The sequence below is a fragment of the Chiloscyllium punctatum genome, unplaced genomic scaffold (genome assembly GCF_047496795.1).
Source record: "Chiloscyllium punctatum isolate Juve2018m unplaced genomic scaffold, sChiPun1.3 scaffold_220, whole genome shotgun sequence".
NCBI lineage: Eukaryota > Metazoa > Chordata > Chondrichthyes > Orectolobiformes > Hemiscylliidae > Chiloscyllium > Chiloscyllium punctatum.
In genome coordinates this window covers 120412-192500 of record NW_027309954.1, presented here as the reverse complement: position 1 = coordinate 192500, position 72089 = coordinate 120412, and the positions used below count along the sequence as shown (strand labels likewise).

The 72089-nt window shown below is 43.7% G+C and overlaps 1 long non-coding RNA gene across 1 annotated transcript; it reads right to left on the bottom strand.

Annotated features, from left to right (window-relative positions):
* Positions 1–41893: 41893 nt before the first annotated feature.
* Positions 41894–63010, bottom strand: LOC140472026 (uncharacterized). Its single transcript, XR_011957343.1, has 3 exons — positions 62629–63010; positions 53961–54059; positions 41894–41925 (listed from the first exon to the last, which is right to left on the bottom strand). It is a non-coding gene; the product is annotated as an uncharacterized lncRNA (long non-coding RNA).
* Between the last annotated feature and the right edge of the window lie 9079 nt (positions 63011–72089).

Sequence of the window (72089 nt, the reverse complement as noted above, 5' to 3'; positions counted from 1 at the left end):
GGGAGGTAAGGGTGTCGACTCGTGTCCCTGCTAATTACATCTGCGGGAAGTGCACCCAACTCCAGCTCCTCGAAAACGGCGTTAGGGAACTGGAGCTAGAGCTGGATGAACTTCGGATCATTCGGGAGGCAGAGGGGGTTATTCAAAGGAGTTACAGGGAGGTAGTAACTCCTCAGGTACAAGAAAAAAGCAGGTGGGTTACAGTCAGGGGACGGAAAAGGAATCGGCAGGCAGTGCAGGGATCCCCTGTGGCCATTCTCCTCAACAATAAGTATACCGTTTGGATACTGTTGGGGGTCGACTTATCAGGGGAAAGCAGTGGGGGACGGTGTGCTGGCACAGCCTCTGTCCATGCTGCTTAGAAGGGAAGGGAGAAGAGGAGCAGAGCAGTATTCATTACGGACACCATAGTTAGGGGGATAGATAGGAGGTTTTGTGGGGACGAGAGACACTCACGGTTGGTGTGTGGCTTCCCAGGTGCCAGAGTTCATGACGTTTCTGAGCGTGTTTTTGGGATCCTTAAGGGGGAGAGGGAGCAGCCCCAAGTCGTGATCCACATAGGCACCAACGACATAGCTAGGAAGAGAGAGGGGGATTGAAGGTATTAAATTGGGGAGCTAGGATGGAAGCTTTGAGCTCGGACGAACAGAGTTGTTGTCTAGTTTGTTGTCCGTACCATGTGCTAGTGAGGCGAGGAATAGGGAGAGAGGGGAGTTGAACACGTAGCTGCAGGGATGGTGCAGGAGGGAGGGCTTTGATTTCTTGGATAATTGGAGCTGTTTCTGGGGTAGGTGTGACCTCTACAAGCAAGACGGTCTTCATTTGAAACAGATGGGTACCAATATCGTGGGGGGAAAATTCACTGAGGTTTTTGGGATGGGTTTAAACTAATCCAGCAGGGCAATGGAAACCAAAATTTTGTTTTGAGTACAGAAAATGTTGAGCATAGGGAGGTCCAAGATCACGTTTCAGGGACACAAGATGGCACTGGCAAGCAAGAAGTTGGTTTTAAGGCCAGGAGTATCCGGAATAAGTTAGATGAACTTGCAGCACGTGTTGGTCAACCTGGGACTTCAATGTTGTGGCCATTTCGGAGACAGGGTTAGAGCAGGGACAGGAATGGTTGTAGCAGTGTCCAGGATTGAGATGCTTCTGTAAGAGCAGTGAAGATGGTAAAAGAGGTGGAGGTGTGGCATTGTTGGTCAAGGACAGTATTACAGTTGCAGAACGGGTGTTTGAGGACTCGTCAACTGAGATCGAATGAGCTGAGTTTAGAATCAGGAGAGGAGAGGTCAACCTGTTGGGAGTTTTCTACAGATCTCTGAATAGTTCCAGAGGTGTAGAGGAAAGGATAGCGAAGATGATTCTCAATAGGAGTGAGAGAGACAGGGTAGTTGTCATGGGGGACTTCAACTTTCCAAATATTGACTGGGAACACAATAGTACGAGTACTATAGATGGGTCAGTTTTCATCCAGTGTGAGCAGGAGGGCTTCCTGACACAGTATGTAGACAGGCCAACAAGGGGCGATGCGACATTAGATTTGGTACGGGTAATGAGACTTGGTGTTAGACTTGGAAGTAAGTGAGCACTTTGTTGATAGCGATCACAATTCTGTTATGTTTACTTTAGTGATAGAAAGGGATGGGTGTATACCACTGGGTAAGCGTTACTGCTATGGGAAAGGCAATTACGATGCCATTAGGCAAGATTTAGGAAGCACTGGAAGGGGAAGGAAATCACAGTAGATGGGCACATTGGAAATGTGGAGCTTATTCAAGGAAAAGCTCATGTGTGTCCTCGATAAGTATGTACCTGTCAGGCAGGGAGGAAGCTGTAGATCACGGGAACCATGGTCTATGAAGGAAGTGGAATCTCTGGTCAACAGGAAGAAGTAGGCTTATGTCAGGATGAGATGTGAAGGCTCAATTAGGTCGCTTGGGTGTTACAAGGTAGCCAGGAAAGACCGAAAGAGAGAGATCAGAAGAGCCCGTAGGAGACATGAGAAATTATTGGCGGATAGGATCAGGGTGAACCCTAAGGGTTTCTACAGGTATTTAAGGAATAAAAGAACGAAGAGAGTAAGATTAGGGCCAATCAAGGATAGTAGTGGGAAGCTGTGTGTGGAGTCAGAGGAGATAGGGGAAGCACTGAATGAATATTTTCCCACAGTATCCATTCCAGGAAACGATAATGTTGTCGAGGAGAATACTGAGATGCAGGCTACTAGACTAGGTGGGATTGAGGTTCACAAGGAAAAGGCATTAGAAATCCTGCAATGTGTGAAAAGAGAGAAGTCCACTGGGCCGGATGGGATTTAGCCTAGGATCCTCTGGGAAGACAGGGAGCAGGTTGCCGTGCCTTTCACAGTGATCTTTAAAGCGTCATTGTCTACAGGAATAGTGCCAGAAGACTGGAGGATAGCAAATGTGGTTCCCCTGTTCAAGAAGGGGAGTAGAGACAACCCTGGTAATTATAGACCAGTGAGCCTTACTTCAATTGTTGGCAAAGTCTTGGAAAAGGTTAAAAGGGATAGGATTTATAATCATCTGGAAAAGAATAATTTGATTAAGGATAATCAGCACGGTTTTTTTAAGGGTAGGTCGTGCCTCAAAAACTTAGTGAGTTCTTTGAGAAGGTGACCAAACAGGTAGATGAGGGTAAACCGGTTGATGTGGTGTATATGGATTTCAGCAAGGCTATTGTGCAAAATGCGGAGGAATGGGATTGTGGGAGACATACAATTTGGATCGGTAATTAGCTTGCTGAAAGAAGACAAAGGGTGATGGTTGATGGGAAATGTTCATCTTGGAATCCAGTTACTAGTGATGTACCGCAAGGCTTGGTGTTGGGTCCTCTTCTATTCGTCATTTTTAGAAACGACCTGGATGAGGGCGACAAAGGGTGGGTTAGTAAATTTGCAGACGGCACTAAGGTCGGTGGAGTTGTGGATAGTGACGAAGGATGTTGTAGGTTACAGAGAGACATAGATAAGCTGTAGAGCTGGGCTGAGAGGTGGCAAATGGAGTTTAATGCGGACAAGTGTGAGGTGATTCACTTTGGTTGGAGTAACCGGAATGCAAACTACTGGGCTAATCGTAAAATTCTTGGTAGTGTAGATGCGCAGAGAGATCTCAGTGTCCAAGCTACACAGATCCTTTAAAACTGCCATCCGTGTTGACAGGGTTGTTAAGAAGGCATACAGTGTTTTAGCTTTTATTAAGAGAGGAATCAAGTTCCGGAACCATGAGGTTATGCTGCAGCTGTACAAAACTCTGGTGCAGCGGCACTTGGAGTATTGTGTACAGTTCTGGTCACCGCATTATAAGAAAGATGTGGAAGCTTTGGAAAGGGGGCAGAGGAAATTTGCTACGATGCTGCCTGGTATGGAGAGAAGGTCTTACAAGGAAAGGCTGAGGGGTTTGAGGCTGTTTTCGTTGGAGAGAAGAAGGTTGACAGGTGACTTAATAGAGACATACAAGATAATCAGAGGGTTAGATAGGGTGGACAGCGAGAATCTTTTTCAAAGTGTGGTGACAATGAGCACAGCTTTAAATTGAGAGGTGATAGATATAGGACAGATGTCAGAGGTAGTTTCTTTACTCAGATAGTAGTAAGGAATGCTTTCCTGCAGCGGTAGTAGATTCGCCAACTTTCAGTTCATTTAAGTCGTCATTGGACAAGCATATGAACATACATGGAATAGTATAGGTTAGATAAGCTTCAGATTAGTATGACAGGTCATCTCAACATCGAGGGCCAAAGGGCCTGTACTGCGCTGTCATGTTGTATGTTCTATGTTTCTTCTTCTGTGGGTTGGTGTGGGCTTGTTGGGCCAAATGGTCTGTTTCCAGACTGTGTAGGGATTCTAACTCTGAACCAATTTGGAATTATTGTTTTCGAAACGGACAAGAGTCCACAGTTTGCGATGGAACAGACCAGATTGCCTTAAAATTCTTTAAGATGGTAGCCTTAACGCCATCCTTGTCTTATAGTAAAGGTAGATGTGTAGTGAGTGTTCCAAATATGATGTGGCTGGTCAAACCACTCAACATTAGGCAAAGCACAATTTATTTATACACTTTAATATATATACATACAAAAAGAAGAGGAGTTTAGAATAACTTAACTAATTGCAAACCTTCACAGAATAATAGATACAGTACCGCCTACTAACGAAATATTACAATGTACTAACATCCCATAAACTCATCCCTTTGCAAAATGACACATCCAAGGCCAATCAGTCACGAATGCAATTCTCCAATACAGGAGGAAACAGCATTAAGTTAGATTTCAGACAGAATAGCAGCGAGGGATCATTTACTTGAATGATTCAACCCTTTTCGCACGCCAGGCACCAGGTAGTTGTTACAGCTCAGAAAAACAGGAAAGCCTATGCTGTACGAACTAACCATTGTTGCCACTATTTATAAAAAAAACCTAAATGCCTCCTAAGTTTTTTTTTTACTTCAGCCGTTTGCAGCAGGCAGTTTGGCCTTTACGTTCTCTCTTTAAAGAAAAAGAGCAAATAACCTGTTTTAAAGTGACAGCATCGTCAGAGATATAAGGTACCTGATCCTTTACAATAATACTCAAGTGTATTCCTCGTGTTATTGACCACGTTATCAGTTCAAAGGGACAAATACAGATGTAAGACGGCCAGTGCACAGGCATAGACCAAGTTTCAAAGACCTGATTCAAAGCTGCTGAAGCGCCTATCCAACATGGAGCACCACATGGGATACACCGGGAAGTGAACAACAGCCCGACACACACACCCATCCCAGACATGGTACACTACATGGAACACGCTGGGAAGTGAACGACAGTCCGACACACACTCCGTTAAACATGGAACGCCACATTGGACACACCGGGAAGTGAACAACAGACCAAGAAGCATCATTTCTCTGTTTTGAAGGTTCACACTGTCAGCACTTGATACACTAGGGAGCCAAAAACCAAGGTGAGGGGGAAAAAAAAACAGAGGGACAGAGAGATTCACATGAAAGACAGAAACAAACAGTTAATTAACTGAGAGTGTGTTGTGGAAATATGGAGAAAAAGACTGGATAGTGGGACTAACTGGAACATTGACTCCTTCGAGAGCAAAATTACAAGAATGAGAACATTGAATAAAGGTATTGTCAGATCAGCTGAAATGGTTTGTTAAATCAAATTCTAAATTTACTTCACAGAACATTTCAAACAAAATAAAATGGGAGAACATGACAGACTAACACGGAGAGATGTGTAGGCCATGCTAGTGCCCAGTAAACTGGATTAGCTGCCCAGCAAGGGGTGTTTTGCAAACCTTTACTATCATATGGGAACGATACACTCATCAAATATACACAGCAGGGGAAGATTTCACTCTCCATTGGACCAATATGATATGTGTGTGTGTGTGGTGTGTGTGTGTGTGTCTGAATGCACGCGAGTGGTGGCGGACGGGGGTGTTGGAGTCGTGCACTTGGGGTGGTTGAATGTGAAAATCATTACTTGAGGGAAAATACACATAAAGGAAACCAGCTAACATTTGAACAACTGGCAGGGATTTGGATAATCAACACAAAGAGATTGAGGGCAGTTTCATGGATAGATAAGTTGAAGTACTCGATGATATTGAAATTAAGGCATTGCAAGACACAACATCGATATGGATCAGCGTGCACAGGATTGTCAGAAGAATGGGATTTTGGTCTGAGTTCGAATCAGATTTGTTTCTGCAGGTTTCAGTCAGCAGCAGATTGTTGTCATCATTAAGTCTGTATTTCACAGCTCAAGGTTCAAACAGCAGATGAGTTAAGCGAGTGAAGTACATTCTGGAACAGTGAGTAGTTAAAGTTAATAATGGTCAAGGCATGGTGTCAGGAATCAACTCATGGCCAAAAGAATCATCAAAGTTGTGATTCATCTGTGTCAAACACAGCCTGCATGTTCCCTTCCAAGCCACTCACAACCCTGACTTTGAAATATACCGCTGTTCCTTCACAGTCGATGGGTCAGGTTCCAGGAATGCCCTCCCTAATGGCATTGTGGGTCAACCCACAGCAAGTGGACTGTATCGATTCAAGAAGGCAGCTCACCAACACCTTCTCAAGGGCACATAGAAATGGGCTATTAATGCTGGCCAGCCAGCGATGCCCAGGTTCCAGAAATGAATAAAAATCGTATTAGTTAGGGATGGGATGGAGTCCCATGCAGGAAATGGAGTTTGTGAACATAATAGCGGGCAATGACCTCTGCACTCCCAATATTTAAATAGCAAGGACAGTGAGAAAATGGTTCCCATCTGAAACTAAGTAGGTCAACACAGAGACCCATGAGTAACACTGCTAGAAGCAAAGAGGGAGCCAGTAATTGAACATGTTCCCTGATGCAGTTAATAGTGGTCTTCAGAGTGAATATCTGGATTCAGAGTCTCAACATGAACAATAATAGTGGCAAGAGGTGAAGACTACATGAAATAACAGTAACAGTCGTAACTGGTTTATAGGAAAACATATCTGGACGGTGAGACTTACCAGGGACACCGACGATAGACAGGAGAGGATAATAAATATATTGAATAATCCGAAGGACATAATAGATCCGCCATGATAATGTCAACCAATCATAAGATGTAGAAAAAAACAAAACATTATTGGATAAACCTCTGTCCATTATTGGAACACTCCAGTCTAATGTTCCCAGTTTCTGATCCATTGTTGGAACATTTCAGTCTAATGTTCTCAGATTATGATCTATTCTCCCCTTCACCGTCTGGAGCTGCTGATCTCTGTTAGTGCTATCGGTGATGCTCTGACTCACGCTTTGAGATAACACATTGAAAGGTGCCCATTTATCATTAAAAGATGGGAACTCTCCACTGGGATAATTAGAATCCATGGAGACAGACATTAATCACAGTCATGGAACAAATAGGTTATTTTAACCCCTTTCTTACATAACATTTCATGCCATAATAAAAGGCAACATTTACTCAGTCTCGATGGAATGGATGAGGGTTACTGATGGATGGACTATAAATCTTTCCTTTTTTTTTACTTTGTCCTTGTATGTGGGAGTATTGCCAGAGCACTGCAGGGCTACTTATGTCCCACTCTGTTTAGAAAGGACGCAGGGACAAAATGACAGAGCAGCTGCATAAAATATCTGGTGGGGAAATTTTTGGACACATTAACTCAAGGGAGAAAGGGAGGATTGCAGATGCTGGGGATCAGAGTCAAGAATGTAGTGCTGGAAACACACAGCAAGTCTGGCAGCATCAGAGGAGCATCGAAATTTCTTGTGTTAGTCCTTCATCAGGAATGAGGCTTGTGGCCCAATGGTACTGAGAGATAAATGAGAAAGTGATGGGGTTGGGAAAGTTATCTGATAACGTGATAGGTAGATGAAGTTGGATTGGGTGGTGATATGTCGAGAGGAGGGCGGAACTGAGAGATAGAAAGGAAGTTGGAAAAGTAGGGTAGGTCATAGGGGCGGTGAAGAATTGGAAGGTTGGATCTGGGATAAGGTGGGGTTAGGGGAAATGAGAAAACTGGTGAAATCCACATTGATCCTATGAGATTGCAGGTTCCCAAGGCAGAAAACGAATCTTTCTTCATCCAGACGTCGGGTGGTTCAGGTTTGGCAGTGGATGAGGTCAAAGACTTGCATGTCCTTGGTGGGTTGGGAGGGGGTGTTAAGTGTTTAGCCACTGGTTAGGGGGGGTTGATTGGTGCAGGTGTCCAAGCAATGTTCTCTGAAGTGTACGGCACATTGGCATCCGGTCTCCCCAATGTCGAGAAGACATCAGGAGCAATGGATACTGCAGGTGACGTGTGTGGATTTGCAAGTAAAACTACAAAGAATGTGGTAGTACACTTTGGGATGTCGGACGGTGGTGAAGGGGGAGGTGAGGGTCCAGTTTTTCCAATTCTTGCGGTGGCAGGGGAAGGTGCCAGGAGTGGATGCTGTGTTGGTGGGTGGTGTGGACCTGATAAAGGAGTCACTCTGGGAATGTTCTTTATCGAATGCAGATCGGGGTGGGGAGGGAAATATACCCCTGGTGGTGGGATCTGTTTATTAGTGGCGCAAATGGGGGAGGATAATGCGTTGTATCTGGAGGTTTGGTGGGATGGAAGGTGAGGAACAGGGTGTTCTTTCCGAGTTGCATTGGGAGGGGTGGGATTCGAAGGAGGAGGTGCAGGAAGTGGATGAAATGCTCAGGATGGCTTCGTCGACTATGTGGGAGAGAAAATTGCAGTCTTTGAAGAAGAAGGCCATCTGGGATATACTCTGTGGTGAGCATAAAGCACAACAGGTCGGTCAGCATCTGAGGAGCAGGAAAATTCAACTTTTGCCCGCCACATCCTGCTCCTCAGATGCTGCCTGACGTGCTGTGCTTTTCCAGCACCACACTATTGACTCTAATCTCCAGCATCTGCTATACTCACTTTCGCCTGCACGCTAAGTTCAGCCACTTCTGTAATACTGCCTTTAATTCTGTCTCACTGCTATCGAGAAGAGATTGTTAAACTTGAAAGCGAGCAGAAAAGATTTCCAAGTATATTGACAATATTGAGTAGGGTGGTGGTGGCGAGTGATGTTGAGCTGCACGGAGAGTATGAATGGGCTGGGGCTCTGTTTCCTGGAGCGTTGGTTCTGAGGAGTGATCTTACTGAGGTTTATCGTGGTGAATCCCGATGCTCCAGGGTGAGCAAGGCCAAAGGCCAAAGAAATAGACAGAACAGTGATTCACATTGAAATAGGACAATTACTCATGGGCCATCACGTTGCTGAACTATGGAGGTAGACTGAAGAATGGGACTGGCTGGAGGAGTCAGAATTTGGAGGGTCCAATCACATGATTGAGAAAAAAAATAAAGAAATTGCCATATCAACTGAAAGGATCTGTTCGATCACATTCTCAATCCCCCTCACAGAACCAGACTAGACACCATCACCCTAGAGGAGATATTTTCTTCAGCATGGAGCACTGCACAGACAAGGCTAGTGTACTGCTCAACACCACCCTACAATCCGTCCAGAGTGGAACACTGCGCAGACCTCAGTAGTGCATTGATCTATAACCCAGATGAGTATGTGTTCCGCAGGGAGCACTGTGCAGATTGGACTGGGTGTACTGTGCAGTACCACCTGTAATCTACCGAGAGTGGAAAGGTATGTAGACTATACAGATTTATAAAACCAGATGAGATATATGACCAGGTTGTGGAACTGTGTCCATCACCTCAGTACATTCTCAGAACACTGTGTTAGATCACTGCCTAGCGTGGGGATACTCGCAGTCCATGCTGGAACTTACAGGATGTACATCTCCCATCCATTTACCCATATCTTCGTTGTGCCATGACACAGGAATGCTGTGGGTGTGAACATCACTGCCAGAGAGAGATGGCGGGGCAATCAGTTTAAGTATCAACAAATAGGAGCGTTGGGGGAATAGACAGAGAGGGGGAGACTGAGAGACAATGTCTTGGAAGAATGTGTTCCCAGGTTCCAGAATGATGAAGTGAACACATTTCGACAGTATCCTGCAATGTGAGCCAATGTTTCCAGGAATGATGGGTGAATGGGATATTAGTGTGAGTTCAGATGGTGGAGAGTATTGGATGAGCATTTGTTCTGCAGCTTTGTAACTGGAAGTAGGGTCAGCAAAGTCTTTGAATCATTGGATTGAATCTAACAATTATTTGTCTCAGTGATATTTTCACTGAGTTTGACAGAAGGATAGTCTGTATGAGACCGAACTAGTTTGCTGCTGCTATCTTATCAAACTCACCACATAAACTACCTACCCCACCCCATGGCATTCCTCTCATTCAATGCCAGCTCGATTTTCCTTCATGGCTGGAGGTACTCACCATCCCCCTCTGGACCCTGGATATTCCGTGATCCCTGGCACTGGTGCCATCTTCAAAAGGCCAATGGGCATACTGTTGAGCTTTCTCAGTTCGGAGTTGCCCTGCACAGTTTACCCTGAGCATGGCAGGTAAGGGGAAATTATACCACGGTTTGTCAACACCAGCACGATGGATGGGCTAGTACAGAGGATGATCATTCTCGTCCGAGAGGGGGCCATACTTCAGACCCACCGAGCATGGTCTGAGCTCACCAACCAGCTCAGTGTAGTATCTGTGGTTTGAAGAAATGCCCAGAACACAGGAAAGGCATCAATAATCTTCCCCGCTCTGTCAGGATAAGGGTCACTGTATTCTCTCTGCTCCCTCATGCTCACTGTCTATCTGTTTTTGCACCGATACCCAAATAAGGCTCATGTTCCACCACTCTCACGACTGTTTGCAGTCTCTCTCTCTCTCTCTCTCTCTCTCTCCACCCCCTCCCTCCCTTCACTTTACCCCCCTCCGCTAATAACACTGCATGGATACAACACTGGACTGACTCCCTCCAGACAAACAGCAGGGCCACCCACTCCCACCCTCCCTCCCTCCCTCTCTTTCTCCCATTCCAGACGAAACAGTCTGGAATAGGACAGAAAGGGCCAGTTGGTGGGGTGGTCAATATCCGTTCCCTCCCCCTCCCCCCGCCATGTGGGGAGGACCATGGTAGGAGCCGGACAGTACCGGGACGCCTCTTGTGGAGATTCTGAAACATCCACATCTCGCCGACTGAGGAAGGAGCAATGTTCAGTGAAGGGCAATTTTCACTTTAAACCCACTGGCTGTTCCATTACCAATCACCACCCCCCCCTCCCCGGCACAACTTAGACTCTGCGACCCTGGTGCCATCTCCCTTTTGTGTCAACATGGCACAAGTGGAATCCGCACGGTCTCAATGGGCAGAAGGGTAGGCTTACAACATATCATCACTACCACCTCCGGGAAGGGAGCACGGAGACTCCATCCTATACCTCCTCCTGTAAACAGGTCATATACTGAAACTAATCTGTGATATTTGCTGCTCTCCCCACATGTCCTAACATATTCAATAATATGTGCTCATATACACCTAGCGCCCTCTGTTCCTGCACTCCTTTATAATGGTACAGAATGTTTTGTATTGACTTTCAGCGTTATTCCTTCCAAGGCGCTTCACCTCACACCGTCTGCATTGATCCTGATCTGTCATAAACCTGAAAGCTACACCAATGTGTCACTGTTCTGTTGGATTTCCACATTGCCCTCCATAAACCTTATAATTCTTCCAGATTTGGTATCTGCAAACATTGAAATTGTTCTACAGTCACAGTCCACACTGAAATACTGACTCACTCACGATTGTGCAAAACTAATACACTCCCTGAGGACAGACTTAAATACTGGCAAACACCAGACATAATGATTGAAATATTGACAATGTTACCGTGGAGCAAGAGAAATACTGACACACATTTCATGTCTGTATTAGTTTCTGTGTATTAGTGAGCGCCTCTACGTCTCTGTATTAGTGTGTGTCGAGGTGTGTGCATCAATGTGGAACGAGTTTGGCAATCTCTATCGTGCTTAAAGTGATGTAATATCCCCCGACACAAGATCCGAGAAAGGGTCCTTTCATTTCTGTCCACGTATGCTGACAGACCTGTTGAGCTTTCTGTTGCTGCTAGTCTCTGCTGGCCTTGCCACATCACTGTACAGGTGGGAGTGGAGAGTGAAAAGCGTCAGCGATTTAGTTTGGGAGGGACAGAGGGAGGGCAGCAGCTCACAGCACCATCAACACACACACGCACACAAACTCAAACAAAAACACAGACACACACCCGCACACACACATAGACACACACACAGACACACACACCCACAGATACACACACACAAACACACACAGACACATACCTACAGATACACATACACAGACACACACACATACACACAGACACGCACAAACACTCACAGAAACAGACACACATAGAAGCAGACACACACACAGTCAAACACAGATACATTCACAGATGCACATACACTTTCAGAAACAGGCGCACATGCAGCTGCACAGACACACACACATACTCACAGAAACCCCGAACCACACAGACACACCCATACAGACGCGCCCACAATGAACTGAATCCCATTTCATAATGCTTGTCCCACAGCCTTACATGTCTTGCCATCAAAAGTTCACATCTGAATACTTATTCAGGTTTTCAGGGTTTATGCCACTCTGAAAAATGCAGGCAGTGTATTCCAAATTCCAACCACCCACTGGCTGATAAAGTTTTTCGCACGTCTTCTCAAACCTTTCTGTCTTTCTCCTTAAGTCTCTGGCCCATGCTGATCGATCCCTCCATCAATGGGAAACTCGTTCAGTCAACACTATCCATACCCTAACTCGATCATGTCTCCTCTACATCTCCTTTGCACTGCGACAAACACTCCACTCTGTCCTGTCTTTCTTCACAACTGAAACTCTTCAGCCCAAACAGTATCCCCGGAAATAACTCCTGCAATTTTCTCAGGGTGATCACATCCATGTGTGACTTGCAAAACTGCACACAACACTCTTGTTTGAGTCTAATGAGCATTTGATTTAAAATTTCTGGATAAGTATGAGGGCGATTATGGCTAGGCAGAATTTATTACCCATGCCTAGTTGCCCAGAGGGCAGTTGAGACTCAACCATATTGCTGTGAGTCTGAAGTCACATGCAGCCGAGACCAAGTAAGGATAGCAAATTCCATGCCGAAATGACATCAGTGAAACATCTGTTTTTTCAAAAAAATGTCAATGGATCTATAGTAGTCATTAGATTCTTCCTTGCAGATATTTTTTGAATCCAAATTTGACAAACATGGCATGGTGGGATTCAAGCCCGAGTGCCCAGAATATTACCTCGGTCTCTGGATTATCAGTCCTATGAAATTACCACAAGACCAACGCAGAAAGCCATAAAAGCTGATCTTTAACAATAAAATGTCTTTTCACCAAAAACGCCCTGGGTATTTTCCATGAGCCTGACGCTCCAATTGTCTCTGTCCTATTTCAGTAAAAGCTGCTACATGGGGATTGATTTCACAAACGTGGGATCCAAATGGATCGACTTGTTTGAAGGTCCCGATGGTGGGATTGGGTCACGTTCACCCAACAACAGTCACCGCAGCAGCAGCACAGACAGAACAGTATGAATGTGAAAGAGGGTGATAGGTTGGGCATTGCCTCAGAGAAATGGGAGGAGGGACAGAAATTAATTAACAGAGGTTTAATTATCGTGGGAAGGAGATAAATCGCCGACAACGGGTGTGTTTGAATCCTGATATATGAAACGCAGAGATGTGAGGGAGCGGAATTTGAAGATAAAACAATTAATTTATTAACGTGTATCACAAAAAGGACAACGGAGAGAACACTTAGTGCCGTGATTTGGTTCCAAATCGAGGATGCTGTGGTCACTATGCAAAATACCGACAACCACGATCACATTAATCACAGAACAGGATGCTTGCAAGCAGCAATAAGTATACTAGCAGAGGAAATGTTCGGAAGCACAGCAAATGTCCAATATCAGTACTCAGCAAACAGTGACAGACATGTGGGAACTGACAATGAGCTGAATCTTTCAGTTCGATGTCCTCAGAGACTGTGGAGATCCCTCGAATGAGGATGTTGAAAAATGAGATTGATCGATTTCGACAAAACATCAAAGACTCACGGGACAGTACAGGATATTGGTGAAATGTTTGCTTCAATATCATTTTAGCTTAACATCGGCACAGCCGCCCAGATCCAACCGGAAATGTGGATGGGAATGAGTGCGCAGAGTTACTCTCTGGATCCAGTGATGCAATAGGTGAGCGTGCGTCCTTCTGTGCTGGTATCGAGGTGCACGAAATTCCGAGGAGAGTGTGCTCCTGCTCATGGGAATGGTTGTCCCGTTTATACTATCATAGCGATTTACAGTGCATCTTTCTAAGACAGCTGAGTGGCACAAGTGGAGCGTGTTGAGCCCTTAACGTTGAACTGGTGGGTTTAAAAGATGATTTTGCTCTTTGGATCTGTATCTCCGATAATGGTGGTGGCAGCTACATTTGCTCGCATCAGCTCAGTATCAGTTTCTTCCACACAGTCAAGACTTCAACCTGGAGAAGGTGGTGTTGGGGTGATATTTTTAAACTTGTCAGCCTTGGAGACTGGGACGTGGAAAGGGTGATGGTTAAGTTCGACGAATAAAACATGAAATGCACGTCTAACCTCAGAAACAGAGATAATAACTTTAATTACACACGTAAAAGACCTCTAGAAAAATGCCTCTTGTCTTTTTAAAAAAATCTTTCTTTTCATCTTAAACATATGCCCTCTCTTTCTTGAAATTACCCTCCTGGGAAAAGGCAGCTATCGTTAACTCTAACTTCCCTCTCATAAACTTCTCTCAGGTCGCCGCTAAAACCCCTCACCTAGAGTGTAAACAGTCTCAACTAGGAGAAACTGAGAACTGCAGATGAGAGGTCAGAGTCGAGAATGTTGTGCTGGGAAAGCACAGCAGGTCAGGCAGCATTTGAGGAGCAGGACAATCGACGTTACAGGCAAGAGCCTGATGAATGACACTTGCGTGAAAAGTTGGTTCTCCTGCTACTCCCGTGCTGCCTTACCTGTTGTGGATTTCCAGCCCCCAAATCTCGAATCTGAAAATAGTCTCAGCCTTTCATTATAACCCAAACCTTCCACGCACAGCAACATGCATGTATACCTTTTCTGAACCTGCTCCAGCTGAATAATATCATTCCGACAACTGAACTGGTCATAATATTCCAGAAGAGGTCTCATCAATGTCTGAAAAACTTAAACTTAACGTCCCAACTAGTATACGCAAATGACTGAGCAATGAAGGGAAGGAAGTTAAATGCCTTTGAACCATCCTGTCTGTATGTGTGGCAAACGACAAGGTTTATGTACCTGCATCCCTAGCTTCCGTGTTCTCCAACATGACGCAAAACCCTACTCTTTTTGCTGTATCAAAATGGAATACCTTCCATTTATCCAGATGAACTCCATGTTTCATTTTTCAGTCCAACGACTCATTGGTTTAAGATCCTTCTGAATCTCAGATAATCTTCCTCACTGTCTACAATTCTGGTGTCACCTGCAAACCTACGCAGCATGCCTGCTGTTAGTTCCCCTGTTTTCTCATATAGATCAACGATTCCTATTTACTTGTCATGGCCGTGATTTAGCAGTGTGCAGATCATACAACAGTTAATCATGCAATTAACCATGAGGAAGAAAGCCTCAGACTACAGGGAGATATCAAACAATTGGAAATAAAAATTGTGAAAGCACTTCATTCCATAGAAGTGGGTGATAGTGAAGTAAAACCAAACTTCAAACCAGCCGCCCCCGTTCTAGTTGTGGCACTCAGCTGTCTCAGCAAGATGCACCGTCGATTGCTATGTTATCATAAACGGGAACAAATTTTCCCTTCTGCCCCACCTTTGACCAGGAGCACTCCCAACCTCTGAATTGCGTGCACCTCTAAACCATTATAGAAATACCGTGCATTCTCCGGTTGTGTCACTGGAGCCATCGAGTGCGACCTCATTCCCATCTCGATTTCAAGTTGGATCTTCGCGACTGTGCCACTCAGTTCCTCTGATTCTTGGGGTGGGAATTGGGACTGTATGGCAGCAGGGGTTACTGACTTCTGTGGGGAGCTGGTGGAGGAGCCGGTGATAAACTGCATTGCTATTGCAGCATATATTTCAACAAAAGCTGCAATGTCTCCGTAGTCTTTGCTGTTTTGGAGAAATCTATTTATCTCAGCCTTCAGCATATTAATGATGAAATCACCACAGCCACTTGGGGCACTGAAGTTAAGCGGTCAGCCCATTCTGAGTTCCCACATATCTGCCACTGTTCGATAAGCACTGATATTGTGCCTTTGGTAAGCTGCCTAACATTTCCTATGCTACTGTACTTATTGCGCACTGTCAGTGTGTGCGTCTGTGGAATGCCGTGATCGTCTAGCGGTTAGTACTCTGCGTTGTGGCCGCAGCAACCTCGGTTCGTAATCCGAGTCACAGCAGTAATTGTCTGGTTTTGAAATTAAATGATGTAATTTTAATTTAGTTATTTTTTAAAAGGAACAGTATATTGTTATAGAGGTGGAGGCAGATAACAAACAGTTCAGAGAAAGGGAACTTAGAGCTGTGAATATTTGTTGTTCAATGTTCACTTTTAGAGTTATGAAATAAATTGATATTATTTTTCTTTAAATAGTGGAATTTTCGAGTTCTCTGTCACTCGTGCTTTAACAGATTCTAAGGAAAGGTGAGCTTTTCTGGGTGTTTGGTTTAATTAACAAACAGGTTCATTGCTGTGTCGTAACAGCACACTTGGAACATTGTGTTCAGTTCTGTTCGCCTTGTTATAGGAAAGATGTGAAAGCTATAGCGATGTTGCAGAAGAATACCTACGGATCAACAGAAATATTGGCACACACCACACGATCGAATGAAATATTGAGGAAGTCACCACGTGAAAAATAAATATTGGCAGATTCTCCATCTCTGTATAAACGTCAGTGCGTCAGTGTTTGTGATCTGTCTGTTCAGATGCCTGTATATCTGTGTATGCATGTGCATCAATGTATCGGCATTTGTCTCTGTGTGTCTGCTTTAGTATCTGTGTGACCGCACCAGTCTCTATGTGTGCTTGTGTATCTATATTCATACCTGTGTGTATCTGCGTGTCTCTGTGCGTATCCGCGTGCCGTGTGCAGATCTGCCAGCCTCTGTGGTGTTTAAAGTGATGCAGTGTCCACCTCTGCTGGCCTTCACACTCTACTGCATTAATGGCAGTGGAGGGAGAAAACCAGAAGGAATTCAGTATAGGAGGTGGGCAGAGGGAGGTAGATTATAGCACGATCCAAACTGACAGCACCTTCTGCACATGCACACACACACACACACACACACACACACACACACACGCACGCACACACACACACAGAGTTGGATATAGGGAGGATCATCATTGTATTGAGGACACTCATAGTCGCGAATGCTCCTGAGTAATATCTGTGCTCGCTCTGCAATGTGGAAGTGATTTGTCTTTGAAGATTATTCCTTACACAGAGTGTACACCTTAAAGAGTATTTCCACTGCAACTGCGTCCAAGCAATTCTGACCAAACCATCTGTAAGGTGATGCGATGAATTTATTACATGTTCTTTAAATTGAAATATGTTATAATTCACCCCTACAAGGTGTAAGTGAGAAAGGATTGAAAAGTCCTGAAACTGACCCAGTGGTGATGGTAATATATCTAGGTATTAGACAAAACTGTTCTGTGCCTCCAGAGATATTTGCAAAGCCAAACAGCCGTGCAATGTGAGAGATTCACAGGATTTGATGTCCTCTGACAGAGAGAAAAAAACTGACACTTGTGCAGTGTCATGGGGACACCAGAAGAGGGTGGCATTGTATGACTATAAACTTAAAAGGGACAGACGTCGAGGTGAAGAGGGGGAGTAGGGGTTTATCTCAATTTCAATGGATTTACCCCCAAACCCACAGAGCCATCATTTCACAGAGATGCACACAAACATACATAGACACATTAAACACACAGCACATATACATACAGAGATGGATACTTACACACAAACACAGTGGTCTATTTAAGATAGAGATAAGTACGTTTTTCGTGAATAAGGGAATCAATGGCCAGTTGGTGAAGGCGGTAGAATGTGGCTGAGAAACATTTTAACCGTGATCAAACGGCTCAACAGATCTAAGGAGTTAAATGGCCTAATTCTGTTCCAATGTCCTATTTTGTGAAGGGATTCATTCTGGAAGTCGAATTTGAATGCAGATTGCTGGGTCAAGTGCAGTATTTGTAGAAGTGTGGAGGAACAAACGGATCTTGGGGTCCATGTCTGTAGGTCTCTCAGTTGCCACCTAAGTTGTTAACAAGGCATATGTTGTGTTGGCTTTCATTAGCAGTGGGACTGAGGTTAAGAGCCGGGACATTATGCTGCAGGTCTATAAAGCCCTGGTGAGACCACATTTGAAATGTTCTGATCGCCTCATTATAGAAAGGAGGTGGAAGCTGAAGAACGGGTGTCGAGGAAATTTACCAGGATGCTGCCTGGACTAGAGGGCTTGTCTTATGAAGAAAGTTTGAGGGACCTATGGCTTTTCTCATTGGATTAAAGAAGGATGAGAGGTAACTTGATAGAGCTGAAAATGATGGTGAGAGTTACAGACAGAATAAATAGCCAAAGACTTCTTCCCAGGGTGGAAATGATTGTCACGAAGTGAGCATAATTTTAAGGTGTTTGGAGAAACGTTTTGGTAGATGCCAAAGGCAGGATTTCTTACACAGAGATTGGTGGGTGCGTGGAATGCACTGCCAGCGGTGGTAGTAAAATCACATACATTAGGGAGAGTTAAATGACTCTTGGATAGGCACATGGAAGATACTAAAATTAAGGGTATGTCGTTTAGTTTTATCTGAAAGTAGGCTAAAAGCATGGCACAACAGCGTAGGCTGAAGGGCTGTACTGTGCTGTATTTTTCTATGTTTTTATTTCGTATACTCTTGTGAGCTTATAGTATCTGGAATTCCTTTAACTTCAGTCGAGGCTACATTTAGTAAGCATTTGATTGAAGAGAGTTAATGGAAATGTGAACAGGTTTGAGGGACTGAATGGTCTATATCTGTTCCTAATTGTTGTGTCCTTGTGTTTCGAAACAGTAGTGATTGGTTTGAGGGGAACACATTTTGAGAATAAGGACCTTCCCATTTAAGACTGAGACGGGGATGTTCCTTTCCCTTTAGGATTGTGTGATCTGTGGTGTTCTCATCCCCAGGGAGCAGTGAAGACTGGGTTCCTGAAAACACTCAAGGTTGGGTTCCGTAGCCATTTGATGAACAAGAGAATCCATGTTTATGGGGAACAGACAGGAAGTGGATGCGTAGTTACAATCATGACAACAATGCCCATTCTGAATTGTGCAGCAGGCTCGAGGGGCTGAGTGGCCAACTGCTGCTCCTGCCCCATGTGTTGTTCTCTCTCTCAACCTCTTGAGGCTGTTACAGAGAGAGGAAGATCCCATTCAGCCAGTCAGGATCGGTACAATTAGACACGAGGAGACCTCTGTTCCTTCTAAGAATTTATAAAGGAGAGGATGAAGTCATTCAGCAGTTTGAGTGCAATACACAGCACAGGAGGAGGCCGTCCAACCTTTCTAGGTTGCTTCATAGGAACGTGGAGCCCTGAGTAACTACCAGGAAATTGACATAAAGGATAAACGTTTATTTTCAGATTGGAAAACTTGAACTTCGTGTAGTACCTCAGAGATCAGTGCAGGATCCACAACTATTTCAAACCTGTCAATGACTTGGATGTGGGCACTGATTGCATTGAAGTTCAATTAGCTCAGCCACCAGGATAGTCATTCAATCAGATGTCAAGTGGAGGTAGAGAGTCTGTAATGGGATATAGACAGGGGAGTTTAGTGTGCAATCCTTCAGCAGAAACAGTATAAGCTGGGCTACTGAGGTTTGTACTGTGAAAGAAAGGTAAAACAACATTAAACTGTTTAAATGGCGCGAGGTCGCAAAACTCAGTGTGCAAAGGGATTTATCAATCCAGGTACAGACCTCAAACAAAGTTATTATGCAAAAGTAACGAGTGTTTAGGAAGGAATATGGAATGCCTCTATTTTACAAAGTCTGTCAGGACATTTTACTGCAACTGTACAGGGCATTCCTGACGCCACATTCGATACATTGTACATAGCTATGATTCCCTAAACTGAATAGTAAATATACTCGATTGTTTTCGAGTCTTTGTAAAAATGCTTCACTTTTTTTTCCCCCCTGGAATGAAGGCCTTATTCAGTCATACACCATGGAAACAGAAACTTTGGTCCAACTTGTCCATGCCAACTGGATGTGCTAAATTAATGTAGTCCTATTTGCCAGCATTTGGCCAATATCCCACTGAACACTGCTTATTCACACACCAAACCAATGGGCTTTAAATACTGTAATTGTCCCAGCTTCCAACACTTCCTCTGACAGTTCATTCCATACACTTCATGAAAAGGTTACCACTTTTGTCTCTTTTAAATTTTTCCCCTCTCGCCTTAAATTTATGTGATCTAGTTTTGGATTCCCCAAACCAAGGAAATGTCACCATTTCCAAACCCCTCGTCATTTTATAATCCTCTACAGGACCAGAGTACTTCAGGATTGAGAATGGGTGATGTTCATACTGAACCATATAAGATCTTGAGGATAGTGTATTAGTTGCGTAGCTGATGGACATTTCCTACGGTTATGTGAGACAAGAATTAAGGATTCAAATTTAAGATAGGAAGGGGATGTGTAGTTATAATCACGACAACAATGAACATTCCGAATGGTGCAGCAGGCTTGAGGGGCTGAGTGGCCAACTGCTGCTCCTGCCCCATGTGTTGTTCTCTCTCTCAACCTCTTGAAGCTGTTACAGAGAGAGGAAGATCCCATTCAGCCAGTCAGGATCGGTACAATGAGACACGAGGAGACCTCTGTGTTCCCTAAGAGGTTATAAAGGATTCAACTTTAAGAGAACGATGTACTTATTTTAAAACATATATTTGAAGACATGAATTTATTGGACAAAAATTATGAGGACACGTACAAACATATCTTCAAATTATGCTTTATAAATTGCTCCTACAGGGAGCAGATTACATGGATGGAGTCATAGAATCCCTAGAATGTTCAAGGAGGCTTCACATGATCCAGTATCGTGGTCAGATAACATTATTACATATTTCAGCTAAAATATCGAGAGAATGCAACCTGCTTGAGAAGCCACAGCTTTTTGCTTTTTCTCTTTCCTTATTCCTTCTCACAGCAACGTATGAGAGGTGAAAACCTGTCAGTCATCTTTACCATTCATGAAGAATTCCTGTTGAGGATTCATTGGAATCTCCACATTGCCTGAAGCAAAGGGAATTCAACCAACTACAAATGTCATGGGGAAGGAACCCGAATGCCAACAGCTAGCGTGAGCAGAATAACCTCAGAGGCAGAATACCATTTATTTTGTTTTTCCTTTTTTTGCCTTGAATTTAACTATTTCTTGTAAAGCTCTTTCGAGCTGGTATTCTGCAGAGCTTTTTCTATCTGTCTTCAGGCATGTATATTGGTGTGTCTGTGTGCATCTGTGTATTTGTCTGTGCGTATGCACAAAGTGTGCTGGTGTATGCATTGAAAGATAAATATTAATGCACAAATCTGTCCAAACTGCTTGACATGTATCTTTCCATCTTACTTTCAGTATCTTTGATTAGGTGAGTTATTTTTGCAAATGTAAGTTATCAAACTGATTTGTCCCTCACAAAGAATGTGACCTAGTCTGAGACCTATATCATTGGTCATAACACCAACCGGGTTGCATTTAAAATTTATGATGACCAGTTGAGTAGTGGCACTAGAAAATAAAACAGTGACCCCTCCTACCACAGTCTGAGCATGGATTAGGAGTAATTCACAAAGGGCTGTTTGAGGGTAAATGCTCTTCCACGGAAGTTTGTATTGCCTGTGTATTTGCGTTTAGTAAAAACTATATATTAGATATTGGAGAGTAAAGGACAATGAACTACAGACAGGAAATTGGGGCTGAGACCACAAACTGATCAGCTACAATCTTACTGTCTGCTGGAGAAGGCTCAAAGTGTTTAATTGCCCACTCCTGCTCCTCAGTCCAACGTCCCTATGTTCCATTCAGCTCCTCAAACCTGCCAGACAAGAGCATTTGGAGGTCATTTACATCGATAAGCTGGTACACGGAAACAGAGCAGACCATTCAGGGCCTGAAGACTCGATAGTGTAGTGCTGGAAAAGCACAGCAGCAAATCAGACAGCATTCAAGGAGCAGGAGAGTCAACGTTTTGGGCATAAACTGTTCATCAGGAATCCTGACAAATGACTTATGCCCGAAATGTCGATTCTCTTGCTCCTTGGATGCTGCCTCGCCTGCTGTGCTTTTCCAGCACTGCACTCTCGACTCTGATCGCCAGCATCTGCAGTCCTCACTTTTTTTTAGCACCGGAAGACTGTCACACACAGGTTGGTATGGTGTTGGAAAATTTTCTTGGGAAAAGAAAGAATCGGTGCCAGTGTGAAACATCCTACTCCTCTCTCTTTACAGAACTGTGTTCATTTGTTGGTTATGGTGCAGACCCAGATTCATTATGTGTAAAGCTCCCATACCTCACCCAGAGGTGTCTCACAAAATCACCTGCTCTCCCTGACTGCAATCTTCAATAACAGGATTTCCAGGGAAATAACTTTCCAATAACCGAATGTGAGAACAACAGAAACACAAATAAGTTATTCAGCCCTTTAAGCCTGTCTTTCCCTTCAATAAAATCATGACTAATCTGCTCAATACCTCTATTTCTCTTTTGTGCCCAATTCCTGCAGCCCTCAACTCTCTGATGCGTCAAATATCCGTTGTGCACCCCACTCCCCCAATCTTCTCAGTGATCCATCTTCCTTAACCCTCTGTAATAGAGAAGTCCCGATAGTCAGTACCCTCTGTGAGAAGGAAACACTCCACGCACACACACCATGACCTATGGATATAAATCAAAATATGAACACAAGGTAAGGCAGGCCCTGATATCAAAGCAGGATTTAACTGAGGATGGTATCAAGGAACCCGAACAGAATTGAATGTAATGTGAATGATGTGTAAACTCCCCATTGGTTAGAGGCCATTCAGAGCACAAGGGAACATGCTTGTGTTTGTTGAGGATCAACCATCTCAGTCACAGGACATCTCTGCAGGCATCCTCGGGGTAGTTTTCTTCAGCTGCTTCAACATCTTTTCCAGAGCATACAGTCTGAAGTGTTCTCTGAAGATCGCATAATGTTCAGAATAAGTTGTCTCTTCTCTGCCGCTGAAGCAGTCTGTGTCCACGTGCAGCAAGACCTTGATAGCATTTAAATTGTGCTGTTGGTAACATTCATATAACAGTCCTGCTAGACATTGCTCATCTCCACAGTTAAACATGAGGAGCTCATTCAGCACCTCACACTGGTTTCAACGGAATATAAGGACGTCATTCAACTCATTGAAACTATTGGATAAGCCCATTCAGTCCTTTCTGCCTATTACAGAAGTAGGGAATGAGTGTAGACACCACAAAGGTGTTAAAGAGGATCCAGGAGTCGCTAAGTAAGGTCCTTGAGCCACTTCCATATGACCAGGAAGAGGCAATGCAGCCTGTCAAACTACTTATTCAGAAAGAGCAAGATGTTACAGATACCCCACAGATAGACTGCTGCATGTTGTTCCTCCTGGCTCTATTGCTCGTGGTTTGCTGAAGGTGAGAATGGAAAATTGATGTTTTGTGCAAAGTCTCAAGAAAATACCTTCTATCTCTGAGAAGACAAACTGGCGTTCCTGTGGAGGTCAGAAGCTGGTGGGAATGGCTAACTCTTTCAGGAATAAGCCATTGTGCCTACTGACAGATTTATGAACAGTGCAGGGGCGCACACAACTGCACACTGAGACACTGAGGGTTTAGTTAGAGCATAATACTCCATTTCAACCAACATGGAGATTCGACACAGGTACATGAAATATTGGGAAAAATGTATCATGTGGAAAATTCAAATTTTCACAATTTTTCTTGACATAATGAATGTTAGTCCATAATCCTCAAGTTTAAATAAAATCGCCTGCTATTCTCTCGCAGTGCTACAGATTAAACACTCATTTCCTTTATACTCTCTTTCTCATCCAGGAATTAGTCGAGTGAAACTCCTTTGCACTCTCGATCGCAACAAAATCATTACTTACAAAAGAGAGTAAACCTGCCAACAGTGCCCCGAATACTGTCTCAGCAACACTCTACAACTGCAGGAAGATGTCTTTACTCCTTTACTTGAATAATTTTATAATGAATGACAACAGATCATTCACTGTCCTGATTACTTGCTTTTTAGCAACTGCAGTTCCCAACCTCTCATCTTCTAACCAATACAAAATGGAAAGGGCTACATTTGTTGCTCAAATTCAAATTACTTTTTTGCCTTGTGAACAGCTGTGTTCCAAAAACTGATACATTTGATACCATATGAGCAATGATCTTCAGTTCAGAGCAGGACCTTACTCTCTGTATTCTCCCCATTATCCAATTCTCAATCCAATTAGTATATTCACCCCTTACTGAAGGACGCTAACATTCTTCGCTCACCATTCAAATGCCTTCTGAAAATTCAAAGACACCATTCCCATTGGTTCTCATTTGTCGATGTCACAATCTACATCCTCCAAAAACTCCTACTAGTTTAGCAAAAACGATTTTCCCTTCCCTGAATCTCGGCTGACTCTGCAAATCATATCATCATTCTCCAAAGATCTAGTTGTTATTAATGACAAAAAAATCTAATATTTTCCTCATAACTGACGTCAATTTATCAATCAGTTGATAATCTGTTGTTCCTCTCTCTCTCCCTCTCCTGTTTTAAGTATTTACAACAACAGTAGCTACTTTCAAATCTGCAGGACCCTTTCGATAATATAAAGCGCTTTGACCAACTTTGACCTCCCTCATAGAGTGATGGAATTGACAGTACAGAAGGAAGATACTGACCCATTGTGTCCATTCCTGCTCCGGACAGATCTATCCAGCAAACTCAACTCTCCAGCCCTAAATCTGTGACCTTCTCAATTCATCACTCATCTGGTCCAGAAACTTATCAAGCTTCAATACAATGAGTTTTTTTCCCAGTATTTCCACTTTAATAATTCTAATTTCTTGCAGTTCCTCATTTTCCCTAGACACTCTGCTCCTTAATATTTCAGGAGGATTTTCTGTTTTTTCCTCGGTGTAGACAGAACCAACATATTTACCTCGCCAGACAGAGATGGCCTCTGTCACCTCATGAATACACAAGAGGATGGCACTGTGGCATAATGGGTATGTCACCCACTCCTGCCTGGAATGTTCCAGAACAAAACCATTGTTGGAGATTGTGAGTACAGTCCTCTCCCTGGTGTGAGACTATTGGATATTGGAAGGAGGTTCACAGCTCTGAGATCTCCACATTGTTGAAATAAACTGGCTTCAAACTTTGCATCTGGAAAAATATGTCATTGGGAAATATTTGTAGAAGTTTCAGAAAAAGATCCGTGTCCTGCTCCTCCCTGTAGACCCAGACACTCTCTAAGTGCAGTGCCCACACTTTGTCCAGAATGGAACACTAGACACTGGAATCGTCCTGAATGATCGCAGCAGGTGATACCACAAATCCGAGAAAATCATCCACAGAACCTCCACTGACTTTCCACGACAGGAACAAGTCAAAACGCTGTAGACAGGCACATGCACTCAATGTTAAAAATGTTTTTCGCTTCAGTTTCTATTCTGGGCTGAAAATCCATAGGATCTCTGCATTGTCGCTGGCACCTGAAATATTAACAGCTTTTTTCTCCATGGAAGTATTTGACAATGAAACTGCACAATTTTCTTTTCCTGTCATGATAATAGCAACACTGCTATTTCTGATTGAGTTGTTGGTGGGGGGTGGGGAGCGAGGTGATGTTCTCGTGTTATTTTCTCCAGACAATACATCCAGAGAGCCAGGTACCTTCAATCTCCCTATAGCAGATGGTAGAATTTGAATACAATAAATTATTTGGAACTAACAATCTATTGAAACATTGATGGTTGTTAAAACTAATAACCCCTGGCTCAGTAGTGTCGCTCAGGGAAGGAAACTTGCTATCATCACTGGTCTGACCTACATGTTACTCCAGACCCTCAGCAATGGTAGATTCTCAAATGCCCTTTGAAATGGCCAAGTCAACCATTCAGTTATCAAGATCTACAAGATCTCAGAGAAGTGAAACCAGATAGACCTGAGCACTAGCAGCCGACAGCACATCGAATTACAGTGGTTCAGAAAGGCAGTCCCCCAACCGCTTCTCAAGAGCAAATAGGAAAGAGAAATAAACTCTGGCCCAGCCAACATCAAACATGTCCCATTCATAAAGGAAAGAAGATGGCCACACTGAGGGAAGAGATCGAGGGGACAGAATTCACTTCAAACAGGGACGTGCATATGTGCCCACACGTGCATGAAACTCAGGAATATGGGAGGAGGTGAAAAATAAATTAAAATAATGTCACATTTTATTTCCATCTCTGCTGACTATCAATAATCCCTTTGTTAATGTATTCTATCTCTCTATTTCCCCATATGTTTATCTCACCTCACCAACACACATTAAATTAATTCCCAGCTGCTTTCGGATCTGATACATGGTGAGTGGACTCACAGTGTTAACTTTGTTTTTCTCTTGCCCCACTCTGCCCAACCTGCTCCATTTCCCCTGCACTCTGTTTCTTTTTGGTTCAGGCTTCCAGTACCTTCCATTGTTTGATTTAACATATGTTTCCTTACTTTATAGGACAGATACCTTTCGAATCCACATTGACAAACTGAAAAGCATTGCTCCCCGACCCACCTCATACACTACTCCTGCATTTCCCAACTACTAATCTACCCCTGCATCTCACATGTCTATTACACCGAGCTGCACATGATTGGTGGGACTGTGGGAGGAACCTGGAGCACCGAGAGGAAACACTTGCAGACCCGGGAGAATGAGAAAATTCAACACAAAAAGTCCTGAGGGCAGAAGCAAACTGGGTCCCTGCTACTATGAGACAGCCGTGCTAATCACTGAAATATCATGCTCCCACCCCCTCCCCAAACTGTGTCCCTGCTACTATGAGACTGCCGTGCTAACCACTGACACACCATGCCCCCCACCCCCACCCCCCAAACTGGGTCCCTGCTACTATGAGACTGCCGTGCTAACCACTGACACACCATGCCCCCCACCCCCACCCCCCAAACAGGGTCCCTGCTACTATGAGACAGCCGTGTTAACCAATGACACACCATGCCCCAACCCCCACCCCCCAATCTGGGTCTCTCCTACTATGAGACAGCCGTGCTAACCACTGAAACACCATGCCCCCCCACCCCTCCCCCCAAACGGGGTCCCTGGTACTGTGAGACAGCCGTGCTAACCACTGAAACAACATGCCCCTCTCCCCTCCCCCAAAATCGGGTCCCTGGTACTGTGGGATAGCCGTGCTAAACACTGAGACATCATGCCCCCCTCCCCCAAAACTGGGTCCCTGGTCCTGTGAGACAGCTGTGCTAACCACTGAGAAACCATGCCCCCTTCTTTCCCACCAAACCTGTTCTCTGGTACTTTGAGACAGCCGTGTTAACCACTGAGACACCATTTCCCAATTTCCCACCCCCACCACTCAAACTGGGGCCCTGGTACTGTGAGACAGCCGTACTAACCATTTAGACACCATTCCCCCCTCCCCCTCCCCACAAAACGTGTCCCTGGTACTGTGAGATAGCCGTAATAACCACTGATCACCGTGCACCCTCCCCCTTCCCTCAAACCGGGTCACTGGTACTGTGAGGCAGCCGTAATAACCACTGAGACACCATGCCTCCCTCCCCCTCCCCTCAAACCGGGTCCCTGGTACTGAGAGACAGTCGTGATAACACTGAGACACGATGTCCCCCTCCCAATCTCCCTCCCAAACCGGGTCCCCGGTACTGTGAGACAGCCATGCTAACCACTGAGACACCATGCCCCCCTCCCTGCCCTGTCCCCCAAAACGGAGTCACTGTGCTCGGTAATACTGGGGAAAATGTGAATAAAAGTGATGAGCTTAGAGCTATGATGTTGTGGCCATAACAGAGACGTGGGTTTCTCAGGGGCAGGAATGGATGTTGGATGTTCCAGGGTTTAGAACATTTAAAAATAATAGGGAGGAGTTAAAAAGAGGAGGGGGTGTAGCACTGCTCGTCAGTGAGGGTATCACAGCTACAGAAGTTACCATTATCGAGGAGGGTCTGCCGACTGAGACAGTATGGGTGGAAATTAGGAACGGTAAGGCAGCAATCACCTCATTAGGGGTTAATTACAGGCCCCCCAATAGAAGCAGGGAGATTGAAGAAAGCATAGGTCGGCAGATTTTGGAAAGGTGTGAATGGAATTGGATAGTTGTAATGGGTGACTAACTTTCCCAATATTGATTGGAACCTCCTTCCAGTAGATGATTTGGAAGGAGCTGTTTTTGTAAGGTGTGTTCAAGAGGGTTTCCTAACTCATTACATTGACAGGCCGACGAGGGGAGAGACCATTTTGGATTTGGTGCTCAGCAATGAGCCGGGCAGGTATCAGATCTTGTGGTGGGAGAGCATTCTGGTCATAGTGACCAAACCATTGAGGAGCAGGTAAGCATGCTGCAACAGATAGAGATTGAGGAAGCTGATGTGTTGAAAATTTTGACAAACATTATGATTGACAAGTCACCAAGGCCAGACTAGATTTGTCCGCGGCTGCTCTGGGAAGCGAGAAATATGATTGCTTCGCCGCTTGCGATGATCTTTTCATCCTCACTCTCCACAGGATTCGTACTGGAGGACTGGAGGGAGACAAATGTAATTCCTCTCTTCAAGAAAGGAAATAGGGAAATCCACAGATATTACAGACCAGTCAGTCTCACGTCTGTCATCTGCAAGGTGTCAGAAAGGATTCTGAGTGATACGATTTATGACCATCTGGAAGAGCATGGATTGATTAAACGCAGTCAGCACGGCTTTGTGAGTGGCAGGTCATGCTTCACAACCCTTATCGAGCTCTTTGAGGATGTTACTAGACAGGTTGATGAGGATCGAGCGGTGGTTGTTGTGCATCTGGACTACTGTAAGGCATTTGATAAGGTTCCCCATGGTAGGCTCTTTTAAAAGGTCAGGAGGAATGGGACACAGGGAAATTTAGCTGTCTGGATACAGAATTGGCTAGTCGACAGAAGACAGCGAGTGGTACTGGAAGGAAAATATTCTGCCTGGAAGTCAGTGGTGAGTGGTGTTCCACAGAGCTCTATTTTTGGGCCTCTACTCTTTGTAATTTTTTATTAATGACTTGGATAAGGAGATTGAATTATGGCTTAGCAAGTTTTCAGACGACACAAAGGTTAGAGGTGTCGTTGACAGTATACAGGCCTATTGTAGGCTGCAGCTTGACATTGCCAGGATGCAGAGATGGGCTGAGAGTTCTAAAATAGAATTCAAACTGGATAAATGTGAGGTGATGCATTTTGGAAGGTTGAACTTGAAAGTTGAGTACAGGATTAAAGGCAGGATTCTTGGCAGTGTGGAGGAACAGCGGGATCTTGGTGTGCAGGTACATAGATCCCTTAAAATTTCCACCCAGGTGGACAGGATTGTTAAGAAAGCATACGGTGCTTTGGCTTTCATTAACAGGGGGATTGAGTTTAAGAGCAGTGAGATCTTGTTGCATCTCTATAAAACTTTGGTTAGACCGCACGTGGAATACTGTGTCCACTTCTGATCGCCCTATTATAGGAAATATGTGGATGCTTTGGAGAGGGTTCACAGGAGGTTTACCAGGATGCTGCCTGGAATGGAGGGATTATCTTACAAAGAGAAGTTGACTGAGCTCGGACATTTTTCGTTGAAAAAAAAAGGAAGAGAGGGGACCTAATTGAAGTGTACAAGATAATGAGAGGCATAGATAGAGTTGATCGCCAGAAACATTTTCTCAGGGCAGAAATTGCTAACACGAGGGGTTATAGTTTAAAGCTATTTGGAGGAAAGTATAGAGGGGATGTCAGAGGCGGGTTCTTTACACAGAGAGTAGTGAGAGCATGGAATGCGTTGCCAGCAGCAGTTGTGGAAGCGAGGCCATTGGGGATATTTAAGAGATAGCTGAACATGCATATGGTCACAGAAATTTGAGAGTTCATACATTAGCTGTACCTCACATGAGGATCAATGGTCGGCACAACATCGTGGGCTGAAGGGCCTGTTCTGTGCTGTACTGTTCTATGTTCTGTGTTCTAAACTGTAAACAGTGACAAAACACCACAGATGTGTCAGGATCTGGAGGTAGAAACAGAGGCAGCATATAGGGTCTGATATGATCCTCTTCTGAAAAACTCATATCGGACTCAAAAAGTTAATTGTGTTTCTCTCTGTTCAGAACTTGCAAATGTTTTTCTGAACTTTCAATTTAGTTACTCTTCTGGACAGTGGATATTTGTCTGATCTGAAAGGGAACAGCGAAGCTGCCATTTCTGTTGATGCTCAAGAATTTGGTTATGGTTTTTGAATGAAAAATGAAAAACTATGTGCCTGACAGCTCCCCAAATACCGATAGTTTATTGCCACTGTCATAATACATTATGAAAATGTTGAACTCGGTGGTCATGACATCACATGATCAATCCGCTGAAAGTAACTGATTGAAATACTGATCCCAATTGTTATCAATGTCTTCTCATGCTCCTGATTTTTCAGGCATCATACTCATCCAGCAAGGTCTTACCTTTCCGAAAGTTTACACACAGCAATGAAAACATAAAATATCTTTGTATTTTTAACAGGACATATTCATCCAGGGTTTTGGAAGGCACTAGCAAGGGCAGACTTTATTTGTCATCCCCAATTACTCTGGAATAAGCGACACAGAGTTGCCCTGTTTTAACTCCTCAATCCAAAGTGATGCAGATCCAGACAGAGCTGTTTGTAGGGGCATTTCTAGATTTTTAACAAAAACTTGTGAAGGAACAGAAAAATTAGTCTCTAGTCAGGATGACATGCAACTTGGAAGATACCTTTCAGAGACTGATTTTTCTCTTGTTCCCATTCCCAGTGCAGAATGTTCTCTAATTCCCATTAACCACAGTTTTGCTCAGGGTCCTTGATTCCACCCTCAGTCAAGTCCTGCTTCGGTTGAAAGGGAAGTCACTCTGCTCTCACCTCAAATTACACGGGAAGTTCAGTTGAAAGAATAAAGAGCAAATGACAAGAACATTGCTTGTTAGAACAATGTCCTTGCAATATTCAAAAGAAAATTGATGCACGGTCTTCCTTAAGGCATTATTTCGACACGACATCACCTTTTAAACAATATTCAGAATGGTGGGTATTTGTTCTTTTAATTTGCTTCCAATTCAACGTTGAAATGAGACCGTGAATTGATCTTCTATAGTGTGTTTATAATCCAGAATTTAAATCAATCCTTATCATCATTGCTCTAGCTCTTTCAAACAAAATTAATGAATGAGTCTGTGTCCATCCTGCAGATTAAAAAGTTCTTTTATCTTTGACTATTGCAATGAATGTTGTAAAGAACAATCTGCAGGCCCATGTAAAATGGAAATATTGCAGGGCATGGTGCCAAAAGTTAGTCAAATGTTTATGATGTCCAAGCCATATGAATAATACATATGGAGGGGTGGAGTATAAAAGCAGAATTCAGCTCGATATCCGAAATAATATTTGTGGCTCCCTCACAAAAGAGCACAGCTGATTCATGCTCTAAATTCACCAAAATAGAAAAAAAACAAGAGACTGGAATTCCCAATTCTGCAACAGCATCTGTAGAACAGGAAGAAAATCAAGGTTTGTTTCTGAAATTTATAAATGTTGATGATAAGAATGTGGGAGATGGAGGGGATGTTGGAGAATGATGAACCATGTTGTCGATGATTAGCCGGGTGGGTCAGAGTGATCAGGAATGTGTTGTTCACAAGAGGGTACAAATGGATGGTCAGATGGTCAGATCAATGACTCATAAACGGTAACTCTGAAACATGCGAGATGCTGCATTTTGGAAGATGTAACAAAACAAGAGAGAAGTCAAACCATGAAGATCCGTTGCATTTGCTTTTGGAGCAGAGAAGAGTGAGGGGTGACCCTGACAGAAGTGTATTACAGCATGAGAGGTATGGGACGACTGAACAGATAACAACCATTCCCCTTAGCTAAACGGTCAAAAACAAGAGGAAATACGTTTGAAGTGAAAGAGAAATTTGTGAAATCTGTTTTGACCACAGAGCCTGATATGTGTCAAAAGTGTATTGCCTGAGAGCGTGGTTCATGAAGGTAACCTCACAAACGTTATGAAACACTTGTATCAGCACAGGGTGGTGCAGACTCGATGGGCCTTGTCTTTATTACATGATTACATGTGGTGGCAGCCATGAAAGCTTTGGTATATTCTGAAGCAGCAGCCAATTGGACTTGTTGGTTTGTTAAATCGAACTGTGCTCAGTAAGTGGCGAGATTACAAACAAGCATCATCCCATGGAGTATCAGCACTTACTCAATCTAGGACAGCCCAGCCATCTCTGAAATCATCTAGGATAATTCACATGCTCAGTGTAAGAATCGTCCAACACAGCATCCACATTATTCCAGCTGTTTGACAGCATTATTTTAAGTTCACCAAGAAACAGAATTCGCTTCATTTTTATATAGACTTCTCGTGTAAGTTTATTATTTCTCTGAAGACTAATAAATTCCTAACATATATTTGTATTGACAAAGAGTTTGTTATCCTGCGAGCTGTTCCTCACAGCGTGGCGGCTGGTTTAACACTCCATCCATCACCAGTAATATTTACTCCCAGTTAAACCGGCACATGAGATGCACTGCTGGTACTCTCTCTCAACAGCCACTTGGATGGACCAACGTCAACTGGACTGGAACTTCTTAAGGGCAATTAATGCTGGTCTAACTCCATTAAAATCACAAATGAACTAAAAAGACAATCCGAATTTCTAATAATTTTAAACAACGAGGACATTTTATTGATCTGATGAGCTTGTAACTGTCTTTGAAATGTAGAAACTAGCATCAGGAGTAAGGAATCAAAATAGCTCCGTCATTAGATAAGGTCATGGATGATCTGATTTTGACCTCAATCACACATTCCTCCTTTGCTCTTACAATGTTAGTGCGTCATTCTTAGTCAATAGTCTGCCTGCCTCTGCCTAAGGAATATTCAATGTCTTATTCTCCAACGCTATCTGGGAAGAGAATTCCACAAAGACACAACACAATGAGATGATTACAACAAATCGCCAACTTCTTAACAGAGACATTCTTCAGTTTTATACCATCCAATCATGGTAATCTCTCATACAAGCTGAAACATTGTTTCAGAATTCAACTTGAAAGACTACTTGGAATATTCTGGGGTTAAGCAAGATCACATGTTGTTCGCCTAAAGCCCAGCAGATCCAAGGCCAGTCAATTCAAGATTTCCTCCAGAAATACACACTCGTCCCCGGAGTCAGCTGAGTGAATCGTCTATGGATTGCATTTCATATCATTGTGGTCATCGCTCTCTCGGTGTGATAACACCATTACCTTGTAGATCTGTAGAAAATCGCCCCTACTTTTAAATGTATTCTGTGTCAGAAAGTTTGAACATTTATCTTATCTCCCTAAACGTTTGATGTACACGTAAAGTTTTTATTTTGTAACCAAGGTGCCTGGTTCCTCTGCGCCTAAAGCCAATGTCTCCACTGAAATAATACATTACGTTTCCATTCAACCCGCCAATATCTTTGAGCACAGACACATTTTTCCTACTATGTTCCATACACCAATATTTGCCTGTTCACTTGGCCCAACCTGTATCTCTTTATAGACTCATGTCCTCTTCTTGTCTTCCTTCTCCAACAGTTTCAACAATTTGTATTCTTCCCTAATACAGACAGAATATTTGGCCAAAGAAACACACTGTGGCGACATTTCAAAGTAATTTAAAATGAAATATTTTTACTCCATGTCTAAACTATAAATTTAAGACAAAGCTAAAGAGTGTTCCAGTCCTATCACTCAGTTCCCATTACTCAATGTAGGGTCAGATGGTGTGGAATGTGTGCGGGTAGAATAGAGGAACCACAAATGTGCAAAACCATAATTGGAGTAATATTCAGGCCTTTGAATCATAGTCAGGAGTTGGAGCGCATGATAGACCAGGAGATAGAAAATATATGTAGAAAAGGCAAAGTTACAATGAGTGGGGGGATTTTGATATGCAGGTGGATTGGGAAAATCAGACTGGTAGTGGTTTGCAAGGAAAGGAATTTGTGGAATGTCTACACGATGGATTTTTGGAGCAGCTTATGGTGCAGGCAACAAGGGAACAGGCAATCCTGGATTTAGTGTTGTGCAGTGAGGCATACGTGAGAAGTAATCTTAAGGTGAAGGAACCCTCCGGAGGCAGTGATCGTAATATGATTGAACTTAATCTTCAATTTGAGAGGAAGAAAGTAGAATCAGAGTTAATATTACAGCTGTACAAAGACATGAGAGAGGGGCTGGGTGGAATTGACTGGGAGAGGAGCCTAGCAGGAAAGACAGTGGAAGAGGAATGGCGGGAGTTTCTTGGAGCAATTTAGGAGTCACAGCAGAGATTCATCCCGAGATGCCTTGTCCAGGGAGGATGAGGTATCCATGGATGACTGGGGAATGCATGGCTAGGGTAAAAGAAAAAGAGAAAGCAGCTAACATGGCAAATGGCAGTGGGAAAACCAGAGGATTGGGAAGCTTACAAAGAGGAACAGAAGGCAACAAAATAAGAAATAACGAGGGGGAAGATTAAATATGAAGTTAAGCTATCCAGTGATAGAAAGGATGACTGAAAGAGTCTCTTTTGATATATTAAGGGCAAAAACAGGAAGCAGAAGTGGATATTGGGGCACTGGAAAATGACGCTGGATTGATAGTAGCGTGGAACAAATAATAGATGAGAAACTAAATAATTATTTCTTGTCAGATTTCACAGCGGAAGACATGAATAATATCCGAAAAATTCAAGTGAGTGAGGAGGCAGAGCTGATTAGGACAAATTGCTCGAAAAACTAAATGGGTAAATAAACTGGATGGAGACATCAATGGTGATATTCCAGAAATCATTGGAATCAAGGAGGGTCCCAGAAGACGAGAAAATTATGAACGTGACACCCTGTTTGTTTTTAATAAAACAAGATTTTTGAATTTTTTTTACAAAATTACAAAAATAGTACAAACTAGTGTATTCTGCTTTACAATATAATAACAACCCAAATATAGAATTTTTAAAAAACTATTAATCTATTCTCCAAATCAGCAAACCATAAAATAGGTTATCCTACATTACTAAAACTAAACAAAAGGAGAAAAGAAAATAAATCAGTAAATAAATAACTCGATACAAATGTTTTAAAATATATATTAAGTCATAACAGAACCCATACTCATACAGGATTCCTCCTCCCAGGACCCCCCGAAGCAGCCAGAACTATCCCCACGGCTAAGTAAAGGCCCTGAACAATGTGGCTGATATATCTGTGTCAATGTAGTTTAAAAAGGTCTGCCATGTTCTATGAAATAATTCCGTCTTTTGGTTCACCATATTCGTAAGGAGGTCAAGGGGGGTATATTCCATGATTATCCTGTGCCAATTTGAAAGCCCTTTGAAAGGGAACCTTCGGATATCCAATTCACTAAAACGTTTTTGCCCGGACGAAAGAAAAGAATAATGAATAATTTCCTCCTGTATATATCCAAAGAAGGGAAATTTGGGAACCCAAAAGTAGAGGCACTGGGTCCCACCCAATCTTTGCCAAGGCATTCTCTACTCTGTCCCAACACATGCAGATCTTATGGCATGTCCTCAGACAATGCGTGAGAGTACTAACTTCTGTTTTGCATATGGGACACATTGAAGATGCTCCTGCCTGGAACTTTACAAGTCACTCAGGTGGCATCTGAGCCCAATGAAGCATCTTGAATTGGATAGCCTGAGTTCTGTTACAGATAGACATCTTCCTAACGTTTTCCCAGACGTCCTCCCACATCTCTAAGGAGAATTCCATCCCCAATTCTTCACCATAGATTTTATATAACCATTCCATGTCCTTTGATATCTTATTAAATAGTTTATGGTAGAGAGTACTGACCACGGGCGGACCCATTGGCCGACGCACTCTCCTTTCCCTATCCGATTTATAAGGATCAATTATCAACATCGTCTCCTATTTGAAATTATCGAAAAAGATCTTTGCTACGCAGCCCAAACTTCTGACGCAGCTGTTTGAAGGACATCATGACTCCCCATCGAACAGGATTCCCAAACAGGAGATACCTCTTGACTCCCAGATTCTGAATACATCAATCAGCCCTGTCTGGAATCCCAACATTCCCACTATAGGGGTATGGGGGAGGATTTTTGTAGGTTACCCTCATCCTGTCACATTATCGTCCAGGCTTTGATTGTATTTAATACAATAGGATTTTTACAATGATACGTAATAACTCTCACCTTGTCCATAAATAGTAAATTGATGAGGGGATATTTTGCTTGGGATGCCTCAATATCGAACCAGATTGTTTGTGGATCACAAGAGACCCAATCAGCTACGGAGGTAATAGAGAACTCAACTGGTACCTCCTCAAATCCGGAAAATCCAGCCCATCCCTTACTTGTGGAAGCTGCAGCTTTTCTAATTTAATAAGGGGCCGTCTATGACTCCAAATAAAGGAGCCGAGCCAATCATAAAGCTTACGCAGCGCTTGTCTCAGCAGCATCAAGGGGAGCATTCTCATAGCGTATAAAAAGCCAGGTAGGATGTTCATGTTGACCAAAGCTATTCTACCGAGCCAGGATATTGGGAGATCTTCCCAGCGTTGAAGGTCCTATCATAATTTCTCCAATAAATGTGTATAATTGACTTTATATAGCTGACCAAACGCCGGAGTATTAAAAATACCTAAGTAAAGAAAACCTCCCAGTGACAACCCAAAGTCAAAACGGGATTCATCCGGAAAATTGGATATACTGGCAAGACCGCTCAGCGGCATAGCCTCTGATTTCACAAATTGATTTTATAACCTGAGAACATGTCAAATAATTTAACCACTTGAATTAAGCGGGGCACAGATGTCAATGGATTATTTAAGAATAGGAGGACATCAACTGCATAGAGAGTAATTTTGTGCTTACCCGATCCAACCTCCGGAGCCATTATATGAAGGTCAGCTCGTACAGATTCCACCAACGGCTCAATCACTTGTGTAAATAATAATGGTGAGAGAGGGCATTCCTGACGACAATCTCTGCCAACGTGAAACTATCTGAACGTAAACGTTTGGTGATCACCGCTGCTTTGGGATCATTATATAATACTGTAACCCATTTAGTAAAGACCTCTCGAACACCAAACCATTCGAGCATATAAACGAGATATGGCCATTCTATCCGATCGAATGCCTTCTCTAGGGAGACAACTAATCCTGGCGTCGCTCCCTGCTGGCAGGCTTGTGCCATATTTAAGACTCTTCTAGTGTTATTAGTTGATCTGCGACCCTTTATAAATCCCATCTAGCCTTCTTTAATAATGAATGGCAAAACCCTCTCCAGTCTTCATGACAACACTATTGAGAGAATTTTAAAATCCACATTCAACAACATTATAGGTCTATATGAAGAGCAGTCATTTGGAGCCTTTTCCTTGTTGAGAATGAGACAAATATTTGCTTCTCTCAGAGAAGGCGAGAGGCAGCCCAGATTATGTGAGTAATTATACATATTTATAAGTGGCCCGACTAATTCCCCCATCTGGTCCGGAGCTCCTTGCCACTCTGGAGTTGCATCACTGCCTCCTGTATTTCCTGGGTTGCTAGGGGGGCATTGAAGAACAACATCTGCTTCCAGGTTAGGGCCGGGAGGGCAAGGCTTTTTTTTAAATAAAGACTTTATCTTCCTTGTTCTATCCTCACAGCCCTGTGGCCTATAAAATTCGAAATAGAATCTTCTAAAGACTGCATTGATCTTTTTTACGATCACAGGTCAAGGTACCATTACTCTTTCTAAAGACATAATTGCTTGGGCGGCCTTCTTCTTTATGGCAAGGTATGCTAGATACCTGCCAGGCTTGTCACTGTATTCAAATAATCTCTGCTCTGCCAGTATTATCTCCCTCTTTGCTGTTTGATTAAGGTATTCAAGGTTACCCTAAGTGCTGTGACCCACTGTAGTTTAGTAATGGAGGGTCTTAGCCGCCTTCCGGCAAGCCTCGAGCAGACACTGTTGTTCTCCCTTTTGTCTTTTCCGGGGCACAGAATATGAGATAACCAAGCCTCATGCATGTGCCTTAGCAGTCTCCCACATCACCGACGGGTTACTGGCCGTGCCTGAGTTGATATCCCAGAAGGTTTTAAATTCTTCAAGAAATATTTTATATACTTACTATCCTTCAATAGGAAAAGGTCCATACCCCAATGTCGGGAAGCTATCTCATCATCACTAGTCTTAACCTCCATTTATACTGTGCCATGGTCGGAAATATATATATGACCGACTTCACAAAACAATATTGAGTTCAAAAATGTTGAGGGGACAGAAGCATATCGATTCCGGTATGGCACTTGCGTGGGTTAGAATAAAAAGTAAAGTCTCTAGCCTCCGGGTGAAGACACCTCCATACATCTACCAGCCCCAACTCCACATTCAGATCCGCCAACTGCCTAAATCTCAAAGATATACCCGCAGAGCTCTTAGGTATTCTGGCCATTCCTGGGTCGATGATACAATTATAATCCCCCGCTAAAATTGTGTGGTGCACCCCGAGAGCCATCAACTTGGAGAACGCTTCCATTACAAATTTAAATGTGTGCACGGGGGGAGGGGGGGGCAATAAAGATTCAAAATCCCAGATTCCTTTCCATGTATTAGTGTATAACTTAATATATACCATCTAGAGTCATCTTTTATCTGGCTTACCATTTGGAAGGGAAGATTCTTCCGAATTAGAATGGCTACTCTCCTACTTTTTGAGCTGAAAGATGAAAAGAACACCTGGCCAAAACCACCCTATTGCAGCTTCGAATGCTCCTTATCAAGTAGATATGTCTCCTATAGAAGGGTTACATCCGCCCTTTCTTTTTTAAGACTTGATAATAGCTTGTTCCTTTGATTGGTGAGTGGCTCCCCTTGACATTCCAGGTGCACCACCGAAACAAATGACTAGCCATGATCGTCCAAGCAAGCCCGAGACCCCCCAGGAGGGAGATCTCCACCCAAAGACATTGAATAAATCCAAAAATGATTCACACATAAAACACTCTTTAAAACAGCTAAATCAATAAAAAACTAAGAACTACTCCTAAAAACAAATAACATAAAACATACTTAAACGGAGACTTTCCCCCTTGTTCACAGGAGGCACTACTACCTTCCAATAATCCCGTCATAGCATGTCCCAGCCAGAGACATGCCCTCGGACAAGGCATTATAAATTAGAGCAAATAAATTCCAATGTCTTATAAGACAGAAGTTAAAGATGGGTGACCCTCCCACTTCCCCCCCCCCAACACCATCACCTGGATACACATAGCAAAACAACACAAGATGAAAATACATAAAATTACAAAATTACAATCTCAGCAAGTAATAAGCAAACAAATTTTAAAAATCCCAGAAACATTCCCAACCCGCACGAGCTATAGATAAGAGTCCATAGAAAGGATAAGGAATGATCCACACACTACCCCCACCCCCACCCACCAAGGAAAGATGGAGAAGAGAAAGAGGAAGAAAGGAGGATGAAAAAAACAAAAGGAGGGCAAAATAAAGGCATTATCCATACAGTTCAAGTCCCACAGTCGACTTGAGAGCATCCAGGAATTAGTTTATTTCTTCTGGTGATCCGACGTTATGCACAGATCCTCCATGACTGCAGCACAGCGTTGCCGGATATTGCACAGAATATTGAATACTTAAATCCCTCAGACGCTTCTTCACCTCATCAAATGTCTTCCTCTTGCGGTCCACAGACGGAGAAAAGTCCTGGAACTGCATTATCCTAGAGCGCTTGTATATCATGTCATGAGAATCCTTCCCCGTGACTATGGAGGCCTCCAGCAGCATCTATTTTTCCCTGAAATGCTGTCGTTGACCTAGGACTGGGCGGGGTCGCTGGTCTGACCCCTTCTGGCACACAGCATCCCAGTGGGCCAATTCAGTCCACACCTAGCCCAGCTCTGACTCTAGTTACAGCAGCTGTGGGTGCCATTGCTCCAGAAAATCAACACGCGGGCCTTCCTCCTCCCGTTCGGGAAGGCCAAGCAACCGAATGTGTTTCCAATGACCTGGATTTCCGATGTCATCAATATGTTCCTCTAAGTTCGGGACTCGATTTTCCAGAACCCAGACCTGACCCATGGATGACTCAGAAGTGGTCTTGGAGGCCATTGCCTGTTACCCCGCTCTCCCCGACACGCTGCCTGAGTTTCTCAATGTCTTAGTCATGTTTCTGCAGTATGACCGAGACTGACTCCCACCTGGACTCTGTCTCTTCAATGGACGTATCAATCTTCTCTCGGAGTTTTACTAGCTCCGAGATCAGGCTCACCCCTGCAGGTGACTCCCCCGGGGCGGACGCAGACGTCTGTCTTGCTGCGGGGTTGGGGGAGGGATCCCTCTCCGTTGTGAACTCCGAGAACCTTTGCCTTCGGTCATTTTAAAAAGCATCAAATTATAAAGTTTGATGTAGAATGGCAAGGCTGCTGTGCAAAAACTGGTTTAAACAATTTAACAGGTGAGGTGAGGTTGTGTACCCCACTTTGCCAGAGTCTTGGGCAGAGCTATGCAGTCTCATACCTACTGGGTCACCGCCATTTTGCATCTCCCTGACACCCTGTTTAAAAAAAGGAATAAGGCAAAAGACAGAAAATTACAAACTGATCAGCCTATCCTCAGTCGTGGGAAAGTTCCTGGAATCCATTGTGAAGGATGAGATTTCTGAATAATTGCTAGTGCATGGTAAAGTAGGGCAAAGTCAGGATGGCTTTGTCAAAAGAGAGGATGCTTATGAATCTGTTAGAATTCTTTGAGGATGGAACAAGCAGGTTAGACAAAGGAGAGCTAATGGATACTATCTATTTGGACTACAAGAAGGACATTGACAATGTGCTTCACAGGAGGCTGCTGAGTGTCAGGAGGCCCATGGTGTCAGAGACAAGGTACAGAAGCTCAGCTGTCTGGCAGAAAGTAGAGATTACAAATATTAGGGTCCGTCTCTGTATAGCAGACGATGGAAACTGGTGTTCCGCAAGGAAACCACAACTTTTTACTTTGAACATTAAGGATCGAGATTAAGGAACTGAGGGCATTCCGGCGAGGCTTTTAGATTTCGCAAAGGTAGGTAGAGGGACAGGTATCATTGAGGAGGCAGACGGATTTAGATAGGGTAGGAGAATGGGCAACGAAGTGGTAGATGGAGCTCAACCTGAGAAAGTGCGCGGTGATGCACTTTATAGGATAGAACAGAGGCATGGACTATTTTATAACTGGGGAGAAAATTCAGAAATCCGAAGTACAAATAGATTTTCTAGATCCAGTCCGGGATTGTCTCTAGGTAAATGTGCAAGTTGAGTCAGTATCTAGGAAGGTGTTATATCTGCCACACAGTGTGTTGGAAATCTTACATTCAGAAAAAGAACTGAGTCAACTCTTATAAACAATAATATTTGTTTATTGAACACATTTAATGTTAGAAAAATAAAATGCATTATAATGTAATGAAAAACATTACAAACTAACTTAACTTTGGATGATCACATCCCACCCCACGAGAAGGTGACCGGATTCCATGTGGTGAACACTAATTGTTCTTCTGATAGTCTCTTAGAGGTGTCTTCTCTTCAAGTGGTTATTATCGAGGGGTTTTGCAGCAATTCTTATCCTTCCAAGTCTTCACGCCTTTTTTGGAGGGTATGGAGGATCTGACAATGGAATGATCAGTTTCAGTTACCCTGATCAATCAGACTCAACCTGGGGTTGTCACATTGATGGCCCAAGGACGTCATTCCATTGTCCCATTCAGGTCCAACTTCATGCAGGTGTTACAGGGTCTGTAGCTGTCAAGTTCGTTGGTATTTGTAAGGAGATGCAGCCTGTCTGGATTCTGTAATATGGGGATTACCACAGAGACTTCTGTCAAGGCTGAGTTCTACTTCCCAGCATGCTTTAATCATTGTTCATTTTTGTAACTCCATGGTAAATTAATTATTGTCTATCGTAAGATTATTCTTTCAGGTGGTCCATCTGGTAAGAAATGCAAATACAGTGATAGCATTTATTTTCAGAGGGCTTCAATATTAAAGCAACACGGAGTATTGTCTACCGTTTTGGGCACCATAACTCAGGAAAGATGTACTGCCCCGGACAGTGTTCAGAGGAGCTTCATAAGAATGGTCTTAGGACTGAAAAGCTTAACATATGAGGTCTCTGTGTCTATACTCGCTGGAGTTTAGAAGGATGAAGATAGATCTAATTGAAACTTACAGAATACTGGTGGCCTGGTCAGAGTAGACGTTGGGAAGATGCTTCCACTGTTAGGAGAGAAAGGACTCAAGGACATAGCCTGAGAGTCAAGAGAAGATCTTTTAGAACAGAGATAAGGAGAAATAACTTCAGCCTGACAGTGGTAGAATAGCAGTTTCATTCCCTAAAGGACATCAGTGAACCAGGTGAGTTTTTCTCGACAATCGATTCATAACCACCATCAGTCTCTTAATTCCAGATTTGAAGTCAAGCTCCGTGACTTGTTGTAGCAGCATTTGAAGCCAGGTCAGTCGAACATTATCTGGGTTTAGCACATACGAATTCAGTGAAAACACCACAAGGCCACTAATTTGCCCAATCCTCCACAGTGTGACTAGCATATGCTGAATGACATGTCCTATGATTTGCCTTCATGTTAACTTTGACTTCCTTATCAAGATATGGATGATTTTTCCCCATTATGCAATTCCTCTTCGGTCTTTAGTATCTCCCTAGTTATTTGCCAAATTTCTTCATCTGTCCTGCCTTTGACTGTTCTTTTCTCCCCCAGTCCACCCAGGACAAATCCTTCCTTAGCCTAGTATAATTATTATTGCCTAACACTAAAACTCTCAGGTATGACTCAGTTTTCACTCTTTCAATCTGAATGTGAAACTCCAGCAAGTTGTGGTTCCTCTTTCTAAGGCAAAGCTCATCCACCAATTCTTCCTTGTAACATAATATCAAATCTAAATTAGCCCATTCTCTGGTTGTTTCCATGACGTCCTGCTCTTAGAAATAACCTCTCATACTCTATGAATCTTTATACGAGGCTATCACTGTTAAGTTGATTAATTGAGTCAATTTGCATGTTCAAACCACCCATAGTTACTGTTGTGCCCTTGTTACAAACCCTCACTCTTTTTTAACCTCAGAAGGACTTTGGGGCAGAGAGGCTGAAAATTAATCTTCCCTAGAGGTTTCTTCCCATGCTTTTTATTTGCACTGAGACGGATTTCAAACATGTTTTGACACAAAACACTTTGAAAAGTTCTGAGTTCCCACTTGCACAAACAAATGTTTATTTTCTCTACACTAACCACATTTCACAGTAAATATTGAGGAATTAACAGAGCTAAAAGTGGTCATGACATATCTTTAGCAAACAGGATTGAGGAAAATCCCAAAGCCTTTGTTTTCATATATAAGGAGCAAAAGGGTAACGAGAGAAATGTTTGGCCAACACAAGGATAAAGGAAAGAAAGTTATGCGTTGTGTCAGAGAAAATGGGTGAGATTCTTAACGAGTACTTTGCATCTGTATTCACCAAGGAGAGGGACATGACGGATGTTGAGGGAGAGATCTTTGAGTATTTTGGGTCAAGCCGACAAAAAGAGGGAGAAGGTTTTGGATATTCTAAAAGGTAGTAATGTAGACAAGCCCCCAGGTCTGGATGGGATTTACCACACGTTACTAAGGGAATTGAGAGAAGAAATAAGTGGGAATTTAACTTATAGCTTTACAGGATCCTTGAATATTGATGAGGTCCTGGAGGACTGGAGAATTGCTAATGACGCCCCCCCCCCCCACCCCGTTTTAGAAGGGTAGCGGGGATAATCCAGGTAATTATAGAGCGGCGAGCCTGACATCAGTGGTAGGAAAGCTGCTGGAGAAGCTACTGAGGGACTTGAGTAAGGCGTTTTATTCGGTTCCCCAGGGTAGGCTGATGGAGTAGGTGAAGTCGCATGGGGCCCAGTTTGTTCTATATAGATGGAAAAAGAACTGGCTGGGCAACATGAGACAGAGAGTAGTAATAGAAGGGGATTTCTCAAAAGGGCATAAGCGTCGATTCTCCTGCTCCTTTGATGCTGCCTGACCTGCTGCGCCTTTCCAGCAACACATTTTTAAGCTCTGATCCCCAGCATCTGCAGTCCTCACTTTCTCCTAGTTTGCAGATACCAAGATTGTTGGAGTAGCAGATAATGAAGAGGACTGCCCGAGAATGCAGCAGAATATAGATAGATTTGAGAAATGAGCACAAATATGGCAGATGGAGTTCAATCTGTGCAAATGCGAGGTGATGCATTTTGGTGGATCCAATTCTAGAGCGAACTGTGCATTAAATGGAAATGTCCTGGGGAAAAATGACGTACAGAGAGATCTGGGTGTTCTATTCTTTGTTTCCTGAATCTGGCAATGCAGGTCAGTAAAGTGGTCAATAAGGCATTTGGCATGCTTTCCTTGATTGGATCAGTTCTTGAGTACAAGCGCTGGCAGGTCACCTTACGGTTGCTTAGGACTTTGGTTTGGCCACAATTGGAATACTGCATATAGTTCTGGTTACTTCATTACCAAAAGGATGTGGATGATTTAATAGAGTGCAGAATAGGTTCATCACGGTGTTGCCTGGGATGGAGGGTGCTGGTTATGGAAAGAGGTTGGGTAGATTAGGATTATTTTACTTATAAGGACAAAGGTTGAGGGGGAATTTGATTGAGGTCTATTAAATCAAGAGAGGGATAGACAGGGTAGATACCAAGAAGCTTTACTACAAATTGTGAACTCATGACCCCTAGTAATGGAGTTCCAAAGTGAGACGGAAAGGTTTAGGGCCTCAGGGATAAATGTGGGAAGCTCGGAGGTGGTAGGGGCAGGAACGATAGTGTCATCTAAGATGTATTTGCCAGATACATATGAATGGGCGGGGAGCAGAGGGATACAGGTCGTTAGAAAATAGGTGGCAGGTTTAGAAAATAGGAGGATCTGGATCAGCGCAGGCTTGGAGAGCCGAAGGGTCTGTTCCTGTGTTGGAATGCTCTTTGTTCTTTATCATTCATTCTAAAAATTGCAAGTTTTTAACTTATTGTTTGCTACAATTTAATAATATAAACCATTTATTTATTTGGCAGTGCATGTCAAATTATTGTCATTGCTAAATTTCAGACACAGAGTCATACAGATGTACAGCATGGAAACAGACCCTTCCGTCCAACCCGTCCATGCTGACCATATATCCCAACCCAATCTCGTCCCACCTGCCAGCACTCAGCCCATATCCCTCGAAACACTTTCTATTCACATACCCATCCAGACGCCATCTAAATGTTGCAATTATACCAGCCTTCAGCACTTCCTCTGGCAGTTAATTCCATACACGTACCACCCTGTGTGTGAAAATGTTGCCCCTTACGTCACTTTTACATTTTTCCATCCCAACCTAAACCTATGCCCTCTAGTTCTGGACTCCCCCACACCAGGCAAAATAGCTTGCCTATTTCCCCATTCAAACCCTCATGGTTTTATAGACCTCTATAAGGTCACCCCTCAGGGTTCCAGGGAAAATATCCCTAGCCTATTCAACCTCCACCTATAGTTCAAACCTCCAACCTTGGCGACATTCTTGTAAATCTTTTCAGAACCCTTTCAATTTTCACAACATCCTACCGATAGGATGGAGACCAGAATTGCACATAATATTCCAAAAGTGGCCTAACTAACCTCCTGTACAGCCGCAGCATGACCTTCCAAACACTGTACTCAATGCTCTGACCAATTAAGAAAAGCATGCCAAATGTCTTCTTCACTGTCTTATCTATCTGTGACTCTACTTTCAAGGAACAATGAACCTGCACTCTAAGTTCTCTTTGTCCAGCAACACTCCCTTGGAACTCACCATTAAGAGTATAACTCCTGCTAAGATTTGCTTTCTCAAAATACAGTGTCTCGCATTTACCTAAATTAAACTCCATCTACCACTCCTCAGCCCATTGGCCCATCTGATCAAAATCCCATCTTAATGTGAGTTAACCTTCTTCGCTGTCCACTACACCTCCAATTTGGGTGTCATCAGCAAATTTACTAAATATACCTCTTATACGCACAATCAAATAATTTATATGAATGACTAAAAGTAGTGGACCCAGCACCGATCCTTGTGACACTCCACTGGTCACATGCCAACAATCTGAAAATCAACTCTGCACCACCACCGTCTGCGTTCTACCTTAAGTCAGTTCTGTATCAAAATGGTTAGTTCTCCCTGTATCCCACGAGATCTATACTTGCAAACATCAAATGCCTTACTGAAGTCCTTTTTGATCACGTCCACTGCTCTGCCCTCATCAATCCTTTTTTGCTACTTCTGTAAAAAAACTCAATCAGGTTTGTGAGACATGATTTCCCACGCACAAAGCCATATTTACTCTCCCTGATCAGTCCTTGCTTTCCCAAGTAATTGTGCAAACTGTCCCTCAGGATTCCCTCCAAAAACCTGCCCTCCACTGACGTCAGGTTCAATGGTCTATAGTTCCCTGGCTTGTCCTTACCACCTTTCTTAAACAGTGACACCACGTTCGCCAACCTCCAGTCTTCTGACACCTCACCTGTGACTATCAATGGTACAGGTATCTCAGTAAGAGGCACAGCAATCACTTCCCTAGCTTCGCACAGAGTTGTAGGGTAAACGTGATCGATCAAATCCTGGGGATTTATCCACTTTTATGCGTTTCAAGACGTCATCACTTCCTCCTCTGTAATAAGGACATTTTTCAAGATGTTACCATCTATTTCTCTGTATATCTACATCTCCCATGTCTTCTCCTGAGTAAACACTGATACAAAATACTCGTTTAGTATCCACCCCATCTCCTGCGGCTCCACACAAAGGCACCTTGCTGATCTTTGAGGGCTCTATTCTCTCCCTATTTACCCTTTTGTCCTCAATGTTTTTGTAAAATCCTTTTGGATTGTTCTTAACTCAATTAGCCAAAGATATCTCATGTTGCCTTTTTGCCTTCCAGATTTTTCTCTTTAGTATGCTCCTACTGCCTTTATACTCTTCTGAGGATTCACACGATCTATCCTGCATATGCTTCCTTCTTTTTCTTAACTGGACCCTCAATTTCTTTAGTCATTCAGCACTCTCTATACCTACCAGCCTTTCCTTTCACCCTAACAAGAATATACTGTCTCTGAACTCTCGTTATTTCATTTCTGTACGCTTTCCATTTTCCAGCCTTCCCTTTCCCCGTGAACATCTGCCGCTATCAGGTTTTAAAGTTCTTGCCTGATAATGTCGAAATTGTTCTTTCTCCAAGTTAGAACTTCAACTTTAAGTTCTTGTCTGTCCTTTTCCATTGTTATGTTCAAACTAATTGAACTGTTGGCAAATAGCTGGTGGTCACACATTTCAGTGAGAAATTAAATCGATTGATTACATTTAAATGCGTAAGAATGATAAGTCGATTTGATTGTTCAATCATTTGCTCACTTTGAACATGCAAATCAGTCAGAGGTCAACCACTTTGCAAATGATAGAGCAACAATGTACGCATTTGAATACTGAGATTCAATGTGTAATTGTGATCACCAAAATAGTCAGACAACATGTTCTTTTTCGATACAAAACAAAATGTGCATTCTTTACTTTTGTATCATAAACGTTTGGTGTTTATAATTTAATTCCATCAATGTAGAATCAACGTAATTGTTTTCAGAGATGGTGCAGTTATTGTGCAGTTGAATAATTGTAGCTCATACCTTATTGTTTCCCAATTCACAAACATGGCAAACTCCTGATCATTGTTCAGATCAGTAAACCCATCACTTTACATCATGACCGACATTAAAAGTGGATTCCAAAAGGCCTGAATTCGGTTACAGTGCTCCTGGACCTCACAGCTGCCTGTGGCACTGAGTGAGACACTTGCCTGCTCCTGAATCTGTCCAGAAAGTTTCCAACCTAGGTCAGGACAGACATTCAAATATTCCCTCTCAGAGAATCATTTGGAATCCACCTTTAGCAGCAGGAAACTAGCCAACAGGCTATCACTGCTCTCAGTGTAGGTACAAATGCTGTCTAAATTAGATACCAGCGACTGACGAGGAACCAGGTCTGACTAATTTATCTGCAGTCAGAGCCTGGCCCATGGAGCAGATGTATGGCCATTGAGTCTCAGAATCACATCGCACAAGTTACATATGGTGATGACATCTGGCATGTCCCCCAGACTCCATACATTTGTCCCGTGGACAAGACACTGGGTGAAAATGTTCACAACTGGCAGTCTATTGCAGCATTTTGTGTCTCACAGTGAACCCTCTGAAACTCTATCCAATAAATGCGCCTTCATATTCAACAGTATCAAAATAAAATTGTACATGTCTGTGGATGGTCAGATACTAATTCATAGGTCATCCAACGGAATGTATCTGAAGAAACCAGGAGCAAACAGCAAGCCAAGCATCGTTTTAATAATTGAACCTGGTGGATTTTGTCTGGTCTAGGTAACCACGCATATTGTGCTGGCATTTAGGTGAATGTAACAATGCACTTCAAAACTGGAAGTCTTGGTCTAACGTCCCACACCGGCTTCCTGACCTCATGCACCGCACTCCCTTGTACACCTCTCTCCCTCGCACACCTCTCTCCCTCGCACCCCTCATTCCCTCAACTAATTACAATTAATGAGAAGCCACAAACTGAGTGAAGCTTAGAACATAGAACAGTACAGCACAGTAAGAGCCCTTCAGTCCTCAATGTTTTGCTGGCCTTTTATCCTACTCTTAGATCAGACTAACCTACATTACCTTCAACATACTAACTTCCATGTTCCTATCCAAGAGTCTTCTTAACTATCCCTAATGTATCTAATTCTACTACCACCGCTGGCGGTGCATTCCGCCCACCCACCACTCTCTGAATAAAGAACCTACCTCTGACATCTCCTCCAAACCATCCTCCAATCACCTTAAAGTTATGCCCTTTGTTGATATTCTGCCCTGGGAAAAGGCTCTGGCTATCCACTCTGTCTATTTTCTCAACATCTTGAACACCTCTATTATGTCACCTGTCATCCATCTTCGCTCCAGTGAGAAAAGCCCTAGCTCTCTCAACGTTCTTTCTTAAGACATGTCCTCCTTCCAGGCAGCATCCTGGTAGATCTGGTCTGTACACTCTCTGAGGCTTCCACATGTTTCCTATTATGAGGCAACCAGAACTGAACCCAATATTCCAAGTGTGGGTTGAACCACAGCTATGTAGAGCTAAGCATTAACCTCACCCCTCTTAATCTCAATCCCCCTATTAATGAAAGCCAACACACCACACACATTCTGAACAACCCTGCCAACCTGGGTGGCAACTTTGTGGGATCCATGGACATGGAGCCAAAGATCCCTCTGTCACTCCACGCTGCCAAGAAGTTTGCCTTTAACTCTGTGTGGTGTATGCAAATACAACCTTCCAAAATAAATCGCTTCACAATTTTTATGGTTCAACTATATCTGCCACTTATCAGCCCAGCTCTGCATGCTGTCAATGTCCTCTTGTAACATATACGAACCCTCCACACGATCCATAATTCCACCAACCTTCATGTCATCGGCAAACCTATTAACCCAGCATTCCACTTACTCATCAGTCATCTATAAAAATCACAAAGAGCACAGGTCCCAGAGCGGATCCCTGTGTTACACCATTGGTCACTGATGTCCAGGCTGAATACTTTCCATCTGCTACTACCCTCTGTCTTCTATGGGCCAGCCAAATCCATATCCAGACATCCAAATATCCCTGTGCCCCATGCCTCCTTACCTTCTGAATGCGCCTACAACGGGGAACCTTATCAAACGCCTTGCTAAAATTGTTGTTCACCACATCTACTGGTCTACCTTCATCAGTGTGTTTTTTCACATCTTAAAGAATTCAATAAGGTTTCTGAGGGTGACCTGCTCCTCACAAAGCCATGCTGACTATCTCTGATCAAACTATGGTTTTCTAAGTAATTGTAAATCCTGCCTCTCAGAAGCGTCTCGAATACTTTGCCCACCACTGATGTAAGACTGACAGTTCTGTCATTCCCAGGGTTATCCCTATTCCCTTTCCTGAAGAAGGGAATAACATTTGCCATCCTTCAATCATCTGGCACTACTCCAGTGGACAATGACAATGTAAAGGTTATCGCCAAAGGCAAACAAACCTCTCCCATCACTTCCTGGAGTAACCTCGGGCATACCCCATCTGATCCAGGTCATTTTTCTATCCTTATATTTGTACTTCAATCATTCTGTACTTCTTAACAACTTTTCTACACCCTGTCCAACCAACTGATTCACTGTTTCCATTTCAATGCTATAAAGAGTGCTGCCTGCCTGAGTAAGTACGGTTCCCAATGTCCTCTGAATCACAGAATGAAAAATGGAATACACCAATGCCTTCCTGATGAAGGGCTTATGCCCGAATCATGAACTCTCCTACTCCTCGGATGCTGCCTGACCTGCTGTGCTTTTCCAGCACCACACTTTTCGACTTTGATCTCGATCAACTGCACTCCTCACTTTCTCCATTACAGAGGGCTGTCCCCTCTGCACTCGGAGCAGGGAATAAACCATCAGAACTTTATTGTATGTGGAGCTGACTGGTCAGTTCTGGAAAGTTGCACTTGATGAATATATTTTTTTAAATTATAGTTCAACAAATGTTTATTCAGTGCCAGAGTTATAATTTTGGTTCATGGTTGAGCAACCTGATAAGAAATAGTGAATGACTGAAGAACTCCGAGGTACAGAGTATTACTGGTGTTATATTCCAGCTGGGAATATTATCAAACAGACTGATTTTGTAAGAGAATGAATTGACATGTGGAGGTGTGACATTTTTGACATCACAGATACGTGTTTGGGGGAGGTCAGGACCAACAACTCAATATTCTGTTATACTGTAAAATATGGGCTGGACAGGAGAGGGTGTTGAATAGAAGGTGGTGTTGTATCATTAATAAAGGAGTCAGTTACTACATTAAGGAGGAACGATATCTTGGAAGTTTCTCCTAATGAGGGTTTATGGGCCGAGGTTAGGATCAGAACGATGACAGAACACACTGCTGGGGATATTTTATAGAGCCCCAGAAAGATGAAAATACAGGAGAAGATATATAACCAATTCACTGAGGAGTGTAGGAAAGCAAGGTGGAGATGTTACAGAGATAGGGAAGCAAGGCTGGTGATCTTACAGAGATAGGAAAGCAATACTGGTGATGTAACAGAGATAGGAATGCAAGTTTGCAGATGTTACAGAGAGAGGAAAGCAAGGCTAGAGATGTTACAGAGATAAGAAAGCAAGGCTGGTGATGTTACAGAGATAGGAAAGCCAGGCTGGAGATGTTGGAGAGATAGGAAGGCAAGGCCAGAGATGTTACAGAGAGAGGAAGGCAAGGCGGGAGATGTTACAGAAATAGGAAAGCAAGTTTGCAGATGTCACAGAGAGAGGAAAGCAAGGCTAGAGATGTTACAGCGATAGGAAAGCAAGGCCAGAAATTTAACAGAGATCGGAAAGCAAGGTTGGAGATGTTATAGATAAAGGAAAGGAAGGCTGGAGATGTTGCAGAGATAGGAAAGCAAGGCTAGAGATGTTACAGTGATAGGAAAGCAAGCTGCAGATTTTTCAGAGATAGGAAAACATGGCTGGAGATGGCCGAGAGATAGCGTGGACTGCGCATGCTTGAACAGGATAGTGAGGTATTTTAAATTCAATCACAGGATATAGGGAGAGGTGTAGCAGCTGGAAGTTATAGAGATAGGGAGACATGTAGCGGCTGGCAGAATTTATAGCGATAGATGGGTCTGGGGTTTGAGATAAAGATTGTGGAGATATGGAGGGTTACTGAGATACAGATGGATGCAGCGGCTGGAGGAGATGACAGGGAAACATACAGACATACACGTAGATAGTCTAAAAATAGAATTGTGCAATGTCTTAATAGAGAAAATATTATAGAAATCTTTGGAATAGACAAGGCACTGGGAGGAACTGAAGGAATGAGACCTTGGATTGTCCAATCACGAGAGAAACAGAGTCAGTGTCATACAGCACAGGACAGGCCCTTCGGTTGACAGCGGCACAAATAAAAAGCCCTGCAGACCCTGGAAACCCCTCCTTCCTAACGTCTGGGGGCAAGGGCTAGATTTGGGAGAGGTGTCCTATAGACTGCTCAAACAACAATGTGACATAACAACACCTCATTGTGTCAGATCAAACACTGACACAGAAACCTCCTGCTGAGCCCCTTCCCTCAGCCTCACGGTGGCAGATCAAACACTGACACGGAAACCTCCTGCTGACCCCCCTCCCTCAGCCTCACGGTGTCAGATTAAACACTGACACAGAAACCTCCTGTTGACTCTCCTCCCTCAACCTCATTGCGTCAGATCAAACACTGACACAGAAACCTCCTGCTGACTCCCCTCCCTCAGCCTCACGGTATCAGATCAAACACTGACACAGAAACCTCCTGCTGACTCCCCTCCCTCAACCTCACGGTGTCAGATCAAACACCGACACGGAAACTTCCTGCTGACTCCCCTCCCTCAGCCTCACGGTGTCAGATCAAACATTGACACGGAAACCTCCTTCTGACTCCCCTCCCTCAGCTGATGGATCAGTGTCCCTCCACATTGAACAACACACGGAGGACGCACTGAGAGGGTGACAGAGTTGAAGAATGTATACTGGGTGGTCCATTTCAAACCCCACCAAGAGTGGATCAGCAGCAGCACTGCTGATCGAGATGGTCGGGTCCAAATGGACATAGCTGTGAGACTGAGTCTGCACCGGGGCAGGGGGGAACGACTGAGAGGACGAAACACACGACCTCATCTTCACCAACCTACTGCTGCAGACACATTGATGATGACCATATTGGGAATGGTGACTACCACATACAGTATTCCGGGAGACAAAGTCACACATACATGCACGCACATGTGAGAGATACTATCACCATGCTAAACTGGACAGATTTCGAATAGGTCTAGAACGCAGCACTAGCATTTGTGAGGTGTTTCGAGTCATTACCAACAGCAGCAGGATTGTATTCCAGAACAATTTCCACTGTCACTACCTGGCATATGCTCCACATTACCTTGACCATCCGGCCAGGGGATAAACCCTTGTTCAATGGAGAATACAGGAGGGCCTGCCAGGAGCAGCACCAGCTACACCTCACAATGAGGTGACTTTACCAATCAAGACCACTTACTGACCAAATAGCATAAACAGCCAGTGACAGACAGATCTAATCAACAAATCAGATCTAATCTCTGCAATCCTGTCACATGAAATCAGGGTGAATTGTGTGGTCAATCAAACAACTCACTGGAAGAGGACGATCCACAAATATCACCTTCCTCAGTGATGGAATAGGCCAGCACAACAATAGAAAAGATAAGGCTGAAACATTCTCAACAATGTTCCGACAGAAGTATCGATGGGATGGCCTATTTTAGTCTCCTCCAGATGGCAGTCGTCAGCTAATTCAATTCATTTTTGTTTGATGTCTCCAAGTGGCTGGAGGCATGGGATAATGCAAAAGCTGTGGGCCCTGAGAACATTCCATTGAAGCTATTCCTGCAGGGATATCGCACTGGAACCTACCTGACAATGTGGGAAATTATCCGTGCGGGTCCTGTACACACAGAGACAAAACATCAGACAATCAATGACTGCCCCATTGCTCAAATCCATATCACTAATAAAGTGTTGGAATGTTATTGGAATCTACAGTGGGATCAAGTAGCACTTCCTCAACACCAATCTGCTCACTGAAACTCAGGTTAGGCTCTGCCAGGGCCAATCATCTCTTGGGCATATTGAAGCCTTGGTTTAATGGTGTACAACAAGAAACCACATAGCTGAATTCTACAGGTGATGCGACAGTGACTGCATTTTAAATATTATCTTAACTGCATTTGACCAAGTGTCCAGGCTTAACGGCAAAACTAGAGCAAATAATGCTCGTCTGCACTGGCTGAAGTTATACCTGGCACAAATGACGGTGGTTGGGGTAGGTGGAGATCAGCCATCTCAGCTCCAGGACAGCTCTGCAGCAGTTCCCCAGGGGAGGGGTTTCTGGGTAAGCCTGTAAATCAGAAATGGAAAGGTAAGGCACCAAACTCCTACAGTTTGATAGGGCTGCTCTCTCGTTAGACAGAGATGACTGGTGGTAGTTTAACTGGACAGTCATCATGCCTCAAATGAGGGAGAGGTTGCGTAGGACAGTCCTTTAGTCACCCCTGTCAGTGCAGGACTTGGACCCACCCTGTTGGCATTAATATCTAGCCTCCAACTGATTGAGCTAACCAAGTCCTCACTCAGCTCCTTGGGGAAGATACTGTAATATTATCCCATTTAGATATGTTGTTAAACACCTCTGGAGCAGGTGGAACTAGAAGCAAACTTCCTAAATCAGAGAGAGGGACAGTATCAGTGAGCTGTAAGAGTGATCTCTGCCTTCGACCCAATCATAAATGACCATCCCAACAGTGTGAATGCACAAGTGGGGATGTTTGCCATTGATGTTTGACAATGTTCAATGTCATTCGCGATTTACTCAGATACTGAAGCAGTCCTTGTCTAAATGCAACAAGGACCTGGAAATATACAGGTGTGTGCTTAAAAGTGACAAGTACCATTTCCATTACAAATATGCCAGACAATGATTTCCTCTAACAATAGAAAATTGAACCGTATGCTCTAACGTTCAATGCCACCACCATCACTGAACACACAACTAGCAATATCCTGGGGAGTACCGTTAACCAGAACTGGACTGACCATATGATTTCATTACCCATTCCTGTAATGTGGGCGGCACAGTGGCACAGTGGTTAGCACTGCTGCCTCACAGCACCTGAGACCCGGGTTCAATTCCCGCCTCAGGCGACTGACTGTGTGGAGTTTGCACGTTCTCCCCGTGTCTGCGTGGGTTTCCTCCGGGTGCTCCGGTTTCCTCCCACAGTCCAAAGATGTGCAGGCCAGGTGAATTGGCCATGCTAAATTGCCCATAGTGTTAGGTAAGGGGTAAATATAGATGTAGGGGTATGGGTGGGTTACGCTTCGGCGGGGCGGTGTGGACTTGTTGGGCCGAAGGGCCTGTTTCCACACTGTAAGTAATCTAATCTAAAGGTCTTATACTAAAACATCGATACTCCTGTACCTCTGATGTGGCCTGACCTGTTATGCTTTACCAGTGCCACACTTTGACGTATGAAAATTAATTGGCCACAAGAATATGCCAGGGGTTAGGAATCCTGCAGAAATAACTCACTTCATGATCTCTGAAAGCCTGTAAACCATCGGTAAGACTCATGTTGAATATGGGTGTGATGTAATACCCCCCCCCCCCCCATTTCCTTGGGTGAGTGCAGCTTCACCCTTCATCCACTGACAGTCAGTAGTAGCAACACCTGCCATCTACATGGTGCTCTGCAGAAATTTACCAAGGCTCCTTACAACGTATTTCTGAAGCCCGACCATCAAGAAGGACAAGGGTAGCCGATACATGGGACCCCCACCATGTTCGCGTTCTGTTCCAAGCCATCCACCATTATGATTGGGAAGTATATTGCTGTTCCTTCAGTGTTACAGTTTCAATGTCCCTCCCGAATGGTATTGTAAGTCTAACTACAACACATGGACCCCAGTGGTTCAGTGCGGCAGCTCACCACCACCTTCTCAAGGGTAACAAGAGACGGACAATAAATACTGGCCCAATCATATTCTATGAATAAATTAAAATGAAAAATATTGTCCAAACATGCCCAATGCAGGACACTATGCTTTGGGTTTTGTGAGCTCAGGCTGGTTGGGTTCAGTTCGGAACTTGCTTGTTGTGAACAGCTAAAGAGTTAATCTGTCAGTCTCTCAGAGGCATGGCCTACATACCGAGCATCACACAGACATTGACATTCACACCCAACATCACTGAGCTCTGAGCCAGACATAGGCAATGCAAAATGTATTCATGTCTGACTAACATGCTTAAACACACAGTGAAATTGTTACCACAAAAATGATTATGATTGAATATTACCAGGGAGAAAGTGAGGACTGCAGATGCTGAAGATCAGAGTAAAAAACTGTGCTTCTGAAAAAGCACAGTCGTTCAGGCAGCACATGAGGAGCAGGAGAGTCGACTATTAGTTCACAACATTAATACAAAGGAAAATAATTGCATATTTTCAAAATTCCTGCACTTAATAATAACATGGTCTTGGGTGTGGGAATGATATTCATCATTTCAATGTTCCTTACTGTGAGTTGGGCACTGTTATCATCATATTGTTGTTATAAAAGTGAACAAAATAAATGGGTGGATTTTGTGCTTATTGGACAATCTAAAAGCTGGTATTATGACAGGATGTCGGAACTTCATTGAAGAGATTTTGCTGTTAATGATTAGAACAATGCTGTAAACATTTACACAGAGATTTCCAGCTCAAGTCACACACAAGGACGTTTGGGCTGGGATGATGCTGGCCATCAATGGAGCTGCACAATTCTGTTTGGATATTAACATTGTGGGGCTAACATGCATTGAATCAATCATAAACCAAATCCAATGTAAGATGCCATGTGCTGCGGGAGACCATCACCTTTACAACACCGTCATTCAGGATCGGATCCAAGGTTCAGAATTACAGAGTTTAGGGACACACCAGAAGAAATATACTTGCAAGACATGGCTGTTTACAGGTCATTGTTATAAATATTGAACTGTGTCTGGACTAGCGCCATGTGCTAGTCCATTGACCAGTCTGCCCCACACACATCTCCCTGTTGTTCAGGTATGTCTCTAACCAGTCTGTTGTGTGAGTAACTGCCCAGCTCCAGCTTGGAAGCTCTCTGGACAGATTTTGGGGATGGTCAGTGTTTTGGAGGTCATGGTGAGGTCCAGTAACACTGTTTCTGAATTCAGGCTTTTCCTCAAAATCATTTCCAACAGCTTTGCTGCCTGCAAGATGGTGTGTTCACTGATCTGAACATGAATCGGCTGTTTACTACAGTCACTGAATTGTGTAATATTTAGGTGTGCGCTCTGGTATTTCAATTATTGTTCACTTCAATTGTTTTCAAATGAAAAATATTGATGTTTGGTTTATTTTAAAATATGTAAGAAATAAAGTGATATTAACTCTTAACTATACAAAATGTAAAATTGACCTGTTGCAAATTTCCCACAGACTAGTCAAGCAACAATCAATATTGTCTGTAAAGCAGGATTCTGCGAACAGAACTATGTCCCATGCAACATCACCATCCTGTCTGGGAGGTTCTGTCCCACTGAAAGAGCACAGCCAGGCAGAAGAGGGCAGATCCTGGGCATATAGGGCAGCATGGCGGCTCAGTGGTTAGCACTGCTGCCTTACAGCACCAGGGATCCGGGTTCGATTCCAGCCTTGAGCAACTAGCTGTGTGGAGTTTACACATTCTCCCCGTGTCTGTGTGGGTTACCTCCCACAGTCCAAGTATGTGCAGCTCAGGTGAATTGGCCATGGTGGTGGGTTGCTCTTTGGAGGGTTAGTGTGGACTGATTGGGCCGAAGGGTCTGTTCACACACTGCACGGAATCTATTATAATCATAGTGCTCAGCATTGATGCTGGGTTCTGTGGCTGCAAGACTGCTCTGTAGCAGGTTTTGCGGGAAACTATAAAAGGGAAACCTATAATTAATCACATTGTCACCTTTCTGCCGGCTGCAGATACACCTCTTCATTTCATATCTGTAAGAATTTTCAATACACAGTCCTTACAGGGAGCTGTACACCAAGATCCCTTCGAATGTTGATGCGGCCAGTAATTTTTCCATCCACTGAATGCTGCTCTCCTGCATGAGAACTTCCAAAATGAATCACGTCACAATTGTCCAAATAAAGTTACATCTGTGTTTTCTCTGTCCAAGTCTGCAGCTGACCTATATCCTGCTGTATTCTCTGGCAATCATCCTCACAATCTGCAACTCCGCCAATCAATTTACAGATCTCCAGTCACAAAAACACTGTTCCACCACTCCTGTCTTCTATGGCCAAACAGTTCTCTATCCATCTTACTAACTGACCACTGATCCCACTTCACTTCACCTCACCTTCTGTATGAGCATGCCACAAGAAAACATATCAAAGGCCTTGCCAAGGTCCAGCCCCGCGCCCTCATCAATCAATTTTGTCACTTCCTCAAAACATTCAATCATGTTTGTGAGACATGATCCTCCCCACGCAACTGTGTTGCCTGTTGCTAGTAAGTCCATACTAGAGTACTGTTGGAGCTGCGCTCATTCAGACAAGTTATTATTCCATCATATTCCTGACATGAACCATGGAGAATAGATTAGATTCCTTACAGTGTGGAAACAGGCCCTTCGGGCTAACCTGTACACATCACCCCTCCGAGGAGTAACCCACGCACACCCGTTTCCTTCTGAATAAGATACTTAACGATTTAGTATGGCCAATTCACTTGGATCCTGCACATCTTTGGATTGTGGGAGGAATGTCGAGTGGGCAGCATAGACACCAGGCAGAGTTGGGCAGAGGGGCAGAGAAGAGTTACAGAGAGACTGAGAGAAGGTGCTGCATTCACTGAGGGTGGGAGAACATGAGCCTTGTTGCGAGGTGGGTGCTGTAACAGAGATAGAGTGAGGGAGAAGTCACAAACTGCAGATGGTGCCACTTACTTGGTGGAGTGGAGAAGGTCACTGGTCTCCTTCCTACACTGCTGGGCATTCACCCAGAAGGCTGGCACCGCACTGACCCAGGAGTCAGCCTCGGACCAAGCTGGAAGGGTCTGGTGTCATAGCTTCCCCTGCCAGCCCTGGAGGAAGATAATGACCCTCTCATGCACCATGTCATACTCCAGGACCAGGGGCTTGGGCACAAAGTGGGGCCTTCTGCCATGTCCAGGCCAAATTTAGATTCACAACCCAAGAGTAAAATGTCTTTTTAAAGATGGCTCCTGGAAACAGGGAGGCCGGTGCATTCTGGGATATCCAGGCAGAGGGCAGTTGTTATGACAAATGGGAAAATCATCATGTTAATGTCAGATGAGAGGAAGACCACGCGGGCAGGGAGAGTAGTTAATGAGACAGATTGGGGATGGTATCATGAGAAAATGCAATTCACCTTGTGGAGAGTAACCCTCCATGAAACCCGAATAAAATGAGATATGCCCAAATCATATGATGGGTTGAGCCTCTGTCTGTCTGAATCAAAATTGGGATGAACTATTGAGAGCAACAAACTAGGAGCGGAGAATTATACAGGAGATTCAAATCCTTAAAACAGGGTAATACAATGTTCCAGACTGTTCAAAGGAGCCGGGGAAAAATCTCCAATCCTCACTGGATGCAGGGATGGTGCCGGAGGCCTGGAGAACAGTTAATACCGCAACTTTGTTTAATGTGAAGCAAGGGACTGACTGAATAGGTCGAGGCTGAAATTCTGAGACAGTGGATAAACGGTCACTGAGGAAGTCCCAGTGACTCCAGGACAGTCAGTCAGGATTTGTTCAAGGAAGATCGCGTGTAAATAATCTGACTGTCGGTTTGATGCAGTAACTTGTAACATCATGTGAATTACTCGGATTTGACAAGAGATCCCATGGCATACTGTTTAAAAACAGACACTATGGGGTCCAGGTGAATGGAGCAAACAACCCAGAGAAGTGTAAGTCAAGGCATTTGGGGACATCAACAACAGAGAGGAATGGACAATAAATGAGAATATGGTCAGTGTGGGCAGGTAAATGAAGGTAGCTGGAAACATCAATAATCTCGTTAATGTAGCAAATGGCATCATTTCCTCTGTCAGCCAAAGGGCAGAATTTCAGAGCATGAAGCTTATGCTGGAACTGTATAAAGAATGAGTTCAGTCGCGGCTTGGGGACTGTGTGCATTTCTGGTCACCCCATCACATGGAAGGATGGAATTAGCCTGGAGAGGATACAGAGGAGATTCTTCATCCTGTGACAGTGGAAGTGTAGTTATGGGGAAAGATTGGAACGGAGGATACTGAGAGGAGATTTGATTGGGGTGCACATATTGTCAGGAGCCTGGGTAGAAAGGGAGAGAATACCTTGTTCCTATTAGAGACCTCAGTTACCATTGGCAAATATTTAATGTAATTGGTTGAAATATTAGAGAAGTGATGAGGAAAGCTATTTCACGCAGTTTATGGTTGGGATCTGGGAGTCACGCTTGGAAGTGGAGTAGAGGCAGAAACTCTCAAACCATTTTAAAAAGGTGCCGGGACCTGCACCTGCAGGCATACACTGTCCGGGGAGAGAGAACTAGGGCTTTAAAAAACAACGTTACATCTTGTCCAATGCAGACAGCAGACAGTCATCTCCTCTATACTGTGTTATTTTCTGAAGTTATCAAATGTTACCAATATCTGATAGGATCAATAAACAGGGATGAGGGGTGAGGGCAGGGAGGAGCAGTGTGTAAATTGATGAGCATCACAATAATACTGATCCCATCCTTTATACACAATGCTACTTCACTGTGTCGGCCTGTTTATCCTTCCTGTCGAAATGGGGAAAATCTTTGATTATCCAGGTCTGTCGTGGTCACACTGCAACCCCATCTCCATAATCCCAGCTCAATCTGACCTGGTTCACACTATTTAACGCTACCAAATTAGTACCAACTATATCTCCCATTAATTTTCAATTGGCCTTGTTGAAAATTTCCCAGCTTCATTTTTGCCCCATTGAAGGCTGTTGTCAGTCAACTAATTGCTTCTCAATCTCAATTAATGCATATCATTCTCTACCATCATCCTGAACTTTACAATAAAATGATCGCTGCACCGCAAAACCATCCCCTACTGACACTGGATCCACTTGCCCCACCTCTTTCCCAAGGACCAGATCCAATAGTACATCCTCTCTTGGGTTGGAAACATACTCCTGCAGTGAGCTCTCTTCCATGTATTCCAGGAACACTTGACCCTCGTGATCCTTCACCACCAGTATCTCTGTCTGTATCTGGAAACATTAGGTTTCTCAGCATAACTAATCTGTAGTATTGCCATTGCTCTCAAATGATCCTGCATATTTAATCTCCATCATTTCTTTGGTTGCTGGCCGACAGATTGCACCTGAAAGTGTAACTGTATACTTGTTGTGTAGCTCCGGCCAAATTCATTCTGTCCTTGGACGGATCCTCTTCCTCTTGAACTCCTTAACTAACGCTCATCTCAACTAATACTTCTACCTTCATCCTTTCCCTTCCCTTCTATCATTTCAGAATCCCTTATACCTAGCAATATTTAACACCCAGTCCTGCCATTCCTTGAGCCAGCTCTCGGGGATTCGTCCGTCAGATTTCCACACACCAATCGGCATCTGGAACGCCCCACACCCCGAGTATTCATGTCTATGCAGAGTACCTCAGATTAAGTCTTTCTTTCTTACTCCATCTTACACTGATTGGCTTGTTATTATAAATTAGTACCAACTATATCTCCCATTATTTTGAGAATCCTGGTAGTATCCTCTACTATTCCTTTTTGGATCCTAAGCACACACCAAGTTATTTTCAATCCCTTCCAAACACCCCGTTAGAAATTCAGCCCCAGCTCTGTCACGTTAGCCCATCCAGCTCGTACAGTTGTTGCCTTCCCCAGAACCAGTCCCAATGCCCGAGGAATCTGAAGCCCTTCCTGCAGCATCAACGTTCCAGTCACACTCTCATCTATCTAAAACTTAGAGTCCTGTTCTCACTTCGACATGGCACTGGGAGTATTCCAGGGATTGTTACATTTGAGGTCCTGCTTGCTAACCATCCACAAAGCTCCCTAAATTCTGATCCACAGATCACTTCAGCCTTCCTAACCAGGTCATTCCTACCAACATGGACATGATTTTTGACTGCTCACTGGCCCCCAGACGAATGTCCTGCAGCCACCGTAACATTCTCAGCCCCACTATCCTGGAATTATAGACATGCTGACATCTTCTTCAATTTCCTGTCTCCCCTGTGAATATTGCTCCTCCTTCCTTCTCCCTCCCCTCCTATACAGTCAGGTTGCATGTCGTGCCACAAATTTGGCTCTGACAGCACTCCTCTGAGCAGCCAGCATCTTCATCAGCTTCCAAACTGGGAAACTGAATTGGGAGGGAGACACCAGGATATTCTTGTATTCCCTGACTGTTTCTCTTCAATTGCCTAATCCCCCATGACCTTACTTCTTGCAGGCCGTCATGTCTGCAGGGTGATCTGCTGTGTGTGAGTGCTATCCCCCTAACTCTCAGCATCACAGATGCCCCATAGAGTCTCTAGTCACTGTCTGAGCTCCAAGACCCAGTGTTCATCTAGGACACGAGCAGGGGCTATGACTTCCAAATATAACAGAACGCATTTTCCATCTACAAACATGTCTTGCCATGTCTTAAAATGCAACATGTTTAGAGTAACTTAATTAATTACTTCGAATGACGTTAACATCCGGGAAATAACAATATGGTTAAGTCCCTTTTTCAACTGTCACTTACTGAGGGTAATTTATTATATTGGCTCACAATTTCACTTCTCCCTCTTATTTCTGTGTTCAAGCCTTATTTCAGAAGTTGAAATAATAAATTTGTTGACTTACACCAATTTACTGACAGTCGCTAATAACAGTCTATTTATCAGCCATTGAATTTACAGCCTTTTCTGTGATGGCTCTGCCACTTCTATGAAACTCAGTGCAGGCAGGTCCCAGCAGCAGAAAGTTATGTCTGTGACTTCCAGGTACATGTAATCCTCCAGCACCCACTCCACTCTGTCCCCTCACAGGGTCACAGTCTCTGTGACTCCCAGGTACGTGTAATCCTCCAGCTCCCACACCACTCTGCTCCCTCACAGGGTCACTATCTCTGTGACAACCAGTTATGTCTCGGCCTCAAACCTCAGTGCTGATTTATATCATCTCACTTTGCTGCCTCTGTCACTTCCACGTGTGAGTGAGCCTCAAACACCAGCTCCAAGTTGCTCCCTCAAATGGCACTCCCTCTGTGACTCCGTGCTGATTTTCAGTCTACTGCTCCGCTGCTTCTCCAACTCCAAGTCCCAGTAGGCCTCGATCCTCGCTACTGATTAATATTCTCCTGTTCTGTGCTGCTCTCTCTCAGGTTCTCTCCCTTTGTGACTCCCAGGTAATGGTCGGCCTCAAGCCTCAGCTGAGACTTTTCATATCCCATTCCGCACTGCACACTTATAGGATCGTCGTTGTGCCTGGAAGACAGTGGAAAAGAGGAGGATTAGGCAGAGCAGATGGTGTTACAGTGATTGAGCGAGCTTTATGGGATGGAACAGGTTATCTGGGGAGCTGGGAAGACCTGCAGCAAATAAAGACGTTTACTGGAAGATACAGCGAGAGTTGCACGCACTGAAGAAGACAAAGGAAATAGAGAGATTGTAGAATGTTCATGACGGAGCTTTATAGAGTCTAAAGGGCTTTTTCTGTGCTGCTTACAGAGATGTGTAGACTTCAACAAATGCAAATTGACGGCCAACAATTGTTGTATGGTACTGGAGACTGTGGAATGTTACAGAGTTAGAAGACTTGCAGCAACTGGGGGGGTATATATACTTTTGAAGCACTGGTGGTGTTCAACAACCCCCAAGACGTGAGGAGGTACAGAGAATGGGAGCATTCCAAATAGTCGGATTGTAGGGTCTGGACGTCCTGAGATGGATACGGAGGATGAAAAGGGCCAATTTAACACATACAAACATTGCAATTATAGGGATTCAGGAAGGAACCCTCTGCTGTCATTGATTGCAGTTATATGGACAGTTACAGAAGCTGAAGGGGTCCAAATTTTTAAAGGGAGAGATTTCAGGTGATCAGATGTCGAAACAAGAATAAAGACATTTTAGAGATCCCTAGCACAGATGGGTATGGAGGAGGTAAGATATTGTGAGGAACGATAAGTCTGGGAGTATGTCAGATCTAAAAGGGAGAGCTGCATTCTCTGTGTGCAGTTATAGACGTGAGGTGTGCTGTATTACCTGCTGGAGGGGACACAGATGACAACAGTTCCAACGGCTGGTGCAGGGGCGCAGGAAGGCAGCTCCCCACCACCTTCTCCAGGGAATTACAGATGGGAAGGTAATGGGGAAACTCTGCTGTTTACAGCCAGACAGAAAAATAAATCCAGCAGTGGGTGTGAAATGACATTTCCCTTTCAGAACAACATGCTTAGCATGGATAGAGGATTTGTCTGATTGCCACAAAGCAGAGAGAGTGAACAAAGTGGTCTTTATCACGATGGGAACTGATTATTAGGGAGCGCCGCAGGGTCAGTGTTGGGACAACACTCTACACGTTATTCATTCAGAGTCTGGACAAAGGATGTGAAGAGAAATGGGTTTCCAAGAAAGATTTCAGGGATGACATTCGTGCCATATAAGGAGCAGGTGAAGTCTCTGGGTCTGCACTTGATGAAGTTTCGAGTCGGGCGCAGAATCTCATTCAGACTGACAGAATACTGAGGGGTCTGGATGGAGTGGACGGGGGGAAGATGCTTCCACGAGCAAGAGAGACTGGGGGCCAAGGGCACAGCTTCGAAGTGAAGGGATCACCCATTGGAATGGAGAAGTGGAAGAATGTATTCAGCCAGAGGGTGATGGATCAGTGGAACTCACTGCCTCATGGGGCTGTGGATGCTAAGTGACTCAGTGTATCTAACTCAGAGATAGCAAGGTTCTTGATAACTAAGGAGATCAAGGGTTACAGGGAGTAAGTGAGAGCATGAGCTTGAGAAACAATTCAGCCATAATCAAATAGTGTAATAGACCTGATGGACCGAATGGCATAATTCTGCGCCTGGACATGATGGTCTTATGGACTGCACTTTTTCCATAGGTCTCTAACTGTGCAGTCATAATTTCTGGCATATTGTTTACCATACATTCCAACACTTTCCCCGATTACGGTTGTCACCTCTTGGTTTCAGATCAACTGCAGAAATCTACATCTCAGAGTAACGTGGGAATCGTTGTGTATAAATCTCGGAAAAGTGGCATACAGGGTCAGTAGGACACAGAGAAGGCAAATGGAATGCTGACATTGATTCCAAAGGGAATGGAGAATAAAAATAGGGAAGGCTTGTAACAAATATAGAGGACTCCAATCAACTCACATCGAGAAAAATGAACAGGTTTGGTCCCCTATCTGGAGGTTAATAGCCTTGCATTGGAGGCAGCCCAGAGAAGGTTCACCAGGCTGGTCTTCAAAATGGGAGGATATTGATGAGAAGAGGGTGGAGAAAGATGAACTTGCCGTCGTTAATTTTTAGAAAATAAGGCAAATTTATTGATACAACAAAGAATGTTGTGTTCTTACAGATTCAGTACTGAGACATTGTAACGGGAGATAAAGGGGAATACAGACACCAGAGAGACTAACAGAGAAAAGCTGGGTTGTAGAGACTGGAGGATGTTACAGAGTTCGGCTGGTTTGAGATCACTGTTGGTGGTTAGAGATCAGACAGGTTGTCGGACTGAAAGATGTCAAGGGTTATCAGTGGTTATCAGTCCTGAAGGAGTTACAGAGAGCGGGAGGAATATAAGGACTAGAGATTAAACAGATAGGGGTGGTTGTTGGCGCTCCAGGAGATACGGAGAGGGGGTGGCTTGTCGGGACTGGAGATTACACAGAAATTGGTGGGAGTTGGAACTATAGAAGTTTTTAGAGAAAGGGAGGGTTTTGGCCCTGGATATTACACAGATGGGGTGCTATCTGGGATCAGTACTCAGAGATGAGGGAGCTATCAGTGGGCCAGGCAATGGCCTCGCGTTACTCTCACTCGACCGTTCATCCATAATTTAATGCCAGTTGCAGGGATATCCATCTGTAAGTAAGGAAATCAGTTAGAGGCTGCCGGTCTGGACTACATATTAACCCAGAACCAGAGCAATGGGTTTGACTCTCAAATGCCCACTGTAATGGTCTGGCAAGCCACTCAGCTCTAAGACTGGTCAGGGTGGGGATGCGATGCTGGCCAGCCAAAGACAGCTACATCCCATGAGTGCATCACAACCAATCCTGCTGGCAGCAGTGTCTTGGCCAATCATGTCGGTAGGTTTATGGACAGGGCTTTAAACTGACAGAGAGGATGCAGGGACAGGGTTCAAGTGAAATCAGCTTTCAAAATCCAAAGAGAAAATGTGAAGCATCGGAATAGTATGGGAATGTGGCTGAAGACAAGCAGAAATGAACAGGAAGGGACAGAGTTGAATTAAAACTGTACACCAGCGAATAGGATTGAGACAGGACATTGTGGGAAAATGTAAATTATTATGTTGTTGTTTTAGTGGAATGGACAAAGTAACTGCAATAAGGTGACTTGTGACACTGAGAAAAATAAGATTTCGTCAGCAGACAGACGTGATTACATGGTGAACAAAAGGTGGAACATAAATATTCAACTGTGAATAACCTTAAAGGTCTCAGGCAGAATGGAAAGGCAAGATGGGAACCCTGACACTAATGGATAACAAATGTATTACAGAGAAAGCATGTGGCCTCAGATTATGCAGCTGAATCAGCCTAAATGCAAATTCTAGGTGCTACGTGTCAAAAACAAAAGCAAGAGAACAGGTTTTAAGCTGCCTAGCATTATTTCGTTGCGCATCCCTTCATTAAACAGGAATTAATTGCACTTCGTAACAAAGGTGGTGTGATGATTTTGGGAGATTTCAATGCTTGTATTATCTGGGACAGGCACATTGGCAAGAGTGATATTATCGTGGATCCTCTTTGAATTCTTTAGTCAGTGTTTCTTGGAATAACACATTGTGCAACTGGGTAGGGATGTAACTATCACAGATCGACCATTGTGTGTTGAAGCTGAGTGAATGAGAAATATTGCACTGAGATCCTCCAAGAAATTATACCGGAATTCAAAGAGATTATGACATTTTAAAATGACCATAAAGCACACCCGAGCATCAGTAACAAAACCAATTACATAATTTTGAGAGAGAACTGACCAAGGTAAACAGGGGAAACAGACTGAAATGTCAGGCTGTAAATGAACAGTGGAAAACATTTAGACCTAGAGAGACCTAGAGACGTACAGCACATAAACGGACCCTTCGGTCCAACTCGTCCACGCCGACCAGATATCCTTTCCTAATCTCATCCCATCTGCCAGCACTTGGCCCATATCCCAATAAACACTTTTTATTCATATACTAATACAGATGCCTTTTGAATGCTGCAATTGTACCAGCTTCCATCACTTTCTCTGGCAGTACATTCTATACATACACCACACTCTGCGTGAAAAGGTTGCCCATTAGGTCCCTTTTAAATCTTTCATCTCTCACCCTAAACCTATGCTCTCTAGCTCTGGTCTCAACCATCCCATGGAGAAGACCTTGTCTGTTTACCCTATCCACGCCCCTCATGTTTTTATATACCTCAAGAATGTCACCCCTCAGCCTCTGACGCTCCAGGGAAAACAGTCCCAGTCGTTTCAGCCTCTCCTGATAGATCAAATAGTCTATCCCGGCAACATCCTTGTAAATCTTTTCTGAACACTTTCAAGTTTCACAACATCTTTCCAATAGAAAGAAGACCAGAATTGCACACAATATTCCAAAAGTGGCCTAACCAGTGTCCTGCACAGCTGCAACATAACCTCCAAACTCCTGTACTCATGATCTGACCAATAAAGGAAAGCATACCATACACCTTCTTCACTATCCGCTTACCTGCGACTCTACTTTCAAGGGGCTATCAACTCCAAGATCTCTTTATTCATCAACACTCCCTAGAACCTTCCCATTAAGTGTATAAGTCCTGCTCAGATGTGCTTTCCCAAAATGCAGCATCTCACATTTATCTAAATTAAACTCCATCTGTCACTCCTCAGCCCATTTGCCCATCTGATCCAGATCCCGTTGTAAGCTGAGGCAACCTTCTTCGCTGTCCACTGTATCAAACTTTGGTGCATTCTGCAAACTTATTAACTGCACCGACTAGGTTCATGTCCAATCATTGATATAATGATGAAAAGTAGTGGACCCAGCCCCGATCCTTGTGGCAAACCATCGGCCTCCAGTGTGAAAAGCGACCATCTGCCACAACCCTCTGTCTTCTACCTTCGAGCCAGTTCTCTAGCCAAACGGTTAGTTCTCCCTGTATTCCATGAGATCTAACCTTGCTAACCAATCTCCCATGAGGAACCATTTCAAGCACTTCACTGAAGTCCATACAGATCACATCCAATGATTGGCACTCTTTTTGTTACTTCTTAAAAAAACGCAGTCAATTTCTTGAGACATGATTTCCAACACACAAAGCCATGCTGACTATCCCTAGTCACTCCTTGCTTTTCCAAATACATGCAAATCCTAAATCGCAGGATTCCCTTCAACAATTTACCCACTACTGATATCAGGCTCACTGGTCTATACTTCCATAGCTTTCCCTTACCACCTTTCTTAAATGGTGGCACCACGTTAGGCAACCTCCAAAATTAAATCACCTCACCTGTAATGATCGATTATACAACTTTCTCAGCAAGGAGCCCATCAATCACTTCCCTAGCTTCCCACAGAGTTCCAAGGTACACCTAATCAGTTCCTGGGGATCTATCCACTTTTATGTGTTTCAAGACAGCCAGCAACTCCTCCTTTTTAATATGGACATTTTCAAGTTGTCACCATCTATTTCCCCACATTCTATACCTTCCATTTCCTTCACCACTGTAAACATGATGCAAAACATTAGGTTAATATCGCCCCCATCTCCACCGGCTGTACACAAAGTCTGCCTTGCTGATCTTTGAGGGGCCCTATTTTCTCCCTCCTTACCCTCTTGTCCTTTATGTATTTATAAAAACCCTTTGGATTCTCTTTTACCCCATTTATCAAAGCAAACTCATGTCCCCTTTTTACCTTCTGATTACCTTCTTACATACACTCCTCTTGCCTTTATAGTCTGAGGATTCTCTTGATTTCTCATGTCTATACCTGACAAATTTTCCCTTCTTTTTCTTAACCAAAAGCTTAGTTCTCTCGTCATCCAGCATACCGTGCAACCACCAACATTTCCTTCCACCCTAATAGGAATACTGTATACTGTCTCTGGAAAGCCGTAATCTCATTTTTGAAGGCTTCCCATCTTCCAATAATAAAGGTTTCATTCTCCCAATCCCCAATTCATGCATCTGACGAAACTGCCATTTGAAAATAATGAAAAAATAATGCACATTCTAAATGAAGGCTTTGATGAGGTGAACTCTGGTCAGTCCCGTAGATCTGGAGGTCACCAGATGCACGCTGAGTGCTTTCTACCAGAGCAGCACCAGGTCAGTGTCAGGCACACAGACAGAATGGGCAAATAGATTCACACCTGACCTCACATCTCCCAGCCTGGGAACCTGAAGCTGTGCACAGCTATTCTGGTAAACATCTCCAAAATTAGGTCATCAATATCGGCCCAATAAGTCTAATCAAGAATGAACCAGTCATTCAGACTAAAATATCCTTCAGGTTCCACAACCCATTCCCGGTCCCATCCTGCAGGTTCTTTGAATCTAGCTCCATCTAACCTGCTTCAGCATCCCTATCCCCTCCTACATTTGTACCATCCTCCAGGTTCTTCAGCCTTTCCTACCTCGTAACATGACCCGGAATCTAAAACTCTTCCTTCCTCTGCAATGTTCCCCAGAAGGGTACTGGAGGATGGTGCAGGCTACAGAGGATTGGAAGATTTTACAGTTATTAGTAATGTTGAAGTGGCTAAATTTGGCTTCGGTAATTTTGAGGGTTCACGCCAATACAGGAGGTTACGGAGCTAAGGAGGATTGGAGGGACAGGAAGGCGGTTCACAGTTTATGGGTTTTGTGGGAACTGGAGGAAGGTACCAAAACAGGGAGGGTTTAAGATTGATAACCTCTACTGAGTTAAAGGCAAGATTCTTGGTGGTGTGGAGTAACAGAAGAATCTTGGGGTCAACATCCATAGATCCTTCAAAGATGCCAGACATGTTGAACGGGGTGGGAAGAAGGCGTGCAATGTCTTAGCATTCATTAACAAGGGGAATGAGTTTAAGACCTGTGCGTGATGCTGCAGCTCCATATAGCCCTGGTTAGTCCACTCTTGGAATATGGCATTATATTCTATTCGCCTCATTATAGGAAAGATGTTGAAGCTTTCAAGAGGGCGCAGAAGAGATTTATCAGGAAGTTTTCTGGATTGGAGGGTAGGTCTAATGAAGAAATGTTGGGGAAGCCAGGGCTTTTCTCATTGGAATGAAAAAGAATGAGAGCTGCCTCGATGGAGATGTACGAGATGATGAGAGTGATACATAGAGTGGATAGCCCGAGAATGCTCCCATTGTGAAAATGGCTATAACGATCGGGCATAATTTTAATGTAATTGGAGGAAGGTTTATGGGAGATGTCAGAGATAGGTGCTTTACACAGAGAGTGGTGAGTATGTGGAATGCACTGCCAGCGTTGGTGGTACAGACAGTTACATTAGGGACATTTAATTAACTTTTGGATATGCACATGGATGAGAGTAAAATGAATTTCTCAAAAAGAAGACCTGTGCCCTGTGATGTTCCAAGGGGATCCGTGCTGGGTCCACTGTTGTTTGTGATATACATAAATGATTTGGAGGAAGGTATCGGTTATATGATTACCAAGTTTGGAGATGACACTAAGATTGGTGGAGTAGCAGATAGTGAAGAGGACTGTCAGAGAATACAGCATTGTATAGATCGATTGGAGAGATTGGCAGAGAAATGGCAGATGGGGAGTTCAATCCAGGCAAATGCGAGCTGATGCATTTCAAAACATCCACTCCAACAGCAAACTAAATGGAAAAGTCATGAGGAAATCTGACGGACAGAGAGGTCTGGGTATTCAGGTTTCTTGAAGGTGACAACGCAGTTCAGTAAAGCGATCAAGGTGGCATACAGCATGCTTCCCTTCACTGGATGGGATATTGAGTAAAAGAGTTGGCAGGTCATGTTACAGTTGTATTGGATTTTGGTTCGACAACATTTGGAATATTACATGCAGTTCTGATCACCACATTACCAAAAGGATGTGGATGCTTTGGAGAGGGTGCAGAGGATGTTCACCAGGATGTTGTCTGGAATGGAAGGGACTAGCTTTGAAAAAAGTTTGAATAGATTCAGATTATTTTCATTCGAAAGACAAAGGTTGACCGGGGACCTGATTGAGGTCTACAAAATCATGGGATGTACACACAAGGTGGATAGCATGAAGCTTTTTCTCCCACAGAGTGCAGTGAATGGACCAGATGACAGAGATAAAGCGGGTTGTATAGACTGGAGGACCAAACAGAGATATGGAGGGTAGTCGTTACTGAAGATGTTTATAGATATAGGAAGGTTTACTTCTGCAGATTATTTAGATATGGAAGTGTGGTGTCTGACAGATATTCCAGAAGAGCAGTAATTTTGGTTGGAGACAGTTTCAGAGATAAGGGAGCATTAGTAACACCCTCCATTTTGGTCAAAGTGGGAAGGGTTGTAGGGGAGGGTGACGTTTCTACAGATGGGGTGTCGGAGATGAAGAAGATTATGGAGATGAGTCAATGCATGGAGATAGAGGAGGAACTTACATTGATAGGGTGGGTTCTGGCGACAGGAGGATGTCACACAGATAGTGAGTCTTGTCGGAACTGGATTGGGAGAATCACAGGCTTTTAGTGGGTTCTGCAGATCGAGAATGCTGCAGGCACCTGAAAGGATTGTCGAGTCTCCAGCAAGTGATCTTGTCTTTAGGACTGGAAGAGATTATGTCGATAAGGAAAAATTGAAGACAATGTATGCTGTTTTCTTTTTCTTGAACAGAGCCTCAGTATCCCTCATGAGCCAGGGATAGCTAAAACTGCCATCTTTTCCCTTCACTCTAACAGAGACGCATTGGCCCTGGATTCTTGAGATCACACTTTTAAAAGCCTCCCATTTGTCGGTCATTCCTTTTCCTTCAAACAGATTCACCCAGTTGATGGGAGCATGATGTGGAGGAGCCGGTGTTGGACGGGGTTGTACAAATTAAACATCACACAACACCAGCTTCCAATCCAATAGGTTTATTTGGAAGCACTAGGTTCCAGAGCGCTGCTTCT